The sequence below is a fragment of the Triticum aestivum genome, chromosome 2D (assembly GCF_018294505.1).
Source record: "Triticum aestivum cultivar Chinese Spring chromosome 2D, IWGSC CS RefSeq v2.1, whole genome shotgun sequence".
Taxonomy (NCBI): domain Eukaryota; kingdom Viridiplantae; phylum Streptophyta; class Magnoliopsida; order Poales; family Poaceae; genus Triticum; species Triticum aestivum.
The window spans coordinates 582,807,536-582,879,624 of NC_057799.1; the positions used below are offsets into that span (position 1 = coordinate 582,807,536).

Here is a 72,089-nt window from a genome sequence, read left to right on the forward strand (position 1 = left end):
ACACTATGAACATGTGTAACATCACGTTCGAGATTCATCAAGAATAAACCATTGACCAGCGGGGCATGACCATAAAACATATCTCTCAAATAAATAGAACAACCATTATTCTCGGATTTAAATGAGTAGCCATCTCGAATTAAACGAGATCCAGATACAATGTTCATGCTCAAAGCTGGCACTAAATAACAATTATTGAGGTTCAAAACTAATCCCGTGGGTAGATGCAGAGGTAGCGTGCCGACGGCGATCACATCGACCTTGGAACCATTCCCGACGCGCATCGTCACCTCGTCCTTTGCCAGTCTCCGTTTATTCCGCAGTTCCTGTTTTGAGTTACAAATATGAGCAACCGCACCGGTATCAAATACCCAGGAGCTACTACGAGTACTGGTAAGGTACACATCAATTACATGTATATCACATATACCTTTGGTGTTGCCGGCCTTCTTTTCCGCTAAGTATTTGGGGCAGTTCCGCTTCCAGTGACCACTTCCCTTGCAATAAAAGCACTCAGTTTCAGGCTTGGGTCCATTCTTTGACTTCTTCCCAGTAACTGGTTTACCGGGCGTGGCAACTCCCTTGCCGTCCTTCTTGAAGTTCTTCTTACCCTTGCCCTTCTTGAACTTAGTGGTTTTATTCACCATCAACACTTGATGTTCTTTTCTGATTTCCACCTCCGCTGATTTCAGCATCGAATATACCTCAGGAATGGTCTTTTCCATCCCCTGCATATTGTAGTTCATCACAAAGCTCTTGAAGCTTGGTGGAAGCGACTGAAGGATTCTGTCAATGACCGCGTCATCCGGGAGATTAACTCCCAGCTGAGTCAAGCGGTTGTGCAACCCAGACATTCTGAGTATGTGCTCACTTACAGAACTATTTTCCTCCATTTTACAGCTGAAGAACTTGTCGGAGACTTCATATCTCTCGACCCGGGCATGAGCTTGGAAAACTAATTTCAGCTCCTCGAACATCTCATATGCTCCATGTTTCTCAAAACGCTTTTGGAGACCCGGTTCTAGGCTGTAAAGCATGCCGCACTGAACGAGGGAGTAATCATCAGCACGCTGCTGCCAAGCGTTCATAACGTCTTGGTTCTGTGGGATTGGTGCATCACCTAGCGGTGCTTCTAAGACATAATCTTTCTTGGCTACTATGAGGATGATCCTCAGGTTCCGGACCCAGTCCGTATAGTTGCTGCCATCATCTTTCAGCTTGGTTTTCTCTAGGAACGCGTTGAAATTGAGGACAACGTTGGCCATTAGATCTACAAGACATAGTGTAAAGATTTTAGACTAAGTTCATGATAATTAAGTTCATCTAGTCAAATTACTCAATGAACTCCCACTCAGATAGACATCCCTCTAGTCATCTAAGTGAAACATGATCCGAGTTAACTAGGTCGTGTCCGATCATCACGTGAGACGGACTAGTCAAGATCGGTGAACATCTCCATGTTGATCGTATCTTCTATACGACTCATGCTCGACCTTTCGGTCCTCCGTGTTCCGAGGCCATGTCTGTACATGCTAGGCTCGTCAAGTCAACCTAAGTGTATTGCGTGTGTTCCGAGGCCATGTCTGTACATGCTAGGCTCGTCAACACCCGTTGTATTCGAACGTTAGAATCTATCACACTCGATCATCACGTGGTGCTTCGAAACAACGAACCTTCGCAACGGTGCACAGTTAGGGGGAACACTTTTCTTGAAATTATCATAAGGGATCATCTTACTTACTACCGTCGTTCTAAGCAAATAAGATGCAAAAACATGATAAACAACACATGCAATCAAACAGTGACATGATATGGCCAATATCATTATGCTCCTTTGATCTCCATCTTCGGGGCACCATGATCATCTTCGTCACCGGCATGACACCATGATCTCCATCATTGTGTCTACATGAAGTCGTCACGCCAACGATTACTTCTACTTCTATGGCTAACGCGTTTAGCAACAAAGTAAAGTAATTTACATGGTGTTATTCAATGACACGCAGGTCATGCAAAATAATAAAGACAACTCCTATGGCTCCTGCCGGTTGTCATACTCATCGACATGCAAGTCGTGATTCCTATTACAAGAATATGATCAATCTCATACATCTCATATATCATTCATCACATCTTCTGGCCATATCACATCACATAACACATGCTGCAAAAACAAGTTAGACGTCCTCTAATAGTTGTTGCAAGTTTTTACGTGGTTTGTAGGTTTCTAGCAAGAACGTTTCTTACCTACGTATGACCACAACGTGATTTGCCAATTTCTATTTACCCTTCATAAGGACCCTTTTCATCGAATCCGTTCCGACTAAAGTAGGAGAGACAGACATCCGCTAGCCACCTTATGCAACTAGTGCATGTCAGTCGGTGGAACCTATCTCACGTAAGCGTACGTGTAAGGTCGGTCCGGGCCGCTTCATCCCACAATGCCGCCGAAACAAGATAAGACTAGTAGCGGCAAGAAGAATTGGCAAACTCAATGCCCACAACTGCTTTGTGTTCTACTCGTGCATAGTAACTACGCATAGGCCTGGCTCATGATCCCACTGTAGGGAATCGTAGCATAATTTTAAAATTTTCCTACGCTCACCAAGATGCATCTATGGAGTATACTAGCAACGAGGGGAAAGGAGTGCATCTACATACCCTTGTAGATCGCGAGCGGAAGCGTTCCAATGAACGTGGATGACGGAGTCGTACTCGCCGTGATCCAAATCACCGATGACCGAGTGCCGAACGGACGGCACCTCCGCGTTCAACACACGTACGGTGCAACGACGTCTCCTCCTTCTTGATCCAGCAAGGGGGAAGGAGAGGTTGATGGAGATCCAGCAGCACGACGGCGTGGTGGTGGATGTAGCGGGATGCCGGCAGGGCTTCGCCGAGCTTCTACGAGAGAGAGAGAGGTGTAGCAGGGGAGGAGGGAGGTGCCCAAGGCTGAGATGTTGCTGCCCTCCCTCCCCCCCCTTTATATAGGCCCCTGGGAGGGGGGGGCGCCGGCCAAAACCCATCTAGGGTGGGGGGCGGCGGCCAAGGGGGGTGCCTTGCCCCCCAAGGCAAGTGGGAAGCCCCCCCCACCCTAGGGTTTGCAACCCTAGGCGCATGGGGGGAGGCCCATGGGGGGGCGCCCAGCCCACTAGGGGCTGGTTCCCTTCCCACTTCAGCCCACGGGGCCCTCCGGGATAGGTGGCCCCACCCGGTGGACCCCCGGGACCCTTCCGGTGGTCCCGGTACAATACCGGTAATCCCCGAAACTTTCCCGGTGGCCGAAACTTGACTTCCTATATATAATTCTTCACCTCCGGACCATTCCGGAACCTCTCGTGACGTCCGGGATCTCATCCGGGACTCCGAACAACTTTCGGGTTTCCGCATACACATATCTCTACAACCCTAGCGTCACCGAACCTTAAGTGTGTAGACCCTACGGGTTCGGGAGACATGCAGACATGACCGAGACGCCTCTCCGGTCAATAACCAACAGCGGGATCTGGATACCCATGTTGGCTCCCACATGTTCCACGATGATCTCATCGGATGAACCACGGTGTCGAGGATTCAATCAATCCCGTATGCAATTCCCTTTGTCAATCGGTATGTTACTTGCCCGAGATTCGATCGTCGGTATCCCAATACCTTGTTCAATCTCGTTACCGGCAAGTCTCTTTACTCGTACCGCAATGCATGATCCCGTGACTAACGCCTTAGTCACATAGAGCTCATTATGATGATGCATTACCGAGTGGGCCCAGAGATACCTCTCCGTCACACGGAGTGACAAATCCCAGTCTCGATCCGTGCTAACCCAACAGACACTTTCGGAGATACCCGTAGTGCACCTTTATAGTCACCCAGTTACGTTGTGACGTTTGGCACACCCAAAGCACTCCTACGGTATCCGGGAGTTGCACGATCTCATGGTCTAAGGAAAAGATACTTGACATTGGAAAAGCTCTAGCAAACGAGACTAGACGATCTTTTATGCTATGCTTAGGATTGGGTCTTGTCCATCACATCATTCTCCTAATGATGTGATCCCGTTATCAATGACATCCAATGTCCATAGTCAGGAAACCGTGACTATCTGTTGATCAACGAGCTAGTCAACTAGAGGCTTACTAGGGACACGTTGTGGTATATGTATTCACACATGTATTACGATTTCCGGATAATACAATTATAGCATGAACAATAGACAATTATCATGAACAAAGAAATATAATAATAACCATTTATTATTGCTTCTAGGGCATATTTCCAACATTTGATTGGACTCATAGTCTTCGTCAGAATGCGATAGACTGTCCTTGGTACATACTGCAATTCCTTCATGAGGAATTTTGTCCTTGAGGCTTGACCTGGTTTCAATGGCTTCATCAGCACTTGCATATAGTGATCAGTAAGCTTAGGTTCTTGGTACATGCAACAAGCTCCTTCAAGTGGAGAATTGATGGGCAGGGCATGAAGTAATTCAGTGGCCGGTGCCTTATAGTGAGTATTTTCAGTCATCCAGTCCAAAACCCAGGAGTTCACATCGTCAGGATCTCCCGTGATGTGCAAAGTTGCATTGAATTGAAGAATGAGTTGTTCATTCCAATCAACTATGTCTGTGCAAAAGTTGAGGAGGCATGTGTCATGAAGCACACTGAGGACATGAGTGAAGCATGGCAGTGATTCCATGTCCACATGAGGAATATGCTCGTGGTCGAAGACTTTGTCCTTGTTGAAGAGCAGTGAAGAATAGAAGTTGGCCTGGCTGGCTTTCCAGAAGCGCTTCCTTCTAAGACGAGCAGAATCATAGGAATTGTAGTCAGTGAAGAACACGTGCTCGCCAAAGAAATCATCAGCCTTGAATTTCTGCTTCTTTGAGAATGGATCCTTTGGCTTGGGCTGAGGAGTGTCAGTCAATTGCATTATCACCTCAGGAATCGCAATCTCAGGTTCTTCAGGCTGAGGAATTTCAGCTTCTACTCCAGTGACAGCCTGGGTCTTCAATTCTTCATGTACATTTTCTTCAGCACTAGTGGCTGGAATTTCTTCATGGACAGATGGGGTTGCACGAGGTTCTTCAGATCCCATTTGTACTTCAGTAGCAACAGGGGACTGAGGAATTTGTTGTAAAGGTGTGAAGAGTGGAGAGTTGGGGTGCTGACTTTCCCAAAAGTCATCATTCATCACTGGTGTGGTACAGCCAATGTCCATGTCTTCATCTTCTATTTCTTCAACGCCGGCCTCTTCAGCGGTAAACTGAGGCATAGGCGAGGAAACAGCTGGAGTTGAAGGGATTTCATCCACTTCAATTTCTTCATCCATCTGCTCTGACAAAGCAGCAGAAGGATTTTCTTCATCAGGGATCACATATTCTTCATCAAAAGGAACAAGGTCCTTTGATGGCATGGTTGAGATCGGAACAGCATCAATGGGATTTGCAACTGAGCTCGTCAATTTCTTCATCTTCTTCGGAGCTGAAGAATCTGATGAAGCTGGTGCTTTCCTTTTCTTCACTGTTGCACGCTCTGCAGCCTTGGTCTTCTTCACATCTGATGCAGATGGAAGAATTGGAGTTGGGGTAGGCGCAGGAGGAGCAGAGGAATGTGGTTGATTTTCTTCAGGCACAACTGATGCATTTGCCCTGACCTCTTCATTTTCTTCAGGCGCACCACTAGTGGATGCCCTGGCAATTTCATCAGCGGCTGAAATACAGTCATCAGCCCTGGAACTCACATTTTCTTCAGCAGCCTGAATGTCATCAGCAGTGCTAGCATGTTCTTCAGTTGGCTGAGCAGATGCTTCAGTCTGAGGAATTTCTTGTTGCGATGGGGTTGCAACATTGGAGGTGAACTTCTCAGTCAGTTTAACAAACCTGACCTTGGCTCCTTGCCAATCAGCATAGTAAGCATTGAAATCATCGCTGAGGATTTTGATTTCAGACTAGATCTTCATAAGATCATCAGTTGTCATAGAGACAATGTTGTTCTTCAGGAATTTCTCCTTCCTGTACTGCGCTTTCTTGATCTGCCTGGCCTTCTCAAATTTCCATTTCTCTTCTTGGATGAAGGCAGTCAACATATGATTTTGGCCAGGAGTCAGCTTGAAGTCAGGCATAGGAGTGTTTGGGTCCTTGTGCCAGAGATCAATGTAATCGAGGATCAACTTTGGATCCAAAAGCAGAGGCACATTTGTGCCCTTGGCTCTAGCGGCCCTGACTTGCCTATCTCTGATGATTTCAGCAAGTTCATCATCATCAGCTTCGTCTTCTTCAGACGGTACTTGGAAGGCGACCTGCTTCTTGTGAGGACTTGGTCGAGGACCTCGTCCAGCAGTAGTCTTCTTCTTCAGCAGAGAGGGGCCAGCTGAGGAATTTGGTGCAGCTGAGGAACTTGCAGAAGCTCCTAAGGAAATAGAGATGCCTGTCGTCCTTTGGCACGTGGCGAGATGCACAGGTGCTGAGGATTTTGTCGGAGCAGCTGAGGACTTTGGAGGATCAGGAGCCGCCTGAGGAACTGGCCGTGAGGGCATTGCTGAGGAACTTGGCCTTGAGGGCATTGAAGGTGAAGCACTTGGCTTGTGCGCAGGCTTCTTTGACATGGCCTTCTTAGGCTTGACAGAGGCCTCAGCAGCAGCAGCAGCAGAGTCTTCGTTGAATTTCCTCACCGCTTCTTTTGCCTGTTTGGCCAACCTGGCCTGGCGCTTGGCCCATTCATCAGGATAATCCTGACCACGCTTGAGGCTGGTGGGATCAGCTTCTTGGCCAGGTGCCAACGGAGGTCTTGGGCATGGAGGATTGAGTGCGAATTTCTTCATGTACTTGGGAGTCACATACCTGTTACTCCCTCCACTCTCTTGCCCATCTCCTCTCTATCTTCTGAATGCGCACCTTACGCTGATTTTTATCTTCCTCAGGGGGTGTGCAGTACCCAACATAGATGTCCTCAGGGATTTCAAATGCAGTGTTGACCTCAGGCCTCTTTCCTCCTTTCTGTGGCTTCTTTCCATCAGCCATTTTCTTCAGATGAGGAATTTGAACAATTGAATTCTCTGAACAAGTATGCAACTTTTCTTCGAGGAACGCTGCAAATGAGTTAAGTTGATGAGAACCTAGAGATTCAGCAGCGGACATGAGTACCTGTGAACAGAGTATAGTTGCGAGGAATTTGGAGAGGTCATATGCGTTCTCAGAAGGTTTTTCAAAAAGAACAAGTTTGAGGAATTTGACCAGATGAGTCTTGACGAATTTCACTAAGCGTTCTTTGTCTTAGGTTCCAGAGTTGTATAGATCGAAGATCCACACAATTGAGGAATCTTGAAGAAAATTAAAGCTTAGAGAAATGAATCAAGAACAGATGACATGTGAGGTGTTTAGTGTGTGAGGATTTGAAGAATAAACACCCTTGAAGATTTTGTAGAAATCATTTGAATCAAAGAGGGCAGTAAAAGTAACTTTTAATTACCCTGGACGAAGAACACGACGAACTGTGAGGTAGAGATGAGAAGTTCGTCTGTGCAGATCTTCCACGCCCTAACTCGGCGGAGGAAGACGGCTACGGTGGTGGCAGAGGGAAGAAATCCGCGGCCGACGCGAGTACGTCGGCGACGAGGTCGAGGCAGTGAAGCTCTTCCTCACCGGCGACGATGAAGTAGCGGCGGCGCTAGGGTTTTGAGAAGCTCGAGCTAGAGAGAGGTCGAGCGGAGTAAAGGAAGTGAGGAAGGGGAGAGGGGGTATTTATAGCCACGGTGAAAAATTGTTCGCCCGAAGATTTTGGACGAACGTGCCCCTGACCCTTCTCATTCACTTGACATGTGTCACCCACGTACTGAGAGGTGGCGATCATGTGAGATCGTGGGTGAATACATAAGTATTATCGTGGGATGTGGAACGGTTTGAGCGGCCAAGCCGAAAATTTGGATAAGATAAGTTTTAAAGTTTCGTTCACAAATTCTTCAGCTGACAAGGACACGGTGAAGATTTTGAACGAGTTTGAAATAGAACGCACATGAAGAATTTGTGAATAGATTGGGTTGAGTATAGCATAGAGGGGGAAGGGTCCGATCACATTCACTTAGCAAAAAAACCAACTTGAAGAATTAGCCATAAGTGAATGCTGTAGAGGACATAAACTCATATATATATATATATATATATATATATATATATATAGCCAATGAAGAAAAACGACGGAAACAGTGAAGACAATGCAAAGTTGAAGAAAATGAATAACTGAGGAATTTCAAAAACTGAGGAAAAACTCAAATTGAAGATTTTCAACTTTTGGTGGTGGCGTGACCCACCGTATAAGAATGATGATTTCAGACACCGTGTACAATTGTCGTAGGGTTCTGAGAATCAAATTCTTCGTTAATTTCTTCACACTTAGAGTGTTACTCTTCATTGATTGAAGAAAAACGTTTCTTCATGTATTGCACATCTAAGTCATCAATTTTGCATAAGTGTTAGGATGAGTGTCCTTTTCAAAGAACATTCGAAGATTCTAAGATATTTAGCTCACACCGCAACTTGCTAAATCTCTTCTCATCCAAGGGCTTTGTGAAGATATCGGCTAGCTGTTCTTCAGTCTTCACATGCTCAATAGAAATGTCGCCCTTCAACACATGATCACGAAGAGAATGATGACGAATCTGAATGTGCTTTGTCTTCGAGTGCTGAACTGGGTTGTGAGCAATCTTTATGGCACTCTCATTGTTACAGTAGAGAGGCACATTCTTCATGTTGACGCCGTAGTCCTTGAGAGTTTGCTTCATCCACAGCAAGAACTAGCAGCAATGTACTCAGCTTCAGCAGTAGATAGTGATACGCGGTTCTGTTTCTTCGAGGACCAACAGACCAAAGATCGTCCGAGGAAATGACATGTACCAGATGTTGACTTGTGGTCCACACGATCACCAGCATAGTCAGAGTCAGAATATCCAATGAGATCAAAAGCCGAGCCCTTGGGGTACCATAATCCAAGTGTTGGTGTGTGAGCTAGATATCGAAGAATATGCTTCACAGCCTTATGGTGTGATTCCTTCGGTGTAGCTTGAAATCAGGCGCACATGCAAACACTAAGCATAATATCTGGCCTAGATGCACATAAATACAATAAAGAACCAATCATGGAGCGGTATACCTTTTGATCGAAGTCAATACCATTTTCATCAGTGCATAGATGGCCATTTGTGGGCATCGGAATTTTGACGCCTTTGCAATCTTGCATGCCGAATTTCCTCAGTACATCCTTGAGGTATTTCTCCTGAGATATGAATATGCCATTGCGTTGTTGACAAATTTGAAGACCTAAGAAGAATTTCAATTCTCCCATCATAGATATTTGATATTCTTCACTCATCATATAGGCAAATTCATCACTATAACGTTGGTCAGTACAGCCAAAGATAATATCATCAACATATATTTGGCACACAAACAATTCACCATCATAAGATTTAGTGAAAAGAGTAGGGTCGAGTGAACCGGGTTTGAAGCCTTTCTTCATGAGGAATTCCTTCAAAGTTGCCCGAGGGGCCTGCTTGAGGCCATAGAGGGCCTTATTGAGTCTGAAGACTTTGTTAGGATGCTTTGGATCTTCAAAACCTGGGGGTTGAGCAACATATACTTCTTCCTCAAGCTTACCATTGAGGAATGCACTTTTCACATCCATTTGATATAAAGTGATATCATGATGGTTAGCATAAGCAAGTAATATGCGAATAGCCTCAAGTCTAGCAATAGGTGCAAAAGTTTCATCGAAATCAATTCCTTCAACCTGTGTGTAGCCTTGAGCTACAAGCTGTGCCTTAGTCCTCACCACAAGGCCATTTTCATCTTGCTTGTTGCGGTAGATCCACTTTGTGCCAATGATATTGTGCTTGCGAGGATCTGGACGTTTGACCAGTTCCCAGACGTTGTTGAGCTCGAATTGATGTAATTCTTCTTGCATGGCCTGAATCCACTCAGGCTCCAGAAATGCTTCATCTACCTTAGTGGGCTCTGTGATAGAGACAAAAGTATAGTGCCCACAAAAGTTAGATAAATGTGAAGCTTTTGAGTGTGTGAGAGGACCTGGTGCTTCAATGTCATCGATGATCTTTTCAACTTGCACTTCTTTTGCAACGCGAGGATGAGCTGGTTGTCGTCGAGGAATTTGATCAGCATTTTCTTCAGCACCATTTTCTTCAGTATTTTCTTCAGGTGCATTAGCTCGACGCTCTTCACGTTCTGGAATGAATTCTTCAGCAGATTCTTCGGTAGGAATGACATCCTCAGTAGCCTTGAACTTGATAGTTTCCTCAGGTGCTGGTTCATCTATCACAGAGGGTAGGTGCTCTCTTTGCGAGCCATTAGTTTCATCGAACCGCACATCTACAGTTTCAACAACCTTGTGAAGAACGTTGTTGAAGACTCTGTAGGTGTGCGAGTCCTTTCCGTAACCAAGCATAAAACCTTGATGTGCTTTTGGTGCAAATTTAGCATTGTGATGAGGATATCTAATCCAACATTTAGCACCGAAGACTTTGAAATAACTCACATTGGGTTTCTTGTCAGTGAGGAGTTCATAGGCAGTCTTCTTGAAGAATTTGTGAAGATATACCCTGTTGATGATGTGGCACGCAGTACAAATTGCCTCAATCTAGAAGTGACGAGGCGTCTTGTACTCATCAAGCATAGTGCGAGCCATCTCAACAAGAGTTTTGTTCTTGCGCTCCACGACGCCATTCTGCTGAGGAGTGTAAGGAGCAGATAACTCATGAGTAATACCAAGTTCATCAAGATAGTCATCAAGACCAGAATTCTTGAACTCAGTTCCATTGTCACTTCTGATGTGCTTGATTTTCACACCGAAGTTGGTTGAAGCCCTCGAGGAAAATCGTTTGAAGACTTCCTGCACTTCATGTTTGTAAGTGACAATATGTACCCAAGTGTAACGAGAGTAATCATCAAAAATAACAAAGCCATAGAGAGATGCATCATTTGTGACTGCTGAGTAATGGTTAGGACCAAAGAGATCCATATGAAGCAATTCAAATGGTCGAGTAGTGGTCATGATAGTCTTTGCTGGATGCTTAGCCTTGGTCATCTTTCCAGCTTCACAGGCTCCGCATAAGTGATCCTTGAGGAATTTGACATTCTCAATGCCAATGACATGCTTCTTCTTCGCAAGAGTGTGCAAATTCCTCATGCCTGCATGACCAAGTCGTCGATGCTAGAGCCATCCTTCTGAAGCTTTTGCAAGTAGGCACACGGCTAGTTGTGGTCCTGTAGAGAAATCAACAATATACAAGTCTCCTCTCCTAAAGCCTTCGAAGACTTTGGAATTGTCAGCTTCCATGATCACAACACAACGATACTTGCCAAAGACAACAACCATATCAAGATCACAAAGCATTGAGACAGACATGAGGTTGTATCCTAAGGACTCGACAAGCATGACTTTGTCCATGTGTCGATCCTTTGAGATCGCAACCTTGCCTAGGCCCAATACCTGACTTTTGCCTTTGTCAGCGAAAATGATATGCTTCAGATGCGATGGAGATAAGGGAGCATCCATCAATAGGTTCTTGTCACCAGTCATGTGATTTGTACATCCACTATCAAGGATCCACTCAGTGGCTTTGGGTTGATCATCCTGCAGATGAATTAGTGCAACTTACGAACATCATATACTTCATCAGTGAAGAATATGACATCAATTCATCAGATCAATTTCATCAAGCAACAGAACAGATAAAACAGTATGAGGACGTGAGAAATGAAAGTTCATTTCTTCATGATTAGCCTGTGTCCTTTCAGGCACTCTTCAGGTCTCCAGCAAATTCTTCAGACGTTCAAGCACGTCTGGAGACCTGACCCTGCAGAAGAGATTAGTTCTTTTTCTTCACCACCCACATCTGAAGGGGTGGCAAAGAGTTCATCACTCTGCGAGCTCCATACGAGAAAGGTGGCATAGAAGCCAATCCATTTCGTTTCACATAAGAGGAGTTAGGGTAAGCATATGAATAAGCAGAGAAATTCTTCGAGGACTTATGAACATAATGATTAGAAGAATAATGCTCATATTCATAGCCCTTAGCTCTTCCCTGCGAAACAGAGTTGTTAGCACGATGATGTTCATATGAGGACTTTGATCCTTTTGAGGAATATGATCCACGTGAGGAATTCGATCCGTATGACTTGGATCCATATGAAGAATTTGGTCCATATGAAGAATTTGATCTGGGGTTCCTATTCTTCACAGGTGGTGTCATGAGGACATTCACCTGAAGACTTTCAAGGCACCTTTTGGGAACCCAGATTTTCTTCATAGGAGAACCGTTCCTGTAGTTAGTGCCAACATATCTAGCAAATACTTCACCATTCTGATTTTTAAACAGTTTATAGTTGGAGTCAAATGACTCATCAGAAGAATGAGAAGATTCACATGTAAAGCCAGATAAATTAGATGGATCAACTGGAGGTCCCTTTGCAGCAACCCATGAGGTTTTGGGGTACTGCTCAAGCTTCCAATATGTACCATCAACATTGAGTTTCCTCTCAAAGGCAATACCCTCTTTCCTAGGGTTCCTATTGAGGATCAGCTTTTTAAGCACATCACAAAGAGTCTGATGCCCTTTGAGGCTTTTGTACATGCCTATCATGAACAATTCCTTCAGCCCTGCATCGTCAGTGATACTAGCAATGTCCTCAGATGAGGAATTAGTGATAGCAGAGACAGTTGAAGAATTTGTAGCATTAGAAGCATTTGAACATTCAGGTGAAGAATTAGCAGATTCACGTTCAATGCATTTCAAACATGGAGGAACAAATTTTTCCCGAGCAGCGCTGATTTGTTGAGCAAGTAATGAATCGCGCTCCTTCTGAAGATCTTCATAACTCACTCTTAGCTTCTCAAGATCTTGCTTTCTTTGAAGAAATTCATAAGAAAGCTTCTCATGATCAGATAAGAGAGTGTTATGATGACCTTGAAGGTTGTCAAACCTAGTCTGAAGTCTCTGAAGATTTTCAGTCAAGGTTTTAGTGCGATCCATTTCTTCACCCAACATATCATCACTTTTGTCTAGCATGTTTTGAACCTTTTCAAAAGCCCTTTGTTGTTTCACAGCAATCTTAGCAAGAGTAGCTGGGCTTGAGGTTTTCATCAGATTCATTCTCACTAGATTCAGAGGAGGTATATTTGAGTACCTTGGCACCCTTTGCCATGAAGCAATAGGTGGGAGCGTAGTCATCATTGCCTTCATCAGCCTTGTTGGTGAAGCCATTTTCTTCAGAGTTGAAGATGGACTTGCTGACGAATGCAGTAGCGAGAGCTAGACTCGCTACTCCAGACTCGGACTCCTCAGATGCCTCCTCTTCCTCATGTTCCTCAGATTCAGCTTCAGAGTCCATTTCCTTGCCAATGAATGCCCGAGCCTTCTTGGAGCTGCTCTTCTTGTGAGATGAAGACTTTGAGGATTTTGATGATGAAGATTTTGAGGATTTCTTCTTTTTCTTCGCATAATCAGAACTGTAACCCTTGTATTTCTTCTTCTTTGATTCCTTTTCCTACTAAGGACAATCTTGAATGTAGTGTCCAGGTTTCTTGCATTTGTGACAAAGCCTCTTCTTGTAGTCACTGGATGAGGAATCATTGCTCCTTGAGGATCTTCCAAAGCGACCACGTCTTGAAAACTTTTGAAATTTCTTCACGAGCAGTGCTAGTTCCTAGCTCAGTTCTTCAGGATCACCAAGGCTGCTGCCAGAGTCTTCATCTTCAGACTCAGAAACTGCCTTGGCCTTCAGTGCACGTGACCTGCCATAGCTCAAACCATAGAGGTCTCTCTTTTCAGCAAGCTGGAACTCATGAGTATTTAGCCTTTCGAGGATATCAGCGGGATCAAGTGACTTGTAATCGGCATGTTCTTGTATCATCAATGCCAGAGTATCAAATGAGGAATCAAGCGATCTCAACAATTTCTTCACCACCTCATGGTCGATGATGTCAGTGGCACCGAGGCTTGAAGCTCATTTGAGATGTCAGTGAGGCGATCGAAGGTTTGTTGAACATTTTCATTGTCGAGTCTTTTGAAGCGGTTGAAGAGATTGCGAAGAACATCAACTCGAGAGTCACACCGAGTTGAGACTCCTTCATTCACTTTGGACAGCCTATCCCAGATAAGCTTAGCAGTTTCCAAAGCACTCACTCTTCCATACTGTCCTTTGCTCAGATGGCCACATATGATATTCTTCGCTTGAGAATCGAGTTGCTTGAATCTCTTCACATCGGTGGCGTTCAGTGAGGGTGAGACAGAGCGAACACCTTTTTCCACAACATACCAGAGATCGTTATCAATTGCCTCAAGATGCATTCGCATCTTATTCTTCCAGTAGGGGTAGTCCGTCCCATCGAAGGTAGGACACCCAGCAGAGACCTTGATCATACATGCGGTCGAATAACTAAAAGTCCAGGCGGTTAAACCAAAATCACACAGAACAAGGGAGTACCTTGCTCTGATACCAATTGAAAGTGCGTTATATCGACTAGAGGGGGGGAGAATAGGCAATTTTTATGAATTCTTCACTGAGGAATTTGCGGGTGAGGAAATTCCTTAGCGAAGAACTACTTGCAGTGGAATAAGTACTCAAGAGTAAGCATAGCAGAAGATAGACATGGTCATCATGATGAAATGAAGACAAACACAGAGTACAGAAAGAGTAAACACAGGATAGCACAGGATGAAGACAAATAGACTGAAGAAATTGAACTGAGGAAATTGAGAAAGTCTTCTGTCAAAGTCTTCAAACACAGATATGACAAGCACACAACATAGTAATGAGGAAATAGAACCAGTAAGCTTGGTGAAGACAATGATTTGGTAGACCAGTTCCAACTGTTGTCTCAGTTGTACATCTCGTTGGAGCGGCTAGGTATTTAAACCTGAGGACACACAGTCCCGGACACACAGTCCTCACCGTATTCTCCTTGAACTAAGGTCACACAGACCTCGTCCAATCACTCGTGGTAAGTCTTCAGGTGACTTCCGAACCTTCACAAGCTCGGTCACTCGGCGATCCACAATTCCTCTTGGATGCTCTAGACCATGACGCCTAACCGTCTGGAAGAAGGACAGTCTTCAAAGGTAACAAGCGTCGGATCCATGCAGGATCAATCTCTTCAGTGATGCTCAATCACTTTGGGTTTGTAGGTGTTTGGGTTTGGGTTTTCCTCACTTGATGATTTTCGCTCAAAGTCCTCGGAGGATGGGATGCTCTCAAATGACAAATGTCAGTTTTCTCTCGGAGCAGCCAACCAGCTAGTGGTTGTAGGGGCGGCTATTTATAGCCTAGGGAGCAGCCCGACATGATAAGACATAAATGCCCTTCAATGATATGACCGTTAGGTGGGAAGATATTTTGGGACAGCTGGCGCGTAGCCCAACAACGGTCGGAATTTTGAGTTTCTAATTCCTCAGGGCTATCATGTTCCTCACAGTGTAGGCAATCCGCACTAGCGAATTCCTAACTCCTCAGTCAGAACAAATTCCTCAGAGACCAGAAGAACTTCGTCTCTGTCACTGAAGAATATGACTGAACTGTATGAGATTTCCAATGGCTTCACTCGAAGGGATTGGTAGGTGTAGGATTTTGAGTTGAGCATCACTTGGAAATTTTTCCTTAGTATTTCCTCGACCCCCTTTAACAGTACGGTGTTTCCTATGACTCAAGAAAGAGAAAATGAAACTACGAAAACAAAAGTCTTCACGCTTCATGTTCCTCAAATGAATACCAAGTCTTCAAGGTTACACCAATTTCTTCACTTTCAAAGTCTTCAGAAAGTCTTCAGAATACCAAAGTCTTCAGTCGAAGAACTTCATTTTTAGGGGTCGACTATCTCTGTAATTATCAAACTCCTCATAGACTTATAGACCTATGTACACTCACAAACGCATTAGTCCCTTAACCTATAAGTCTTCAATACACCAAAATCACTAAGGGGCACTAGATGCACTTACAAGCACAAGTGACATGGACGAGGATAGCATATTTTCCCCCAAAAGGAGAGTATACTCGGTCGCATGCACACAGTCAAAAACAACGGTAAAATCTAGCTTAGATATCATAATAAGACAGAAAGAAACACGTTGGTCTAACTTTAATTTGCATCATCATATGCAGGTATGCGTAAAATAAATCTCACGACAAGATGATAGCAGGAGCCAAGGGTACCGAAGGTATATACCCAAGCGTTGACCGCTTCCTCATTCTCTAACTTGTTTGTGTTAGTCGAATGTCTTAAGTGTCAGGCTGAGGGAGGGGGTGGCAGCTGTAGGAACCAACAAAGATTTATAATCCCGCAACTACAAGGAGTGATCTCGTTAGATTGGGCCTAGTATAGTCCAACCCATGCCCATCATTTTGATTATTTTCAATAAAACTAAATTTTTTAACTCGGGCAAACCTAACTTGGCTCAACCATTGTGGTCGGCATCCCTCCATTGTGGCTGTCTCCCTTCACTCCATTGCATCCATCAAACGGAAAAGAAGATGATTACCTTACATCCATCCATATCTCATTGACGATGATATTCGAACTTCCTACCGACCGCTTCCTCACCCTCTTCCCCCCCTTCTAGTAGCGGGTCTTGCGTCTGCAAGACACAAGAAGTGTTGGGTACCACACCTTCCCCATCTTCATTCGGTGACGCCGTCGTCACCTCCGCCTCTTGCTCCCACCACGTCAAATCTCATCCCCACTCCTGCTCTTGGCACCACCACCTCTTTGCTCCTCGTCCTCTTCCGAACTCCCTCCCCTTACGTGCAACATGTCTTACAAAACTAATATCTTCCCTTGGTCGCCTCTGCCAGACTCTTCGCCGTCACGACATACATTGCTCGATCACCAGCCTTCCTGAACTGAAGTAGCGATCCGCATGACGCGGTGTGCCAAAAAGATCATGCATTCCAAAGCAGGCCCTAACATTGTACCACAATTTGAGGAATAAAAACAAGACATTCTTTGAATGCATTGGCCACCTCCACCATCGAAACATCTTGTCATCACAGTCGTGTGTTCTACTCTACTGATGAGACTATAGACACCTCTTCCTTGACCGTGTGCTCGCATGCAATTTGGAGCCCCCCCACCACCACCACAAGCATGTCGCCTATGTCTAGCATCGATGCCGATCTGATGGCATTACTCCCTCCTTGTCTTATGCAGAGAAGCTCAAGTCGATACTGATTGTCGTTTTCCTTTGAGAGATTTGGAAAAGCAAGAGCACTAGAGTTTTCAGCGATGAGCCCCCATTCGCGAGCTACGCCGGTTGTAGCATTGTTGTGGGCATCCGCCTCTAGCGTTGCCGTTGTTCATGCTCGATCTTCAAGTCCAATCTTCAAGCTTGGGTGCAAAGTTTTGTACCGTCGCTATAGCTGCCACACAAATGCCAGTGCAACTGAACTTTTGTTGTGGGTTTAATTTGGGTTTGAAATGCTTGTGACATGAGAGCAACTCCAACGCAGGGACCCAAATCGTCCGCCTGTGTCCGTTTGGGTCCGCGCGGAAAAAAACGATGCCCAATGCAGGTATCCATCTTTATTTTTTGTCCGTTTTATGTCCGCGTGGACCCATTTCTGGCTCAAATTGGGACTGATTTGGGTCAAAAGCAGACACAAAGCGCTCGTTGCGTCCTCTTCGTCCGCCTCTGCATGCTGCACGTGTTCTCTGGCCCACCTGGCATCACCCACCCATCCATCCTCTTTTCCTCCCTCTCTGGCCCACCACTCACCCACCCACCAAGCCGCTTTGCCAAATGCCTACCGCGGCATCACCGCGCGCCGGAGACGTGCACCACCGCGTCGCAGCGGATGTGCATAGCCGCGCCGCTGGAGATCTGCACCGCCACGCCAGGAGGTGGGCCGCCGTTGGGGGTGCAGCAGCAGCTAGGCACTTCGGCCTGCTCGCTGGTGCCGTCGGGGCCGAGCTCGTGCTGCTCGAGACCGCTCTAGCACGTGTACGCGGACACTGGCTAGCTAGATAGCACACCTGCACCTGTGCAGGGCGTGGATAGCTAGCTAGCTACCACATACACAGTGACCAGTTCGGCCAACGGCGGCGCGTAGCTAGCTAGCGCGTATGCAAGGGAGAGCATCCGATTTGCTCCCGACCAGCATCCGACCAGCTCCAACGCGTCGGCTTGCTCCTCCGCGTCGCCATACTCGCTGTGCCGCGCCGTGCTCGCCGTGCCTTGCCTCACGCCGCGCCCGAACTTAAGCAGCTGGAGCAGGTGGTGCCGCCTCCAGGCGCCCTTCGTACGCGCCCGCGTAGGTGGCACGGCGGGCATGGCAAGCCGCGGGAAGGCGAGCTCGCGGTGGGCGCGGGGAGCTGTGAGGCTAGCGCGGCAGGCGGGGTGAGCAGCGAGGAGCACGAGCAGGAGCAGGAGTTGCGGGGCGCGCGGGCGAGGGGGCGGCGGCCGCCGCAGGCGTTTCGCGCATCGGCGGGCGGCGGGCCGCGGCCGTGGCAGGAGACGCGCAGGCAAGCTGCGGGAGCTCGGGGCTGGTGTCGACCTCGTCTGCGGGCAGGGATGCGGCGCGGGAGAGCGGCGGCCCATCAGGTGTTCGACGAAATGCCGGCATGGTCATGTCCAAAATGCGTCAACCCTGCTTTGGGCACACCGGCTGACCCAAATAAAAAAGCAGACACGCATGTCCGCTCGGCCGACCCAAACGGACAAAAAGCGGACAAAATCCGCGTCCGTTTGGATCTCCCCGTTGAAGTTGCTCCGATAAATCTATATTGTGTATAACTCAGATTATTTCAGGAAATTTTTAAGAGTCCCGCTTCGGTACAACCCGTCCAAAACGTATAAAGAGCAATATGGACTTTTCACATGGTATACCCACTTTATTATACGTAGTATGATAGGATGCCCGCTAGAACGTATACCCTCTACATACCATCGATCGGGCCGGCCCAGTATCGCTCGCACCTACGGCAGGTATATAGTCGCTAAAAAAAGAATTAGGAGCGACTGACCTTGCAGGGATTCGAACTCTGCAGCTCCACCTTAGAAAGAGCAGCTACTTCCTGGCAGTTTTTGGATTTTTTTTATCTTTTCTTGGAAATTGTGAATAATTTTTCTAAAAAAGCGAGTAATTTTTTTAAAATCCAACAATTGTTTTTCAACAACTCTAAAAAAGTTTTAAATTTCAATTTTTTAAGACCTTGCCCTTTTTGAAAATTCTAAATATCTTCTGAAATACGCGGACATTTTTGGAATTAAGAGAACAAAACTTGTTAATGGGAACATTTCGGAAATTCTGAGCATTTTTTCAAAACCACGAACATTTTTAAGTAATTCCTAAACATTTTTTGAGTTTTGAGAAAAATTTGAAAACAGGAACAGTTTTCAGAAAACAATAACCTTTTCTGAAATTCTCGTATATTTTTGGAATTTATGAAAAATAGGAAAACACGAGAATTTTTTGAATTTTTATAAAACAAAACTCGAACATTTTGGGAAACCACAAACAATTTAAAAAAACTAACATGCTTTTAAATTTCCAAACATTTTGGGAAAATGAACATTATTAGAGTGTTGAGAAAAAAATTGTAAACGGCAAGATTCTTAACATTCAGAACAATGTCTAGAAAAAATAATATTTTTGGAAATCCTGTACATTTTTTGAATTTATATTTTTTTTTTGAAAAGGAACACTTCGTAAAATACTAATTTTTTTTGCACAGGTTTCAAAAATAATAAGAAAGCTCAAGAAAGAGAAAATCAATTAACCAAGAAGAGAATAAAAACGGAAAAATAGAGAAGAAAAAAATGCTTAGGCCCTAGAAAATAAATAAATTCAAAAATTATTCGCAAATATGAAAAAATGCTGGCAAATTTGAAAAAGTGTACGCATCTTCACAAATGTGCATGCCCACCTGTTGACCAAAGTTGATGCCCTTTTTTGAATGTAAAAAAAAACCATGTTCAACATAGGGTGCCTAGATATGCGAGAAGGCTCCACTGAGAGCATGTTGTTTCTCAACATCCGCTAAATGACCTCAATTTTTTTCATTGATTTGTATGATCAATTCAAGGCACCATGCCAAGTTGTTTTGGTTTTCTAGAAATTTTCCATTTTCTGGAGTTCTTCTTAGTAAAAAAAAGGGCGATAAATGGCCAGATGTGACTCAACTTGCATATGGTGTCGGAAATAATTCAAACCTGGCATGGGTGCCTACTATGAGCATTCTCACCTGCTCGTAAAAGTTGGGGTCAATTCATGCATGTCCGAAAATAGACCATGTTCAACAGAGGTGCTCGGGTAGGCCAGAAGGCTCCGTATGAGAGCATGTTTTTTTGACATCTTTAAATGACTCCAATTTTTCCCCATAAGCTTAAATAGCCAATTCAAGGCACCTTGCCAAGTTGTTTGAGTTTTTAATAGTTCTTTCATTTTCTATAGTTTTCTCGATAAAAAATGGCTATACATGCTCGGACATGACGCAACTTGCATATAGTGTCAAAATTCGTTCAAACCATGGGCATGCCCACCTACTGGCAAAATTTGGGGTCATTTTATGCATGTCCAAAAATATACCATGTTCAATGCAGGGTGTTCGAGTAGGCCAGATGAATTCGTATACGAGTGCTTTTTTTGCATCTTCAAATGACCCCAAATTTTTCCATGAACTTTTATGACCAATTCAAGGCACCATCCCAAGTTGTTTTAGTTTTTCGGCAGTTTTTGCATTTTCTGTAGTTTTCTCGGTGAAAATGACCGATAAATGGCCAGACGTCACGCAACTTGCATAAGGTGTTGGAATCGTCCAAACCTAGCATGGATGCCTACCATGCGCATGCCCATCTGCTAGCAAAAATTAGGGTGGTCTCGAGAATGTCGAAAACTAGACCATGTTTTAAACACACGAATTTGTTTTCCTGAAAAATGCCAGAATAAAATAGAACAAAAGACGGTTTTAAACACACGAATTTGTTTTCCTAAAAATTCGTAAAGTTACATTAGCCACATAAGAAGCTAAAAGAAAGGAAGTGTTCAAAAAATTGTTCAAAATGTTAGTTCTAAAGTTTGCACGCTCCTCATATTTCTTTAAAAGTGTTCAAAACGTTGCTCGCAAAAAAATTTCTTAATATTTTAAACTAACATATCTCCTTAAAAAATTGAAATGTTATGCTTGTATAAAATATTATTCAAATTTTTTGAAATATTTTCATGCTTTTATGAAAAATGATTTTTTTTCAAAATGTGTTCAAGTTGTTAAAAAAATGTTGGATTATGAAACATTATTCAATTTTTAAAAAATCATTCAGAATTTTCTTGGTGTTACTCCCTCCATTCGGGTTTATTGGGTCCAAGAGCCACCAAAACTTGTACCATGTTTACTAGGCTGCTGCACGCTAGCATGTGTAGTGGAGTTACACTTTGATGCTATTTCAAGGTCCTGTAGGTACCTGTTAACAAAGCACATAGTAGATAATGGGCTCTGGAATTCATTATCATGGATCGCCCTTCTCCGTGCCCACCATATTGCCCACATGGTGATTAAAACTCTAGCAAGATCCTGCTGATTCATTGTTTCAAAAAGCCAGAATAGCCATAGCCGTGTGCCATCACTTCTGTTGGAAATCAAATGTTCCAGTGTTTCCTCATCACCCAGCGCCCACACGCACCGAGCCATCCTGCACTCAAACAAAGAGTGCCGCCATGAGTCATATTCCTCCTCGCATAAACCAAACAGGGGACGTGGCCATGTTGCGCTCATGGCGGACTGATCCAGTAGGCAGAGACATTTGTGCTAATCTCCAAACAAAAACCTTGACCTTTGATGGAACTTTTACTTTCCAGAGTTGAGACCAGAATCTGCTTTCAGCTGCAGTATTTGAGTGGCTCGGTCTATGCTCCAGCCAGTCCTCACGTTGGTGTTTGATTCCACTTATCATCCTATATGCTGATTTGACTGTGAATATTCCCCGACGGTCATAGTGCCATGCCCAAAAATCAGGCTGTACACGAGAGCAATCATCTTCTTATGCTTGTGTTATTGATGAGATTAAAGTTAGAACTTTAGACTTTGTTAAAGTTAGCTTTCGTTTTGAGAATAGGGAGGTGAATTATGAGGCTCATGCCTTGGCAAAGGCAGCCTCGACGCTCCCTATTGGCCGACATGTGTGGCTAGGGAACACACCAGATATTATTTGTATTCCGTCAGTTTTGATTGATGAATAAAACCCTAGTTACACCTAAAAAAAAAACTAGGCTGCTGCATAGTTTATCAAAAAAAAAAAACAATTAGGCTGCTGCATTTAAGCACGTCACTTTATTCCCTCGTCTCTCCATGGAAGCTAGCGCATGGGTCTCCTTGATTGGATCATGCAGTAGCCATTGCATGCACAGGTTAGTTTATAGGCCTAATTAATAGCGGCGATTAGCTAAGAGATTTATTTCAATTCTCCTATGCGTTTTTCGTGGTCTTCCCGTTTCGGCTCATGGGCCCAATAATTCCGGAGGGAGGGTTTCTTAAGTTTGCACCGGCTACCGCCCTAACCCAGCCAGTGGGAGGGAGCAAGAGAACTTGTAAGACATGCCTAAAATGGGAAGGGAAAGAAATGAAGGAAGTATTTTCTCCGGTCGGGATCGAATCGAAACGGGAAAGAATTGTGCCCGCGCGCGACCCCACCATATCCGCTCCACCCAGCTTCGGGAGGCCGACATCGTGAGAAAGCTGCACCAGTCAGCCGCGCCCACACCCGCGGCTAAACCACCGCCAAGCGAACCGGCAGCCGGCAGACGCACCCACCCACCCAGCACGAGGCAGGCGAGAGCACCGAGCGACGTGCCGACGACATGGGCGACGTCGCCGTGGCAGCGGGCGGGCTCTCCTCCCCGCCGACCCCGCCGCCTCCGGAGCTGGGCATGGTGGCGCGCGCCGTGGAGCGGCTCGTGGCGCGGAACGACGCGCTGCTGCTGCTGGACGCGGAGCAGAGCAGCGGCGAGGGGATCACCGGGATGGTGGCGTTCGAGGGCACGGGGCCGCCGCGGATCGGCGTGGCGCAGTACCTGGAGCGGGTGCACCGGTACGCGGCGCTGGAACCCGAGTGCTACGTGGTGGCCTACGCGTACGTGGACCGGGCCGCGCACCGCCGCCCGGCGGCCGCCGTCGCGTCCAAGAACGTGCACCGGCTGCTTCTTGCCTGCCTCCTCGTCGCCTCTAAGGTCCTCGACGACTTGTAAGTTTTCTTTCTCTTCTTCCTTCCATGCTACTCGACGACCCAAGCAATAACAGAGTAGGAGCTCTTATCACCATTGCTGTCAAGCTAGACAAGAACAGCCAAAGAAGCATAACCATCACGTACTAATGATGTACTAGCTACTAAGATAGTGCCGTACGACCGAGGGGCAGAGCTAGGGATCCAGACCAACCATGACCACAACTAACTTTGGAAAAACATGGCCACGATAAATAGATCAAAATCTGGAGACGGCAATGGAGAATACTAGTGGTACTTTGTATGGCGGTGAGGCACTTTCATTCAAGTGGAAGAAAGGGAAAGGGCGTGTACGATTTTGCCTGTGCTCGATCAGTTAATCCTTGTCACATCAGTCGGTTAGGTGCTACCACACACTCAAGTATAACGACTGGTAGGTGTAGCACGTACACTGGCTATGTATGTAGCGCTTCATGCATGATCTGTCGGCCGTATTTAATTATGTCGTCGTCAAACAAAAGTTTAGACTTGTCAAAGTACAGTACTACATGACAGGCACCTGCATAAATACACAACGTCTTGATCAGACAGATCACGGAGATATCCTGCGTGATTGTCGCCTGACGTTGATCAGGATGAATGTCCAATTCACATTTTGCTCGATCGGCGCTCTTTTACACATTCGCGCATGTTCCATGGTGAAAATTAATAAGTAAACTGATTAACTGAACCCTGTTGGATCTTGCCTGACATGCGGATACATGTGCGGTGCGTGCAGCCACCACGACAACGCCTTCTTCGCGCGCGTGGGCGGAGTGAGCAACGCGGAGATGAACAAGCTGGAGCTGGAGCTCCTCGGCGTGCTCGACTTCGAGGTCATGCTCAGCCGCCGTCTCTACGACCTCTACCGCGCGCACCTCCACAAGCAGCAGGCCGACGACCACCGCGACACGTCCAACAAGCCGGATCAGGAGCCCTCGAGGGTCGACGGCGGCGAGGAGGGCCATGACGACGACCGGATCACCCGGCTGCCGGAAGGCGTCTTGCGGTACGACTGGAGCCAGCAGGCGCCGGCGGCGAACGGCGGGCGGCGGCACTCGTCGTCGCAGGCACCGTCGCGGTACTCCTAGGTAGCTTCTGGGCTAGGCCACGTACAGCGATCTATGTGCACATTAACTAACTGTATACGTACTGCTCGGATTCGATGTGTATGGACGGTGAATGGAAACCATATCGAGCACAGGTCTCACTCTACAAGTCAAGTTCGATACACTAGCGTTTCAGCTCGTTTCTACCCGGTTTACAATACAGACCTCCTCCCGTCGTTTTAATTCCAGGCAGAAATCAAGATGTGACCGGTAATTTACACCTGTAAAATAAATACAGGTGTAAAAACTTACACCCAGATTGGAGTTAAATCCGGCGGTACTGTACCTGTTTAAACTTGAATGCCAAGAACCTTGCATGCAAGCATTGCCTCCTTTTTTGTTAAGTGTTGTCCTTTTTTCCATTTGTATGTGTGTTTGTGTTAGTGTGCTACAGTCAGTTCAGTTCGCCCACCCTTAAAAAATTATCCAGAACACTCCGATTTTATATACATGGAACATATTACATTATAGTGTTATTTTCAAATTTAAGTATTGTTTTGAAACAGTTTTTACTATTTGTGTATTAAATGGACTTATGGCTGAATATAATTTAGATTTGAACTACAAGTATCTCAAATAAGATATTAAACAATTTATTCGAATATGAATAATCCAAGTAAGCCTCATAAAATTTTGCAAAATTTTTGAAGCAATTTTGAACAGCCAACAACTTAAATATTTTCTAAATTGAAAAAAAAGAAAGACAAAAAAGGGACGCATTTTTCGTATTTAAATTTCCATCCATAATAAAAGATACAAGAGATACATGGATGAAGGAGAATGAGGAACGTAATTTCCTTCCGGCAAGGGAGAACATATAGAGACACGACTAGAGGAGTGCACTCTATTAAGAGAATGATTTAAGTAGATGGCATAGATACAAGTCATCAATGTATACTCTTAGTGGAAAATTTTAAACAAATTATTTGAGAATAGATAGACATTAAGTGAATAAAAGAAAATTGCAAAAGGATGTTGGAGATAATCATGAAAGCCAAATGAATTTACAAGATGGGTTAGGGAACTCAATGCCACTGAATTTTATAAAAATCTAGCCGCGCAAATGGGCGGGTCACTCGGCTAGTTTTATTAAAATTAAATACAATATTAGAAATTTAACAACTTAATTTTCCTAGTGGGGTACTTTTTTTAGGGTAGTGGGGTTCTTTCTTGAGTATATATGGGGCACTAGATCATTCTTCCCACACGACCAAATTTCCAATGTGAGGACGACAACACCAAAGACATGTTGTGTGTTTTGCAAGAATCTAAACCCGTGCAAAGTCAGAAGAAGGATAAGTCAATCTTGTCAAAAAAATCGCCAGTTATATCCCACAAGTTGATCTATGCAGAACTAAAAAATTCTCCTGCAGGTTGGTTGAAGATTAATGTCGATGCTAGCTTCGTGGAGTTCATTAGAGAAGCCAGTGTGGGGGTGGTGGTCAGGGACGAGGAAGGGGAAGTTATTGTTTCGTCGTGGGATTTCATTGGTGCCTGTCAAAGCGTGGAGGAACCGGAGCTTAGAGCTTGCATTGCCGGTCTCTACATAGGTATTTCTCTTCATAATCCTATAATTTTAGAGACTGACTGCACTTTTGTGGTAGCAACTCTTGCATCGGGGGACTATGACAGGTCTGCTATGCGTGACCTGAAGATGGAAGCGTTGAGTATCTCGAAGTTGATCAACAATCTTCAATTGTCAAAGATTAGTCGCATGGCCAATATGGTGGCTCATTTAATCGCTAAGTATAGCTTTAACAATAGAGTAGATGGTATTCTTGTAAATGATGTACCGCCCTGTGTGGTGAATATTGTATCGAATGAGTGTACTGGTGTGGTTGGTTAATTAATATAAGTTGGTGTTAAAAAAAAGAACATTTAGGAACTATGAAAATGGATACACTAGTCCTTATGGTGGGATGAACAAAAGCATGATGCATGATGGAGTTACAAAATACTAAGGTGAGTGAGAACTTACACACTTCCACACACATAAAGTACCTACTTGCTTAAACATTATTTGGATTTACTAATTCTCATAGAGATGGGAAATAGTTTTTTTAGAATAAGATGGGAATTATTTAAGTCTCATCTATCTAACTCTATAATATAGGGGACACAATATGGTTTAGCCGGCGGATTAACAAGCTTGCGTCCACCATCTTAGTTGCACGCCATGCGTCCCAGGTGGCGTGGTGAACCAGCCCCCCATGATCTCTCCTTTCTGCAACAACGGATCTGTTGCAAAAAAAGACTGCAACAAGACCTTTGTTACAAAAATAATTAAATTACAACAAGGCCTCTGTTAAAAAAAAACTGTAACAAGATCTCTATTGCAAAAAATGTAACATGACTTCCATTGCACAAAAAACTGTAACAAGGCATCTGTTGCAAAAATAAATTTCCAACCTGACCTATGTTTTGCAAAAAAAAAAATGCAACATGACCCGTGTTGCAAAAAATTACCGCTAAACGACCTTTGTTGCAATGGTAGAGGGTGACGCTCGCCGCTCAATCCGCCAGATCTGACGTCTCATGAGGCGACATACCTTTTAATAAGATCCACTGACCGACGCGTAGCAGCACCTTTGTATTTTTAAATATTTGTACAATTTGGAGTTGTTTTTAAGACGAAGTACATTGCTTTCGCACGAGTGCTCCACAATTCAAATGTGTGCAACTTGTTTGTCCATCCTGGATCCGTAACGTGTTCGATTATGATTCACTTTTATGCTCCGACCTAGCTACATATCCATCCCAACACGTAACTTGCCCCAATATTTCTTTCCATATATTCATTTTGTTTTTAGTTTTTTTCTTCTGATTCTCATTTTTTTGTTTAACGCTTACTTAAAAATGTTTATATTTCTAAAAATTGTTCATCGTGTTTTGAAAAATTACATAACTTATTTAAAAAATGTTCATCACGTTTTGAAAGATGTTAGCTGTATTTTCAAAATGTTCACTGTATTGATAAGTTCATGGTGTATCTATGAAATGCTCACAGCATTTTTATAAGTGTTTATCATGCATTCCTCATGTATTTTCAAAAAAAATATTCACCTCATTCTGAAAAATGTTAGCCATGTATATTAGAAAGTTTATTTTGTACTTTGTGGAAAATGTTTGCCGCGTATCTCAAAAATGTATTTTGAAAATGTTCATCGTGCATTATTTGCAAAAGGTTAAATCCTATATTGTAAAAGCACGCCGAAACTTTTTTAAAATACAGGAATACTTTTTAAAATTGCATGAATGAATACACGCACACACACGCACACACACACGAACATTTTTCTTCATGCAATACATGAGCATGTTTTTCAATTTTACTGTTTTCTAAATGAGATATACACAAAACCAATGAAATAGTATTGGGAAGAAGTTTTTTCATGCACATGTTCACTTTGGCTCGTGCGCGCACATGCACGTGTGCCTTTTTTGTTTGTTAGAACAACCACGTGGGTGTGCTACGCAGGAGGGTGGAAATGTTGTGAGCTACTCCCTCCGTCTCAAAATAAATGTCTCAACTTTGTACTAACTCTAGTATAAATTTGTACTAAGCTCAAGACACTTATTTTGAGATAGAGGGAGTATTTTAGTAGTTTTTATCCAGAAGCCCAGATCTGGCCTGCGTGAACAACTTATTTTTATGTGTGCTTTTTCTGTCTTTTATTTTTGATTTGTGCAATAACAACAACAATCAGTCCACGAACAAGACACTATCCCTTTTCGTTCTCCTGATGAAACGTTTTCTCCATGAGACAGGCAATCTCCAGCGCGATTAGGGTTGGCAGGTCGGCCACCAGCCGACGCCTTGGCGGCGGTGCGGCGGGCGGCGATTTTTGTCCCAGGGCGGTGCCGTTAGGTGTCGTGGCTGGTTTCTCTATCTATGCTACGAGCTTTTGGCCATCTATGCTACTGGTCATCGATGGTAGATTACTTTGTCTGCTCAATCAGTTGAGTATATTGATTATTAGGAAATATAGGATAGCGTAGTATGAAAAAAAAGAAAGATAGGATAGCGTAGTATATTATTCTATCTTGTCTTCTATTTTAAGTAGATCATTGTACTTCTATATATATGCCCACGAGGGTCAAGTAATAAACATGAATTTCATCAATCTCTCTATTCTTTTCTAAGAGCATCTCTAGCAGACCCCTCAAAACGCGGACCTGTAAACTCAGTTTATAGTTCGCTCGTTGCCTCGGATATGGGCCGAAAACCTCCGCGAAAGAACAGAAACCTTAAATGGAACTGTAAATTTTGAATTGAAGACTTCGTGTGAGAAATAGAACGAGTTCATAGTTCTTGCTCACCATACATAGTTCATACATACACTAAATTACACTAAATAGCTAGGTGGATAGGCGGCCAGCATAACTCTATAGCCAAAATTGGCTCACCGGAGCCATTCGGGTGCGGTGGCGACGCTGCGGCGGCGGACATCCTCAGTCGTCGTCGCTGGGGACGAGGTCGACGCAGATGTCGTCCTGCGCCTTCTTCTCGCGGCGTCGTGCGTCGTGGTTGTCGACGAACTCCTCCTTCACGAGCCCCTGCTCGAGGAGGATGTCGTCGAGGTTCACAAGGGATGGTTGGCGTTGCTCCTCCTCCTCCTCCTCCTCCCGCGCGCTACGCGCCATGATTGCCCGCTCGAAGATGTCCGCCTCTGCCAAAAAAATGGGTCGAGCCCGTATAGTCGCCGGGATTTTGCGGGTCCGTGTGTTTTGAGGGGTCTACTAGAGATGCTCTAACATGGTATCAGCCTAACCGATCCAACCCTAGACGTCGCCCGCCGCCCCCGGGGCGGTCGGCCTCCATGACCGCCGCCGGGGGCCGCGCAACCCGTACCTAGGGTTCGTCCACCGGTCATGTTGACCGGCTGTCCTAGAGAGTCTTTTTCCCGATCCTTTGATTCTAATTTTTCTCTCTCTTGCCAGTTGCTTTGATCGGCGTTTTCTTTTTGGTTTCTCATCTATGATTGGTTTGCATCGCCCACCGTCGCTGTCGACCCCGCACCTCTACTCTGACAGCGGCACGACCGCTCGGCCACTTCTCTAACCCGGCGCCCTCGCGCGACAGGCGGCCCGTCACGGCCGATACAATTTGTTGTGATTTATTTTGTAAATATTATATTAGGCCTTTATAGAAAAATAGCCATTATTTTGAGCCAATATAGTAACATGTTTGACCATACCAGAAATATTCATGTCCAAAAGCAAACAATTCACACACCAATACAACAATACTATAGAAGCACCACTAAAAAGGTAATAACAATGACACTAGTGTTGATTAGTAATGATATTGTAGAACACCTCAAAACCAAAATATAGAAATGTATGCCCAAGTGTCCAACTGTAAGGCATATCTCCACATTATCCCAATTATTAGTGATATAATAGTACAATAATATAAGGCATCCAGAAGTGACTATTATGCACTAGTAAAACTTAGACATACCTCTAAGAAATCACATTATAATCAAGAGGAAAATGTCTTTTATGATCTTTCTTTTTCTCAAATTGTATCATGATTTGATCATCATGGATTCTTTTTAATATCCATTTCTAACAATTGCACATTATTAAATCATTGAGCCCTTCATATGATATCTTATTGCGCAAATTTGTTTTGATATTCTTTATTGTTGAAAATACTCGCTCATCTAATGATGTTTCCAGGGGAATGATCAATGCCAACTTGATGAGGCGATATATCTGATATATTATTACAAAAGTTTTATTTGATGATCTCCATTGTTGAAAAATATTTTCTCAACTGATAAAGAGGCAGGGTGGAAACATCCGGGCATCCATTAAATTCCTCACCTCTCCTCATATTTCTAAAGAATGTTCAAAGATCATTTTTAGCAACAACCGATTAGCTTCTGCGAAATACTTAGCATAAATTTAAGCAAGTCTAATAAGTTTGTCAACATTAAACTTTGAGAAGTTGTTTTCTTGATTAAGATAAGAGATGCAATCCACTAACTCCATGCTAAATTCATTGAATGTATGGTTCATCTCAGTGATAGTTGCATCAGTATAAACAGTAAATATGCTAACCTTGAAATAATGGTGTTGAGTCCCCTTATTCTTGGGGTAAATAGACTGACCCAAAACTCCAACAAGATTATCCATATTTGGCACGTCAATGGCATGTTCCTCACAATTTTTTTGGCTTGGTTGCATAATGACTCATATCCATTGTCCCTCATATCTTCCAAAGTTTCTCTTATTTTTAGGGGGGCTAGTGAAGGAAATATGCCCTAGAGGCAATAATAAAGTTGTTATTTATATTTCCTTATATCATAATAAATTTTTATTATTCATGCTAGAATTGTATTAACCGGAAACTTAGTACATGTGTGAATACATAGACAAAACAAAGTGTCCCTAGTATGCCTCTACTAGACTAGCTCGTTAACCAAAGATGGTTAAGTTTCCTAGCATAGACATGTCTTGTCATTTGATGAACGGGATCACATCATTAGAGAATGATATGATGGACAAGACCCATCCGTTAGCTTATCATAATGATCATTAAGTTTTATTGCTATTGCTTTCTTCATCACTTATACATGTTCCTCTGACTATGAGATTAAGCAACTCCCGAATACCGGAGGAACACTTTGTGTGCTATCAAACGTCACAACGTAACTGGGTGATTATAAAGATGCTCTTCAGGTGTCTCTGAAGGTGTTTGTTGAGTTGGCATAGATCGAGATTAGGATTTGTCACTCCGAGTATCGGAGAGGTATCTCTGGGCCCTCTCGGTAATGCACATCACTATAAGCCTTGCAAGCAATGTGACTAATGAGTTAGTTATGGGATGATGCATTACAGAACGAGTAAAGAGACTTGCCGGTAATGAGATTGAGCTAGGTATGATGATACCGAGATCGAATCTCGGGCAAGTAACATACCGATGACAAAGGGAACAACGTATGTTGTTATGCGGTTTGACTGATAAAGATCTTCATAGAATATGTAGGAGCCAATATGAGCATCCAGGTTCTGCTATTGGTTATTGACCAGAGATGTGTCTCGGTCATGTCTACATAGTTCTCGAACCCGTAGGGTCCGCACGCTTAACGTTCCATGACAATTTGTATTATGAGTTATGTGATTTGATAACCGAAGTTTGTTCGGAGTCCCGGATGAGATCACGGACATGACGAGGAGTCTCAAAATGGTCGAGACATAAAGATTAATATATTGGATGATGTTATTCGGACACCGGATGAGTTCCGGGAGGTACCGGATAAATACCGGAGTGCCGGAGGGTTATCGGAACCCCCCGGGGGAACTAATGGGCCTTCATGGGCCTTAGTGGGGAGAGAGAAGGGCCACAAGGGGCTGGCCACGCCCTCCCCCTTGGGTCCGAATTGAACTAGGGGAAGGGGGCGGCGCCCCCCTTTCCTTCCCTCTCCCCTCTCCCTTCCTTCTCCCCCCTTACTCCAGGTGGAATCCTACTAGGACTTGGAGTCCTAGTAGGACTCCTCTCTCCTGGCGCGCCCTACAGGGGCCGGTTGGCCTCCCCCTCCCCTGCTTTATATACGGGAGCAGGGGGCACCCTAGAACACACAAGATCAATTCTCTTAGTCGTGTGCGGTGTGATAACCCGCAAGTATAGGGGATCAATTGTAGCCTCTATCGATAAGTAAGAGTGTCGAACCCAACGACGAGCTAAAGGTAGAACAAATATTCCCTCAAGTTCTATCTACCACCGATACAACTCTACGCACGCTTGACGTTCACTTTACCTAGAACAAGTATAAAACTAGAAGTACTTTGTAGGTGTGATAGGATAGGTTTGCAAGATATAAAGAGCACGTAAATAAAAACTAGGTGTTGTTTTTGAGGTAAAGAAGCAATAAAGTTAGTATAGCAAGTGTGGAAAAGTGGTGGTAGGAGTTACGAAATTGTCCCTAAGCAATTGACTACTTTACTAGACCGATAGCAAGTTTTATGTGGGAGAGGCTACTGCTAGCATGTCACCCCTGACTTGGAATTCTATGCACTTATGATTGGAACTACTAGCAAGCATCCGCAACTACTAACATTCAATAAGGTAAAACCCAACCATAGCATTAAGATATATTGGTCCCCCTTCAATCCTGTATGCATCAATTTCTATGCTAGGTTGAAGCTTCTGTCACTCTTGCCCTCCAATACATAGTCCTATCAACATACAACTAACCCTATGGTGTGATCCACGCGCGCGCTCATATGATGGGCACCAAAGGACAGCAACATAACCACAAGCAAATTAAACCAATCATAGCAATTCACCAATTACCGATAGGACAACGAAAATCTACTCAGACATCATATGATGGCAACACATCATTGGATAATAATATGAAGCATAAAGCACCATGTTCAAGTAGAGGGTACAACGGGTTGCGGGAGAGTGGACCGTTGTAGATAGATGGGGGAAGGTGATGGAGATGTTGGTGAAGATGACGGAGGTGTTGGTGTAGATTGCGGTGATGATGATGGCCCCGGCGGTGGTTCGACCCCACCGGAAGAGAGGGGAAGAGGGCCCCCTTCTTCTTCTTATTCCTTGACCTTCTCCCTAGATGGGAGAAGGGTTTCCCCTCTGGTCCTTGGCTTCCATGGCATGGGAGGGACGAGAGCCCCTCCAAGATTGGATCTGTCTCTCTGTCTCTCTCTGTTTCTGCGCTCCAGATTCTGGCCTTTCACCGTTTCTTATATTCCCGGAGATCCATAACTCCGATTGGGCTGAAATTTGAACACGATTTTTATCCGGATATTGGCTTTCTTGTGGCGAAAGAAGGGCACATACCGCCTTACGGGGTGGCCACGAGGGTCAGGGGCGCCCCCACCCCCCTAGGGCGCGCCCCCTGCCTCGTGGCCCCCTCGGGCATCGTCTCGCGTTGATTCTTCTTCCCAAAAATCACATATATTCCAAAAAAGATCTCCATCAGTTTTTATCCCGTTTGGACTCCGTTTGATATGGATTTTCTGCGAAACAAAAAACATGCAACAAATAGGAACTGGCACTGGATCAATATGTTAGTCCCAAAAATAGTATAAAAGTTGCCAAAAGTATATAAAAGTTGTAGAATATTGGCATGGAACAATAAAAAATTATAGATACGACGGAGACGTATCAGCATCCCCAAGCTTAATTCCTGCTCGTCCTTGAGTAGCTAAATGATAAAAAAATTTGATGTGGAATGCTACCTAGCATAATCTTGATCATGTAATCTAATCATGGCATGAATATTAAGACACGAGTGATTCAAAGCAATAGCCTATCATTTGACATTAAGACAATAATACTTCAAGCATACCAACCAAGCAATTATGTCTTCTCAAAATAACATAGCCAAAGAAAGCTCATCCCTACAAAATCATATAGTTTGGCTATGCTTCATCTTCGTCACACAAAATGCTCCCATCATGCACAACCCCGATGACAAGCCAAGCAATTGTTTCATACTTTATTATTTTCAAACTTTTTCAACCTTCACGCAATATATGAGCGCGAGCCATGGACATAGCACTATAGGTGGAATAGAATATGATGGTGGAGGTGGTGTGGAGAAGACAAAAAGGGAGAAAGTCTCACATCTGAAGGAAATATACCCTAGAGGCAATAATAAAGTTGTTATTTATATTTCCTTATATCATGATAAATGTTTATTATTCATGCTAGAATTGTATTAACCGGAAACTTAGTACATGTGTGAATACATAGACAAACAGAGTGTCACTAGTATGCCTCTACTTGAGTAGCTCGTTGAATCAAAGATGGTTAAGTTTCCTAGCCATAGACATGAGTTGTCATTTGATTAACGGGATCACATCATTAGAGAATAATTTGATTGACTTGACCCATTCCGTTAGCTTAGCACTTGATCGTTTAGTATGTTGCTATTGCTTTCTTCATGACTTATACATGTTCCTATGACTATGAGATTATGCAACTCTCGAATACCGGAGGAACAATTTGTGTGCTACCAAACGTCACAACGTAACTGGGTGATTATAAAGGTGCTCTACAGGTGTCTCCGATGGTACTTGTTCAGTTGGCATAGATCGAGATTAGGATTTGTCACTCCGAGTATCGGAGAGGTATCTCTGGGCCCTCTCGGTAATGAACATCACTATAAGCCTTGCAAGCAATGTGACTAATGAGTTAGTTACGGGATGATGCATTACAGAACGAGTAAAGAGACTTGCCGGTAACGAGATTGAGCTAGGTATGATGATACCGACGATCGAATCTCGGGCAAGTAACATACCGATGACAAAGGGAACAACGTATGTTGTTATGCGGTTTGACCGATAAAGATCTTCGTAGAATATGTATGAGCCAATATGAGCATCCAGGTTCCGCTATTGGTTATTGACCAGAGATGTGTCTCGGTCATGTCTACATAGTTCTCGAACCCGTAGGGTCCGCACGTTTAACGTTCCATGACGATTTGTATTATGAGTTATGTAATTTGATAACCGAAGTTTGTCCGGTGTCCCGGATGAGATCATGGACATGACGAGGAGTCTCGAAATGGTCGAGACATAAAGATTGATATATTGGATGATGTTATTCGGACACCGGATGAGTTTCGGGAGGTACCGGATAAATATCGGAGTGCCGGAGGGTTATCGGAACCCCCCGGGGGAACTAATGGGCCTTCATGGGCCTGAGTGGGGGAGAGAAGGGCCAAAAGGGGCTGGCCGCACCCTCCCCCTTGGGTCCGAATTGGACTAGGGGAAGGGGGCGGTGCCCCCTGTCATGGATCTAAGACTGACAGTAGAATGGGGGGGGGGTAGGTATGAGGAGGCAAGATGCATGCAAGAAAAAGGCAAGATCCTAGCTATGGCGAAGTTGTACACACGAGTTTTACGAGTTCAAGCCCTACGTCTCAATGCCCGGAGGCGGTCGACTGGTTTATGTGTGTGTGTTACAGGGGGTGCGAACCCTTGTGCCAGAAGAGGGGGTGGCTTATATAGAGTGCGCCGGGACCCCGGCCATCCTCCATTACCAAGAGTTCATTGTACATAAAGAGGAGGCATTACTGATAACGCCAGCCTTAAATGCCTTAATGGCCTTAAAGACTACAGAGTGAACGCTTGTCCGTTGCTGTTCTGGATGACTCCTGGTCTTCAATAAGTCGAATGGATTCTTGTATGGTCGAGTGGTCGAGTGACCTCAGGAAGGAGGGGTCTCCGAGTAGCTGGTAGGTCGAGTGGATTGCACTCGACACTAGTGTTGGGCCCTCCCTGTTGTCTCTTGAGCATCTTTGCTTCTAAGGTAGCGACCCTGGATAGGGCGTATAGGTCAGACCTATGACCCTACCCCAGGTCTATGTCATCATCATTAGCCCCCGAATGGATTGAGGTCCGAGTGAAAAGAAGGTTGAAGTTGATTTTGCTTCGACTCTTGTGTTTCACAACTATTCAATTTTGAACAGAGGCCAGTGTTGGAACTTCGGCTTCATTTCAGTCACCTTGATCGATTCAGAGATTGCTGATTGGACTTATAACGTCATCCGTCGAGTGTTGTTTTTGACGCGAAACCTTTGGCGCGATTGGTTACGGCGTATCTCGGATTTCACGGGATTCGAAATTTCGGGGAAGCGCACGAGGCGGAGCGCGCCATGGTAAGCGGGGTGGATAAACAGGAACGTTTTGATTTCCGCGCCACCTTTTTCGCCACGTATCCCGCGCGCGACTGTTGAGGGATTTGACAGGATTGCCCCGGCCCACGCGTCAGCCACTCGGAAGTGGGCCTTTAAAAGTGACGAGGCCAAGGCGTCTGCACTGTGCGCGTCCATTCTCCTTCTTCTTCCTCCGTTTCTCCACCGCATCCGGCTTCTCCGCTCTTAGCGCCGCCGCTCCGCCGCCATGGGGAAGGAAAAGATGGTGACGCTGGAACGTGCGAAGAAGGCGACCGGGGCGGCGAAAGGCAAGAAGACGAATCGGGGGTCTTCGTCGCGGTCGGGGCTGCCATCGGGTTGGATCTAGGGCGATTGGATCCGATCCTCGCTTCGGCAGGAAGATTTGGACGAGCTGGCCAAGTCCGGGCTGATCGTCCACAAAGTTGCACGGTTGCCGGAGGGGGAGACGGAGCCACAGCCACGGCCTGGTGAGTGTGTTCTGCTCGCCACCCATGTCGACCGCGGTTTCTCACTTCCTCCGCACCCTTTTTTCCGGGGCTTCTTGAATTTCTTCGGGGCCCAACTCCATCATTTTTCTCCCAACACCATCACATATCTTGCCGCGTTCGTGTCCATGTGCGAGAATTTCTTGGGGTGTCAACCGCACTGGGGTCTTTTCAAGCACATTTTCACCATCCGCTCCCAGACGGTGAAGAAAGCAAATTCGAATGACGAGAAAACCCACGTTATCCAGATGTGTGGGGGCTTGGGTATCCAGAAGAGGAAGAGGAGTTCTTTCCCTTCGATGACTCTCCCTGAGTCGGTCAGAGGCTGGCAGTCGAACTGGTTCTACTGCCAGGATATCGCGACCCCAGGCTAGTCGACTGGACTTCCCCCTTTTTCCTTCGATCGTGTTCAGACCCCCCTCCGTTGAAAGTGACCGCCGCGGAGAAGGCGGAGACAGCCATGCTGGTCGAGAGGGTGGTCCAGCTGATCAACCAAGGCGTCACCGGCATTGATTTGTTGGAGGTATTCCTCAGTCGGCGCATCCAACCGCTCCAGGCACGTGACCACTCTATGTGGATGTATTCCGGAGCTAGCGACACCGCTCGGGTTCATCCAGAGGAGGTGCCTGCCAAAACAGTGGCCCAATGGCTGAGGAGTATTACAGGAAACAAGGGCAACCCCAGGGGCGCCAGGAGAGTCGATCCATTCAGCGACAACAATCAGCCAGACAAGGTTCAGCCGCTACAACCGATTGCATTTGGATACATTTTCTGACTATTTTTTAATCCGACTGATTTCCACTCGACTTCTTGTCTTGTAGATTTATACAGAGATGTATTCAATGCCCAATGGCGAACAAGCTCTGGAGCAAGACCATGAGGGCGAGGACAGCGCAGAGGAGAGTGGTGATTGGGAGTCGTCGGGCGATGATGATGAAGACGAGAGCGACGAGTCAGACAAGGAGGAGGTAGTCGACTCACCGCCTCGTTTAGAACGTCGATCCAAGCAGCACCATGATCCAGCGGGCAGGCGCGGTAAGGCTGTGGCCTCGAGCGCTCAAGCGCGGAAGCGCACTCGGTCTTCAACTCCGAGCTGGCCGAGAAAGTCACCAAGCAGCCCAAGATCAACCCCTAAAGGCTCGGAAGACCTTGCCTAAGATTAAGACTAACCTGTTGCCTCCGGGTAAATGTTATTCCGTGTTTTCTTGCTCCGACTGATTCTCCTGTTCTGACCGAGTGGATGGTGAACTTTTCCAGCCCAGCCTCTGCCGCAACTGATATGGATATCGACAAGGTCCCAGACGACGAGGAAACCGATGACGCGGCTACCTCCAAAGCTAGTAAGTCTGTTTGACTCGAATTTATTCTATCGATTGGATTGTTCGTCAGTTGCATCTCTGATTTTTTCTGTTTGTTGCAGCTCCACGAGACGTTGTCATGCTTCCGGACAATGAAGAAGAAGTGCCCCTGAGGGAAACGAGGAGGAGGGACAAGGGACCGAGCGGGAAAGCGCCTGAGGTTCAGGTTCCTCAGTCGACACTGATGCCTGGGACGGCGGTCGAGCGATCCACAGATCCGGCTCGCACCAATGTCACTTTCGCTATCCCGCTATCGACTGATTGCCCATCAGGGTCAGCTGCTCAGACCCCTGCTGCTCCAATACAACTCCACGCATCAGACCCAGCGGCTGCTTCGACTGCCCTACCATCATCGCTTTTCACTGCGTACCAAACTCCAGACGACCCACCGAGTGCTGCCAAGGAAGCTCTACTTCAGTTGAATCTTGTGATAGGGCAGATGAAAGTGGTGCACGAGGCCAGTCAGGTGGCCTACAACGCCGGCGCTGCTCTACAAACCAATGTCCAGGTTAGTTGATTTCCAACTGATCTTATTTCTCATCCGATCACCCACTGGGGTTTGTCTGCCTTAAAGTTATATAGGTCTTCCACTTGAGTCGACTTGGATTAAGTCGATTGAGTTTTTGAACTAGTGGGGGCACGCTGAGTGCACCCACTGGGTGTAGTCCCCGAGACCATAGTTGACTGCGGGCAGTCGACTGTGGTCTAAGAATCTGAATTTTCTCGCTCGGCCTGGGCGGACCATGCCGAGTGAAACCTGAACCAGTGGTAGCACGCTAAGTACACCCACTGGGTGTAGTCCCCGAGACCGTGGTCGACTGCGGGCAGTCGACTATGGTCTGAGAACAACTTTCTTCGCTCTTTTTTTTATGACTCGAGCTGGGTAGACCATGCCGAGTGTTGAATCAAACCAGTGGGGGCACGCTAAGTGCACCCACTGGGTGTAGTCCCCGAGACTACCGTTGAATGTTTGATTCGGCGGTAGTCTTAGAGTAACTTTCACTGTGATGTTCTTTTGTTTCTGTCGACTGATATGTCTTATATGTTGACCGCAGAAATCTTGTGATCTTGGGGCTCAACTTTCTACAGTGAACAAGCAGCAAATCAGCCTCAACCTTGATCTGGAACTGGCCAAGAAGAACCTCAATACTGCTCGTGATGAAGTAGCTGCCATGGGAGGTAACCAATCGTCAACCGTCCATCTTACGACTGGCACTTTTCCGTGTTTTTTTAGTCACTTTGAACCGGGTGACTTCACTCGAACAGATGTGCGTAGTGAAAACCGTCAACTCCAAGCTCGTCTGAAGAATGTTGTTTCTTTAGAGAAAATGAACTAGGCTCTGAAGAAGAAGGATCTGGATCTTGCTGCTGCCCAGAAGGAGGTGCGAGAGAAAACAGCACTTGCTGACAAGAAGCTTGCTTCAGTCGGCAAGTTAGAAGAAGAGAACTCCAAACTGAAGACCGATGTCTCTGATGCCACTCGGGAGGTCGAGCAACTGAAGAAAGACAAGGACAAGCTGACTGACGAGATTGGAAACCTCAAGGCTAAGAAGGGCGAGTTAGAATCTTATTTGGGCTAGCTTGCTGCAAAACTGGTCTTAAAGCTTGAAGGTATTGTTGTTCGACTGACTTGTTGCTGTCGAGTGGTAGATCTTACTGTATTGTCGACTCACTGTTTACTCGACTGCGCAGAACTTTGCCAGGACTTTGAAGCAGAAACTGGGTGGGTCGAGACGGATCTCGATCCCATAAACTGTCCAGTCAAAGATGATGTCGTGATGAATGTGCTGCGGTTGGAATCCCGCATGGATAGCGCAGTTGCTTATCTTGCCCGTCTGAAGGCGGAGATGACTCAGGTTGATGCTGAACTCTGGCCTCAGGCGGAACTGTCTCAAGACCTCGAGTCTCTGATGGCTCGACTGAATCAAATACCTGACCGAGTGCAAGAATGGAAGAAATCATCTGCTTGCTGCGGTGCTGATGTCGCCCTGTCACTGGTTCGAGTGCACTGTAAGGATGTCAAAGAAGACAAGCTGGCGGAGCTCAAGGTTGCTAACACCAAAAGGCACACTTTCCAGTCCTTCATGGACACTTTCCTTGATGCCGCCACTCGCATCGCAGACAACATAGACCTTGACAGTTTCTGCGGCCCAGCCAGTCCTTCTCCTGACGAGTGACCAAAAAACATTATGCTCCACCTTTATTTGCCTCGGAATGCCAAGTGATCATGTAATCGTTAAACTTCTTCGGGTTTGATGCTCGAGTACTTTTGATCCATGGCCTGGAACCTTAGGATTTATCTGAACTTGGTTTATCTCTGCGTATGCTTGTATTTGCCTTTGAGTGGAACTTGTTCTTCACTCGGAATAGTCTTTGTGCTTGAGATGCAGCTCTGATGAGGAGGTCCCAGTCGACCTTGCAGATCAGGACGGGGCGCACGTTATACTTGTGGCGCAGCTCTGAGGAGAAGGACGCAGTCGACCTGCACCTCGTCGTCCTTGCGGATAGGGATGGAGCGCATGTTATACTTGTGGCGCAGCTCCGAAGAGAAGGTTACAGTCGACCTGCACCTCGTCGTCCTTGCGGATGAGGATGGAGCGCACATTGTATTTGTGGCGCAGCTCCGAAGAGAAGGTTGCAGTCGACCTGCACCTCGTCGTCCTTGCGGATAGGGATGTGTTTCAAACTTAGGCGAGTGCTGGACTGCAGCTAAGCCCACAAGTGTGAGGGTTGTTCACCACTCGGTAGGATTTTTTAAACTTAGGCGAGTACTGGACCGCAGCTAAGCCTCCGAGTGTGAGGTTTGCTCACCACTCGGAGGATTTTTCAAACTTAGGCGAGTACTTGGACTGCAGCTAAGCCCCCGAGTGTGAGGGTTGCTCACCACTCGGTAGGATTTTTTTTAAACTTAGGCTAGTACTGGACTGCATCTAAGCCTCCGAGTGTGAGGGCTGCTCACCACTCGGAGGATTTTTCAAACTTAGGCGAGTACTGGACTACAGCTAAGCCCCCGAGTGAGAGGCTTGCTGACCACTTGATGGGATTTTTCAAACTTAGGCGAGTACTGGATGCAGCTAAGCCCCCGAGTGTGAGGGTTGCTCACCACTCAGTAGGATTTTTCAAACTTAGGCGAGTACTGGGCTGCAGCTAAGCCCCCGAGTGAGAGGCTTTCTCACCACTCGGTAGGATTTTTTCAAACTTAGGCGAGTACTGGACTGCAGCTAAGCCCCCGAGTGAGAGGCTTGCTCACCGCTCGGTAGGATTTTTTCAAACTAGGCGAGTACTAGACTGCAGGTAAGCCCCGAGTGAGAGGCTTGCTCACCACTCGGTAGGATTTTTTCAAACTTAGGCGAGTACTGGACTGCAGCTAAGCCCCCGAGTGAGAGGCTTGCTCACCACTCAGTAGGATTTTTTCAAACTTAGGCGAGTACTGGACTGCAGCTAAGCCCCCGAGTGAGAGGCTTGCTCACCACTCGGTAGGATTTTTTAAACTTAGGCGAAACGGATTTGCAGCTAAGCTCCCGAGTGAGAGGCTTGCTCACCACTCGGTAGGATTTTTTAAATTTAGGCGAAACGGATTCGCAGCTAAGCTCCCGAGTGAGAGGCTTGCTCACCACTCGGTAGGATTTTTCGAACTTAGGCGAAACGGGTTCGCAGCTAAGCCACCCACTGGGGGATTTAGAGAATAAAAAAGGAACAACAATCATTTATGAGACTGTAAAAACTATGTCTTTAATAATCAAACTAGAAGGCACTTCTTATTACATCTCAACAGTTTGAAAGCTTAAGTAAAAGGGGCGGAGCAGCTCCGCATTCCAAGCGCTAATACGTCTCCGTCGTATCTATAATTTTTGATTGTTCCATGCCAATATTCTACAACTTTCATATACTTTTGGCAACTTTTTATACTATTTTTTGGGACTAACATATTGATCCAGTGCCCAGTGCCAGTTCCTGTTTGTTGCATGTTTATGTTTCACAGAAACCCAATATCAAACGGAGTCCAAACGGAATAAAAACGGACGGAGAATTATTTTGGAATATTTATGATTTTTGTGAAGTAAAATCAACGCGAGACGGTGCCCGAGGGGGCCACGAGGTAGGGGGCGCGCCCCAGGGGGCAGGCGCGCCCTGGACCCTCGTGGGCACCCCGTAAGGCGGTTGACGCTCTTCTTTTGCCGCAAGAAAGCTAATTTTATGAGAAAAATCTAGGCGAAAGATTCAACCCAATCGGAGTTACGGATCTCCGGATATAAAAGAAACGGTGAAAGGGCAGCAGAACAGAACGCGGAAACAGAGAGAGACAGAGAGACAGATCCAATCTCGGAGGGACTCTCGCCCCTCCCATGCCATGGAGACCAAGGACCAGAGGGGAAACCCTTCTCCCATCTAGGGAGGAGGTCAAGGAAGAAGAAGAAGAAGGGGGGCCCTCTCCCCCTCTCTTCCGGTGGCGCCGGAACGCTGCCGTGGCCATCATCATCACCGCAATCTTCACCAACAACTTCACCGCCATCATCACCAACTCTTCCCCCCTCTATGCAGCGGTGTAACCTCTCTCTTACCCACTCTAATCTCTACTTAAACATGGTGCCCAACGCTATGTATTATTTCCCAATGATGTATGGCTATCCTACGATGTTTGAGTAGATCCATTTTGTCCTTTGGGTTATTTGATGATCAAGATTGGTTTGAGTTGCATGTTTTATTATTGGTGCTGTCCTATGGTGCTCTCCGTGTCGCGCAAGTGTGAGGGATCCTCGCTGTAGGGTTTGCAATATGTTCATGATTTGCTTATGGTGGGTGGCGTGAGTGACAGAAGCACAGACCCGAGTAAGTAGGTTCTTTGCGTATGGGATAAAGAGGACTTGATACTTTAATGCTATGGTTGGGTTTTACCTTAATAATCTTTAGTAGTTGCGGATGCTTGCTAGAGTTCCAATCATAAGGGCATATGATCCAAGTAGAGAAAGTATGTTAGCTTATGCCTCTCCCTCAAATAAAATTGCAATAATGATTACCGGTCTAGTTATCGATTGCCTAGGGACAAATAACTTTCTCGTGAGAAAAAGCTCTCTACTAAAACTAATTTAGTTGTGTCTGTATCTAAACAACCCCTACTTTTTATTTACGCGCTCTTTATTATCTTGCAAACCTATCCAACAACACCTACAAAGTACTTCTAGTTTCATACTTGTTCTAGGTAAAGCGAACGTTAAGCGTGCGTAGAGTTGTATCGGTGGTCTATAGAACTTGAGGGAATATTTGTTCTACCTTTAGCTCCTCTTTGGGTTCGACACTCTTACTTATCGAAAGAGGCTACAATTCCCCTATACTTGTAGGTTATCAAGACCTTTTTCTGGCGCCGTTGCCGGGGAGCAATAGCGTGGGGTGAATATTCTCGTGTGTGCTTGTTTGCTTTATCACTAAGTAATTTTTATTTGCTGTTCTAAGTTGTTCTCTATCTTTAGTTATGGATATGGAACACGAAATACCAAAAAAATAAGGTTAACTTGCTACTCATGGAGATGGGGAACCTCCTAAAACCCTCGATGCTCATTATGTGAAAGAGATTATGTACTACTTTGATAATCCTGAGAAAACCCCATTCAATTATGTAATGGGAGACACATTGGACCAACGTGAATACTTTAGGGATTATCGCTTGACTCAAAAAGGGAAACTATTATGGGATCAAATTTCTATATTGAAGTGGTATGCTTGGCAAGTATGCTTGAGTTATGATTATACTTGTTGCTCTAGGATGAAGGCTCCACACCTTCCCTTTTCATGCAAATTTAGTGATAATGAAACCTTATCTTCTTATGTTAATGGTATATATGATTACTATGATGTTGAACAAATTGAAGAATTTGTTGCTTTTAAGGGTGCTTATGAAATTGAATCTTTGTTTGAAAAGTATGAAGCTTTTGATGATGATGTTTATAGGCCTGAAAATTTTGCTATATTGAAATATTGCTATGAGAATTATGAATACAATTCCGATATTGATGCATTTATTGAGAAAGTCTATGGAAGAAGAAATTGATGAAACTGTGAGCTCATTGGATGAAAAAGACGAGGAGGAGAGCGAAGAACAAAAGGAGGAAGAGCGGATTGATCACCCGTGCCCACCTTCTAATGAGAGTAACTCTTCAGCTCATACATTGTTTAATTTCCCTTCATTCTTACCGAAGGATGAATGTTATGATAATTGTTATGATCCCGTTGATTCTTTTGAAATATCCCTTTTTGATGATGCTTGCTATGCTTGTGGCCAAGATTCCAATATGAATTATGCTTATGGAGATGAACTTGCTATAGTTCCTTATGTTAAACATGAAATTGTTGCTATTGCACCCACGCATGATAGTCCTATTATCTTTTTGAATTCTCCCCACTACACTATATCGGAGAAGTTTACCCTTATTGATGGGTTGCCTTATACCGTTGCACATGATGATTTTGATGAATATAATATGCATGTGCTTGCTGCTCCTACTTGCAATTATTATGAGAGAGGAACTATATCTCCACCTCTCTATGTTTCCAACATGGTAAAATTGCAAGAAACTGTTTATACTATGCATTGGCCTTTACTATGTGTGCATGAATTGTTCTTTTATGACATTCCGATGCATAAGAAGAGAGTTAGACTTCGTCATTACATGATATATGTTGCTTTGTGCTCACTACTAAATTGTAAATCATTGCTAATTAAAATTGGCTTTGATATACCTTGGGATCCGGTGGATTCACTACTTGAGCACTATATGCCTAGCTTAATGGCTTTAAAGAAAGCGCTGCCAGGGAGACAACCCGTAAGTTTTAGAGAGTCATTTATTTCTGTTGAGTTCTTTCATATAGTTTTAAAACAACAAAAAAATAAAGAGGGGAACCCAAAACTTTATCAAAAAGGAAATTGAAAGTGAGAGAGACAAGCATTGTTGAAGTGGGAGCTAGCCTTGAACTTTGTTCATGCTCACGGAAACTTTGTGAATCTTGATTACAGAAACTTTTCAATAAAAATAATTATCCCCTTGTACAATTCCATTATATTATAAAAATAATGTGCTAAGGTTTGCCTTTAGGATGTTTACAATGCTTGTTGGTTTGTACGGTGCAGGACAGAAACTTTGGCTGTAGTGCGCGATTTTTAATTTTTTACTGGAACGTCAAATGGTTCTGATTCTTTTTGCACTGTCTTTCTATAAAAATTGTTTATTTTTCCTAATTTTGGCAGAAGTTTTCAAGTATCAGAAGTATGGTGAATGTTCAGATTATTACAGACTGCTCTGTTTTAGACAGATTCTGTTTTTGATGCGTAGTTTGCTTGTTTTAATGAAACTATTGCAAAAACAAAATATGAGTTGTTTTGCAAAAGTACTAAGAGTAGTGATTTGCTTTATTATACTAACGGATCTTACCGAGTTTTCTGTTGAAGTTTTGTGTGGATGAAGTGTTCGAAGATCGAGGATGTTTTGATATGAGGAGAAGAAGGAGAGGCAAGAGCTCAAGCTTGGGGATGCCCAAGGCACCCCAAGTAAATATTCAAGGAGACTCAAGCGTCTAAGCTTGGGGATGCCCCGGAAGGCATCCCCTCTTTCTTCAACAAGTATCGGTATGTTTTCGGATTCGTTTCGTTCATGCGATATGTGCAATCTTGGAGCGTCTTTTGCATTTAGTTTTCATTTTTCTTTTACGCACCATGCTGGTATGAGATAGTCCTTGGTTGATTTATAGAATGCTCTTTGCACTTCACTTATATTATTTGAGTATGGCTTTATAGAATGCTTCATGTGCTTCACTTATATCATTTGAAGTTTGGATTGCCTGTTTCTCTTCACTTAGACAACCACCATTTGTAGAGTGCTCTTTTGCTTCACTTATATTTGTTAGAGTGTGGGCATATCTTTTGTAGAAAGAATTAAACTCTCTTGCTTCACTTATATCCATTTAGAGAGATGACAGGAACTGGTCATTCACATGGTTAGTCATAAAATCCTACATAAAACTTGTAGATCACTGAATATGATATGTTTGATTCCTTGCAATAGTTGCGATATAAAGGTGGTGATATTAGAGTCATGCTAGTGGGTAGTTGTGGATTGTAGAAATACTTGTGTTGAAGTTTGTGATTCCCGTAGCATGCACGTATGGTGAACCGTTATGTGATGAAGTCGGAGCATGATTTATTTATTGATTGTCTTCCTTATGAGTGGCGATCGGGGACGAGAGATGGTCTTTTCCTACCAATCTATCCCCCTAGGAGCATGCGCGTAGTACTTTGTTTCGATAGCTAATAGACTTTTGCAAAAAGTATGTGAGTTCTTTATGACTAATGTTGAGTCCATGGATTATACGCACCCTCACCCTTCCATCATTGCTATCCTCTTCGGTACCGTGCATTGCCCTTTCTCACCTCGAGAGTTGGTGCAAACTTCGCCGGTGCATCCAAACCCCGTGATACGATACGCTCTATCACACATAACCCTCCTTATATCTTCCTCAAAACAGCCACCATACCTACCTATCATGGCATTTCCATAGCCATTCCGAGATATATTGCCATGCAACTTCCATCATCATCATGACTTGAGCATTCATTGTCATATTGCTTTGCATGATCGTAAGATAGCTAGCATGATGTTTTCATGGCTTGTCCGTTTTTTGATGTCATTGCTACGCTAGATCATTGCACATCCCGGTACACCGCCAGAGGCATTCATATAGAGTCATATCTTTGTTCTAGATATTGAGTTGTAATATTGAGTTGTAAGTAAATAAAAGTGTGATGATCATCATTATTAGAGCATTGCCCCAGTGAGGAAAGGATGATGGCGACTGATTCCCCCACAAGTCGGGATGAGACTCCGGACGAAAAAAAAGAGAAAGGCCAAAAAAAGAGAAGGCCCAAAAAAAGAAAAAAAAGAAAAAAACAAAAAAATGAGAGAAAAAGAGAGAAGGGGCAATGTTACTATCCTTTTACCACACTTGTGCTTCAGAGTAGCACCATGTTCTTCATATAGAGAGTCTCTTGAGTTATCACTTTCATATACTAGTGGGAATTTTCATTATAGAACTTGGCTTGTATATTCCGATGATGGGCTTCCTCAAATGCCCGAGGTCTTCATGAGCAAGCAAGTTGGATGCACACCCACTTAGTTTCAGTTTGAGCTTTCATACACTTATAGCTCTGCATCCGTTGCATGGCAATCCCTACTCCTCACATTGACATCAATTGATGGGCATCTCCATAGCACGTTGATTAGCCGCGTTGATGTGAGACTTTCTCCTTTTTGTCTTCTCCACACAACCTCCACCATCATATTCTATTACACCTATAGTGCTATATCCATGGCTCACGCTCATGTATTGCGCGAAAGTTGAAAAGGTTTGAGAACGTCAAAAGTATGAAACAATTGCTTGGCTTGTCATCGGGGTTGTGCATGATTTGAATATTTTGTGTGGTGAAGATGGAGCATAGCCAGACAATATGACTTTGTAGGGATAACTTTCTTTGGCCATGTTATTTTGAAAAGACATGATTGCTTTATTAGTAGGCTTGAAGTGTTATTGTTTTTATGTCAAATGATAGACTATTGCTTTGAACCACTCGTATCTTAATATTCATGCCATGATTAGCTACATGATCAAGATTATGCTAGGTAGCATTCCACATCAAAAATTATCTTTTTTATCATTTACCTACTCGAGGACGAGCAGGAATTAAGCTTGGGGATGCTGATATGTCTTCGTCATATCTATAATTTTTGATTGTTCCATGCCAATATTCTACAACTTTCATATACTTTTGGCAACTTTTCTATACTATTTTTTGGGACTAACATATTGATCCAGTGCCCAGTGCCAGTTCCTGTTTGTTTACATGTTTATGTTTCGCAGAAACCCAATATCAAACGGAGTCCAAACGGGATAAAAACGGACGGAGAATTATTTTGGAATATTTATGATTTTTGGGAAGTAAAATCAACGCGAGACGGTGCCCGAGGGGGCCACGAGGCAGGGGGCGCGCCCTGGACCCTTGTGGGCACCCCGTAAGGCGGTTGACGCTCTTCTTTTGCCGCAAGAAAGCTAATTTTGTGAGAAAAATCTCGGCGAAAGATTCAACCCAATCGGAGTTACGGATCTCCGGATATAAAAGAAACGGTGAAAGGGCAGCAGAACAGAACGCAGAAACAGAGAGAGACAGAGAGACAGATTCAATCTCGGAGGGGCTCTCGCCCCTCCCATCCCATGGAGACCAAGGACCAGAGGAGAAGCCCTTCTCCCGTCTAGGGAGGAGGTCAAGGAAGAAGAAGAAGAAGGGGGCCCTCTCCCCCTCTCTTCCGGTGGCGCCGGAACGCTGCCGTGGCCATCATCATCACCGCAATCTTCACCAACAACTTCACCGCCATCATCACCAACTCTTCCCCCCTCTATGCAGTGGTGTAACCTCTCTCTTACCCGCTGTAATCTCTACTTAAACATGGTGCTCAACGCTATATATTATTTCCCAATGGTGTATGGCTATCCTATGATGTTTGAGTAGATCCGTTTTGTCCTTTGGGTTATTTGATGATCAAGATTGGTTTGAGTTGCATGTTTTATTATTGGTGCTGTCCTATGGTGCTCTCCATGTCGCGCAAGCGTGAGGGATCCCCGCTGTAGGGTTTGCAATATGTTCATGATTTTCTTATGGTTGGTGGCGTGAGTGACAGAAGCACAGACCCGAGTAAGTAGGTTGTTTGCGTATGGAATAAAGAGGACTTGATACTTTAATGCTATGGTTGGGTTTTACCTTAATGATCTTTAGTAGTTGCGGATGCTTGCTAGAGTTCCAATCATAAGTGCATATGATCCAAGTAGAGAAAGTATGTTAGCTTATGCTTCTCCCTCAAATAAAATTGCAATAATGATTACCAATCTAGTTATCGATTGCCTAGGGACAAATAACTTTCTCGTGACAAAAAGCTCTCTAATAAAACTAATTTAGTTGTGTCTTTATCTAAACAGCCCCTACTTTTTATTTACGGGCTCTTTATTACCTTGCAAACCTATCCAACAACACCTATAAAGTACTTCTAGTTTCATACTTGTTCTAGGTAAAGCGAACGTTAAGCGTGCGTAGAGTTGTATCGGTGGTCGATAGAACTTGAGGGAATATTTGTTCTACCTTTAGCTCCTCGTTGGGTTCGACACTCTTACTTATCGAAAGAGGCTACAATTCCCCTATACTTGTGGGTTATCAAGCGCGTGGCTCGTCTTTCTTGTGCTCGACATTGTAAAGATGATATGCTCCATTGTGGAGCACTCTGGTGACAATGAAGGGGCCTTCCCAAGCAGGAGCGAGCTTGTGAGGTTTCTGTTGATCCACACGAAGAACCAAGTCTCCCTCTTGAAATGCTCGACCCCTCACGTTTCTGGCGTGGAATCGACGCAGGTCTTGCTAATAAATGGTCGACCGGATCAGGGCCATCTCTCTTTCCTCTTCCAGGCGATCAACTGCGTCTTGCCTAGCCTGCTCCGCTTCATCTTCAGAGAAAAGCTCGACTCGGGGTGCATTGTGAAGCAAGTAACTCGGTAGATCAGCTTCAGCTCCATAGACCAAGAAGAATGGAGTTCGGCCAGTCGACCGATTTGGAGTTGTCCTCAATCCCCAAAGCACTGATGGAAGTTCATCGACCCAGGCGCCTGCTGCATGCTTGAGATCACGCATCAATCGGGGTTTCAGTCCTTTGAGAATCAATCCATTTGCTCTCTATGCTTGTCCATTCGACTCGGGATGGGCGACTGAAGCATAGTCGACTCGAGTGCCTTGGGAAGCACAGAAGGCTCGGAACTCATCAGAATCGAAGTTAGATCCATTGTCAGTGATGATGCTGTGCGGAACACCATATCTGAATGTTAATTTTCTGATGAAGCTGACAGCAGTACTGGCTTCAAGATTTTTGATAGGCTTGGCTTCAATCCATTTGGTGAACTTGTCGACTGCCACGAGCACATGAGTGAAGCCGCTTTTGCCAGTCCTCAGAGGTCCAACCATGTCCAATCCCCAAACAGCAAAGGGCCAGACGAGTGGAATGGTCTTCAGGGCTGATGCAGGTTTGTGAGACATGTTCGAGTAAAACTGGCAACCTTCACATCTGTCGACTATTTCTTTCGCCATTTCATTTGCTCGTGGCCAATAAAACCCTGCTCGGTATGCTTTGGCCACAATGGTCCGAGAGGACGCATGGTGACCACAGGTCCCCGAGTGGATGTCATTGAGGATCACTCGACCTTCTTCTGGCGTTCTGCATTTCTGGCCGACTCCAGTTACACTTTCTCTGAACAACTGTCCTTTTATCACCGTAAAGGCTTTGGATCGACGGACGATCTGTCGAGCCTCTTCTTCATCTTCTGGGAGTTCCTTCCTAAGAATGTACGCAATGTACGGCACTGTCCAGTCGGGAGTGATGACCAAAACCTCCAAGATCAAGTCGACCACAGCTAGGACTTCGACTTCAGTCAGATCAGTGGCACTCTTTGGTTGTGGGGGCTCTTCAGTGAAAGGATCTTCCTGAACTGAAGGTGTATGAATATGTTCCAAAAACACATTGCTGGGAATGGCTTCCCTCTTGGAACCTATCTTTGCCAAATCATCGGTTGCTTGATTTTTCAGTCAGGGTATGTGATGGAGCTCTAAACCCTCAAACTTCTTCTCTAACTTTCTCACTGCATTACAATAGCCAGTCATAGCCAGGCTTCTGACGTGCCACTCCTTCATTACTTGATTAACCACTAAATCCGAGTCGCCGTAGACCATGAGGCGACGGACGCCGAGTGAAATGGCCATACGCAACCCGTACAAAAGTGCCTCATATTCAGCTTCATTGTTGGAGGAATCAAAATGAATCTAGAGAACATAGCTGAGCTTGTCACCTCGGGGGGATACCAATACCACCCCAGCACCGGAACCATTCAGCATCTTGGATCCATCAAAGAACATGGTCCAATGCTCTGAGTGAATCCGAGTCGGCAGTTGCTGTTCGACCCACTCGGCGAGGAAATCTTCTATTGCTTGGGACTTGATAGCTTTCTTTGCCTCAAACATGATATCCAAGGGAAGGAGTTCAATCGCCCATTTTGCCACTCGACCAGTTGCATCTCTGTTGTTCAGAATTTCTGACAATGGTGCGTTGCTGACGACTGTAATGGATTGATTAGAGAAATAATGTGCAACCTTCTTCGTGGTCATGTAAATCCCATAAACAAGCTTATGATAATGAGGATATCTTTGCTTGGATGGAGTCAGAACTTCAGAAACATAGTATACTGGGCGCTGAACTTTATAGGCTTTTCCTTCTTCTTCCCGCTCGACCGTGAGTACTGTACTGACAACTTGTCCAGTGGCTGCAATATAAAGCAGTAAAGGCTCTTTGCTGATTGGGGCAGCGAGCACCCACTGGGTGTAGGGCTTTGAGTTCTGCAAATGCTGCATCAGCTTCAGGAGTCCACTCGAACTTGTCAGATTTCTTCATCAGTCGGTAAAGAGGCAATGCCTTTTCACCGAGGCAAGAAATGAATTGACTCAAGGCGGCCAAACAACTAGTAAGCTTCTGGACATCATGCACACATGCAGGGCGCTTCATCCGGAGTATGGCACCAACTTTCTCTGGGTTCACGTCGATCCCTCGTTCGGAAACGAGGAAGCCGAGTAACTTTCCGCCAGGAACTCCGAATGTGCACTTTCATGGATTAAGCTTGATATCATACCTTCTTAGGTTGGCAAAGGTTTCAGCAAGGTCAGCTAGCAGGTCGAAACCTTTACGCGACTTGACCACAATGTCATCCATGTATGCTTCCACATTCCGACTGATTTGAGTGAGCAGACACTTCTGAATCATCCTCATGAATGTGGCTCCAGCATTCTTGAGACCGAATGGCATGGTGACATAACAAAAACACCCGAATGGAGTGATGAAAGCCGTTTTTATCTCATCGGGTCCATACAGTCGGATCTGATGGTACCCGGAATAGGCGTCTAGAAAAGATAGACGCTCACACCCCGCAGTCGAGTCGACGATCTGGTCGATGCGGGGAAGAGGAAAATGATCTTTCGGGCAGGCCTGATTGATATGCTTGAAGTCAATGCACATGCGAAGTGAGTCGTCCTTCTTGGGGACCATGACAACATTGGCGAGCCACTCGGAGTGGAAAATCTCTCGGATGAACTCAGCAGCCAGGAGCCGAGCCACTTCCTCACCAATTGCTTTTCTCTTCTGTACGGCGGACCTTCGAAGATGTTCCTTGACTGGTTTTACTTTCGGGTCGACTAGCAAATGATGCTCAGCCAGTCCCCTGGGTACACCCGGCATGTCAGAAGGTTTCCATGCAAAGATGTCCCCGTTGTCATGGAGGAACTGGATGAGCGCTTCTTCCTATTTGCTGTCGAGTGACGTTGAGATATGAGTAGGAGCAGCATTAGGATCGGTCGGGTGAATATGAATCGGCTTGGTTTCACCGGACGACCAAAATGCAGAATCTGTGGCAGTCTTCTTGGAGCGCAGCAAATCACTCGGGTCTGCATTTTTCCGGTATTCTTGCATTTCGACTACTGCCATTTGTGCATCGGCGATTTTTGAGCCCTTCTGGAAGCACTCTTCTGCCTTCTGCCGATTGCCAGTGATAGTGATCACTCCTCTGGGACCTGATACGTCTCCATCGTATCTATAATTTTTTATTGTTCCATGCCAATATTCTACAACTTTCATATATTTTTGGCAACTTTTTATACTATTTTTGGGGACTGACATATTGATCCAGTGCCCAGTGCCAGTTCCTGTTTGTTGCATGTTTTTGTTTCGCAAAATATCCATATCAAATGGAGTCCAAACGGGATAAAAACGGACGGAGATTATTTTTGGAATATTCGGAGAATATGGGAAGGAAAATCCACGCGAGACGGTGCCCGAGGGAGGCACGAGGCGGGGCGGGCGCCCACCCCCCTGGGCGCGCCCCTGACCCTCGTGGGCTCCCCGTAAGGCGGTTGATGCCCTTCTTCGGCCGCAAGAAAGCTAATTTTTAGAAGAAATCACGGCGAAGATTTCAGTCCAATCGGAGTTACGGATCTCCATATATATACGAAATGGTGAAAGGGCAGCAAAACAGAACGCAGAAACAGAGAGAGACAGAGAGACAGATCCAATCTCGGAGGGGCTTCCCCCCCTCCCATGCCATGGAGGCCAAGGACCAGAGGGGAAACCCTTCTCCCATCTAGGGAGGAGGTCAAGGAAGAAGAAGAAGAAGAGGGCCCCTCTCCCCCTCTCTTCCGGTGGCGCCGGAACGCTGCCGTGGCCACCATCATCATCACCGCAATCTACATCAGCAACTTCACCGCCATCATCACCAACTCTTCCCCCCCTCTATGCAGTGGTGTAACCTCTCTCTTACCCGCTGTAATCTCTACTTAAACATGGTGCTCAATGCTATATATTATTTCCCAATGATGTATGGCTATCCTATGATGTTTGAGTAGATCCGTTTTGTCCTATGGGTTATTTGATGATCAAGATTGGTTTGAGTTGCATGTTTTATTATTGGTGCTGTCCTATTGTGCTCTCCGTGTCGCGCAAGCGTGAGGGATCCCCGCTGTAGGGTTTGCAATATGTTCATGATTTGCTTATGGTGGGTGGCGTGAGTGACAGAAGCACAGACCCGAGTAAGTAGGTTGTTTGCGTATGGGATAAAGGGGACTTGATACTTTAATGCTATGGTTGGGTTTTACCTTAATGATCTTTAGTAGTTGCGGATGCTAGCTAGAGTTCCAATCATAAGTGCATATGATCCAAGTAGAGAAAGTATGTTAGCTTATGCCTCTCCCTCAAATAAAATTGCAACAATGATTACCGGTCTAGTTATCGATTGCCTAGGGACAAATAACTTTCTCGTGACAACAAGCTCTTTACTAAAACTAATTTAGTTGTGTCTTTATCTAAATGTTGGGGAACGTAGCAGAAATTCAAAATTTTCCTACATGTCACCAAGATCAATCTAGGAGATGCTAGCAACGAGAGGGGAGGAGTGCATCTACATACGCTTGTAGATCGCGAGCGGAAGCGTTCAAGAGAACGGGGTTGATGGAGTCGTACTCGTCGTGATCCAAATCACCAATGATCCTGGCGCCGAACGGACGGCACCTCCGCGTTCAACACATGTACGGAGCAGGGACGTCTCCTCCTTCTTGATCCAGCAAGGGGGAGGAGAAGTTTATGGAGATCCAGCAGCACGACGGCGTGGTGGTGGACGTAGTGGGATCCCGGCAGGGCTTCGCCAAGCGCAAGCGGGGAGGAAGAGGTGTCACGGGAGGGAGGCGCCAGGGCTTGGGGTGCTGCTCCCATGCGCCTCCCCACTATATATAGGGGTGGAGGGGGCTGGTTTCCTGCCCTCCAAGTCCATTGGGGCGTTGGCAAAGGTGGGGGAAAGAAATCCCATCATTTCCCTTCCCCACCGATTGTTATCCCCCTTTTTTAGGGATCTTGATCTTATCCCTTCGGGATATGATCTTATTCCTTCTAAGGTGGGATCTTAGTGCGCCTTGACCAGGGGTGTGGGGCCTTGCCCCCACTACCCACGTTCATGTGGGTCCCCCCATGCAGGTGGGCCCCATTCGGAACCTTCTAGAACCTTCCCGGTAAAATACCGAAAAATCCCGAACATTTTCCGGTGGCCAAAATAGGACTTCCCATATATAAATCTTTACCTCCGGACCATTCTGGAACTCCTCGTGACGTCGGGGATCTCATCCGGGACTCCGAACGACTTTCGGATTTCCGCATACTAATATCTCTACAACCCTAGTGTCACCGAACCTTAAGTGTGTAGACCCTACGGGTTCGGGAGACATGCAGACATGACCGAGACGACTCTCCGGTCAATAACCAACAGCGGGATCTGGATACCCATGTTGGCTCCCACATGTTCCACGATGATCTCATCGGCTGAACCACGATGTCGAGGATTCAATCAATCCCGTATACAATTCCCTTTGTCAATCGCTACGTTACTTGCCCGAGATTCGATCGTCGGTATCCCAATACCTTGTTCAATCTCGTTACCGGCAAGTCACTTTACTCGTACCGTAATGCATGATCCCTCTGACCAAACACTTGGTCACATTGAGCTCATTATGATGATGCATTACCGAGTGGGCCCAGAGATACCTCTCCGTCATACGGAGTGACAAATCCCAGTCTTGATTCGTGCCAACCCAACAGACACTTTTGGAGATACCTGTAGTGCTCCTTTATAGCCACCCAGTTACGTTGTGACGTTTGGTACACCCAAAGCATTCCTACGGTATCCGGGAGTTGCACAATCTCATGGTCTAAGGAAATGATACTTGACATTAGAAAAGCTCTAGCAAACGAACTACACGATCTTGTGCTATGCTTAGGATTGGGTCTTGTCCATCACATCATTCTCCTAATGATGTGATCCCGTTATCAATGACATCCAATGTCCATGGTCAGGAAACCATAACCATCTATATATCAACGAGCTAGTCAACTAGAGGCTTACTAGGGACATGTTGTGGTCTATGTATTCACACATGTATTACGGTTTCCAGTTAATACAATTATAGCATGAACAACAGACAATTATCATGAACAAGGAAATACAATAATAACCATTTTATTATTGCCTCTAGGGCATATTTCCAACAGTCTCCCACTTGCACTAGAGTCAATAATCTAGTTCACATCACCATGTGATTAACACTCAAAGTTCACTAGAGTCAATAATCTAGTCCACATCACCATGTGATTAACACTCAATGAGTTCTAGGGTTTGATCATGTTATGCTTACGAGAGAGGTTTTAGTCAACGGGTCTGCAACATTCAGATCCGTGTGTGCTTTACAAATCTCTATGTCATCTTGTAGATGTAGCTACCACGCGCTACTTGGAGCTATTCCAAATAACTGCTCTACTATACGAATCCGGTTTACTACTCAGAGTCATCCGGATTAGTGTCAAAGTTTGCATCGACGTAACCCTTTACGACGAACTCTTTTACCACCTCCATAATCGAGAAAATTCCTTAGTCCACTAGATACTAAGGATAAGTTCGACTGCTGTCATGTGATCCATTCCCGGATCACTATTGTACCCCTTGACTAACTCATGGCAAGGCACACTTCAGGTGCGGTACACAGCATAGCATACTGTAGAGCCTACGTCTAAAGCATAGGGGACGACCTTCGTCCTTTCTCTCTCTTCTGCCATGGTCAGGTCTTGAGTCTTACTCAATACTCACACCTTGTAACACAGCCAAGAACTCCTTCTTTGCTGATCTATTTTGAACTCCTTCAAAATCCTGTCACGGTATGTATTCATTTGAAAGTACTATTAAGCATTTTTTGATCTATCCTTATAGATCTTGATGCTCAATGTTCAAGTAGCTTAATCCAGGTTTTCCATTAAAAAACCACTTTTCAAATAACCCTGGATGCTTTCCAGAAATTCTACATCATTTCTGATCAACAATATGTTAACAACATATACTCATCAAAAATTCTATAGTGCTCTCACTCACTTCTTTGGAAATACAAGTTTCTCATGAACCTTGTATAAACCCAAAGTCTTTGATCATCTCATCAAAGCGTTCATTCCAACTCCGAGATGCTTACTCCAATCCTTAGAAGGATTGCTAGAGCTTTGCATACTTGTTAGCATCTTTCAGGATTGACAAAACCTTCTGGTTGTATCACATACAACCTTTCCTCAAGAAAATCGTCGAGGAAACAATGTTTTGACATCCTATCTGCAAGATTTCATAAATAATGCAGTAACTGCTAATATAATTCTAACAGACTCTTAGCATCGCTACGAGTGAGAAAGTCTCATCGCAGTCAACTCCTTGAACTTGCCGGAAAACATCTTAACGACAAGTTGAGCTTTCTTAATGGTGACACTTACCATCATTGTCTGTCTTCCCTTTAAAATCCATCTGTACCCAACAGCCTTACGACCATCAAGTAGTTCTTTCAAAGTCTATACTTTGTTTTCATACATGGATCCTCTCGGATTTTATGGCCTCAAGCCATTCGTCGGAATCCGGGCCCACCATCGCTTCTCCATAGCTTGTAGGTTCATTGTTGTCTAGCAACATGACTTCCAAGACAGGATGACGTACCACTCTGAAGTAGTACGCATCCTTGTCGTCCTATGAGATTTGGTAGTGACTTGATCTGAAGTTTCATGATCACTATCATAAGCTTCCACTTCAATTGGTGTAGGTGCCACAGGAACAACTTCATGTGCCCTGCTACACATTAGTTGAAGTGACGGTTCAATGACCTCATCAAGTCTCCACCATCCTCCTGTTAGAAATATGCCCTAGAGGCAATAATAAATTGGTTATTATTATATTTCCTTGTTCATGATAATCGTTTATTATCCATGCTAAAATTGTATTGATAGGAAACTCAGGTACATGTGTGGATACATAGACAACACCATGTCCCTAGTAAGCCTCTAGTTGACTAGCTCGTTGATCAATAGATGGTTACGGTTTCCTGACCATGGACATTGGATGTCGTTGATAACAGGATCACATCATTAGGAGAATGATGTGATGGACAAGACCCAATCCTAAGCCTAGCACAAGATCGTGTAGTTCGTTTGCTAAGAGCTTTTCTAATGTCAAGTATCATTTCCTTAGACCATGAGATTGTGCAACTCCCGGATACCGTAGGAATGCTTTGGGTGTACTAAACGTCACAACGTAACTGGGTGGCTATAAAGGTGCACTACAGGTATCTCCGAAAGTGTCTGTTGGGTTGGCACGAATCGAGACTGGGATTTGTCACTCCGTGTAAACGGAGAGGTATCTCTGGGCCCAGTCGGTAGGACATCATCATAATGTGCACAATGTGACCAAGGAGTTAATCACGGGATGATGTGTTACGGAATGAGTAAAGAGACTTGCCGGTAACGATATTGAACAAGGTATCGGGATACCGACGATCGAATCTCGGGCAAGTAACATACCGATTGACAAAGGGAATTGTATACGGGATTGATTGAATCCCCGACATCGTGGTTCATCCGATGAGATCATCATGGAACATGTGGGAGCCAACATGGGTATCCAGATCCCGCTGTTGGTTATTGGCCGGAGAACGTCTCGGTCATGTCTGCATGGTTCCCGAACCCGTAGGATCTACACACTTAAGGTTCGATGACGCTAAGGTTATAGGGAATAGATATACGTGGTTACCGAATGTTGTTCGGAGTCCCGGATGAGATCCCGGTCGTCACGAGGAGTTCCGGAATGGTCCGGAGGTAAAGATTTATATATGGGAAGTCATGTTTTGGTCACCGGAAAAGTTTCGGGTGCTATCGGTAACGTACCGGGACCACCGGGAGGGTCCCGGGGGTCCACCAGGTGGGGCCACCGGCCCCAGAGGGCTGCGTGGGCCAAGTGTGGGAGGGTACCAGCCCCAGGTGAGCTGGTGCGCACCCCCACCAGGGCCCAAGGCGAAGAGAGAAGGGAAAAGGGGAAACCCTAGGCTCAGATGGGCCTAAGGCCCACCTAGTGGTGCGCCCCCCCTCTCTCCCCCCTTGGCCGCCCCTCCAAGTCCCATCTAGGGCTGGCCGCCACCCCTAGAGGTGGAAACCTAGGTGGGGGCGCAGCCCCTCCCTTTCCCCTATATATAGTGGGGGTTTGGGGCTGCCATTGACACGAGAACATCTCCTCTTTGGCGCAGCCCTACCCCTCTCCCTCCTCGTCTCTCGCAGTGCTTGGCGAAGCCCTGCTGGAGTGCCACGCTCCTCCATCACCACCATGCCGTTGTGCTGCTGCTGGACGGAGTCTTCCCCAACCTCTCCCTCTCTCCTTGCTGGATCAAGGCGTGGGAGACATCACCGGGCTGCACGTGTGTTGAACGCGGAGGCACCGTGGTTCGGCACTTAGATCGGAATCAACCGCGGTCTGAATCGCTACGAGTACGACTCCTTCATCTGCGTTCTTGCAACGCTTCCGCTTAGCGATCTACAATGGTATGTAGATGCACTCCCCTTCCCCTCGGTGCTAGATTACTCCATAGATTGATCTTGGTGATGCGTAGAAAATTTTGAATTTCTGCTACGTTCCCCAACAGTGGCATCATGAGCTAGGTCTATGCGTAGTTTCTATGCACGAGTAGAACACAAAGTAGTTGTGGGCGTCGATTTTGTCAATTTACTTGCTGTTACTAGTCTTATCTTGATTCGGCGGCATCGTGGGATGAAGCGGCCCGGACCGACCTTACACGTACACTTACGTGAGACAGGTTCCACCGACTGACATGCACTAGTTGCATAAGGTGGCTAGCGGGTGTCTGTCTCTCCCACTTTAGTCGGATCGGATTCGATGAAAAGGGTCCTTATGAAGGGTAAATAGAAATTGGCATATCACGTTGTGGTTTTTGCGTAGGTAAGAAACGTTCTTGCTAGAAACCCATAGCAGCCACGTAAAACATGCAACAACAATTAGAGGACGTCTAACTTGTTTTTGCAGGGTATGCTATGTGATGTGATATGGCCAAAAGGATGTGATGAATGATGTATGTGATGTATGAGATTGATCATGTTCTTGTAATAGGAATCACGACTTGCATGTCGATGAGTATGACAACCGGCAGGAGCCATAGGAGTTGTCTTAATTCATTGTATGACCTGGGTGTCAATGAAAAACGCCATGTAATTACTTTACTTTATTGCTAACCGTTAGCCATAGTAGTAGAAGTAATAGTTGGCGAGACAACTTCATGAAGACACGATGATGGAGATCATGGTGTCATGCCGGTGACGAAGGTGATCATGCCGCGCCTCGAAGATGGAGATCAAAAGGCGCAAGATGATATTGGCCATATCATGTCACTTTATGATTTGCATGTGATGTTTGTCATGTTTACATCTTATTTTCTTAGAACGACGGTAGCATAAATTAGATGATCCCTCACTAAAATTTCAAGAGACGTGTTCCCCCTAACTGTGCACCGTTGCGAATGTTCGTTGTTTCGAAGCACCACGTGATGATCGGTGTGATAGATTCTAACGTTCGCATACAACGGGTGTTGACGAGCCTAGCATGTACAGACATGGCCTCGGAACACATGTGAAACACTTAGGTTGACTTGACGAGCCTAGCATGTACAGACATGGCCTCGGAACACAAGAGATCGAAAGGTCGAGCATGAGTCGTATAGTAGATGCGATCAACATGGAGATGTTCACTGATGATGACTAGTCCGTCTCACGTGATGATCGGACACGGCCTAGTTTGACTCGGATCATGTATCACTTAGGTGACTAGAGGGATGTCTATCTGAGTGGGAGTTCATTAAATAATCAGATGAACTTAATTATCATGAACATAGTCAAAAGGTCTTTGCAAATTATGTCATAGCTTATGCTTTAGTTCTACTGTTTAAGATATGTTCCTAGAGAAAATTTAGTTGAAAGTTGATAGTAGCAATTATGCGGACTGGGTCCGTAAACTGAGGATTGTCCTCATTGCTGCACAGAAGGCTTATGTCCTTAATGCACCGCTCGGTGTGCTGAACCTCGAGCGTCGTCTGTAGATGTTACGAAACATCTGACATACACGTTTTGATGACTACGTGATAGTTCAGTGTGTGATGCTAACGGTTTAAAATTGTGGCGACAAGACGGTTTTTGAAACGTCGCAGAACATATGAGATGTTCCGAAGACTGAAATTTGAATTTCAGACTAATGCCCACGTCAAGAGGTATGAGACCTCTGACAAGTTTCTTAAGCCTGCAAACTAAGGGAGAAAAGCTCAATCGTTGAGCATGTGCTCAGATTGTCTGAGTACTACAATCACTTGAATCGAGTGGGAGTTAATCTTCCAGATGAGATAGTGATGGTTCTCCATAGTCATTGCCACCAAGCTATTAGAGCTTCGTGATGAACTATATCATATCAGGGATAGACATGATGATCCTTGAGCAACTCGCGATGTTTGACACCGCGAAAGTAGAAATCAAGAAGGAGCATCAATTGTTGATGGTTAGTAAAACCAATAGTTTCTAGAAGGGCAAGGGCAAAAGGGATACTTCATGAAACAGCAAATCATTTGCTGCTCTAGTGAAGAATCCCAAAGGTTGAACCCAAACCCGAGACTAAGTGCTTCTGTAATGAGGGGAACGGTCACTGAAGCAGAACTACCCTAGATACTTCGTAGATGAGAAGGCAGGCAAGGTCGACAGAAGTATATTGATATACATTATATGAATGTGTACTTTACTAGTACTCCGAGCAGCACCAGGGTATTAGATACCGGTTCGGTTGCTAAGTGTTAGTAACTCGAAATAAAAGCTGCGGAATAAACGGAGACTAGCTAAAGGTGAGATGACAATATGTGTTGGAAGTGTTTCCAAGGTTGATGTGATCAAGCATCGCATGCTCCCTCTACCATCGAGATTGGTGTTAAACCTAAATAATTGTTATTTGGTGTTTGCGTTGAGCATAAACATGATTGGATTATGTTTATCACAATACGGTTATTCATTTAAGGAGAATAATGGTTACTCTGTTTATTTGAATAATACCTTCAATGGTCTTGCACCTAAAATGAATCTCGATCGCAGTGATACACATGTTCGTGCCAAAAGATATAAAATAGTAATGATAGTACCACATACATGTGGCACTGCCATTTGAGTCATATTGGTATAGAACGCATGAAGAAGCTCCACGTAGATGGATCGTTTGGACTCACTTGATTTTGAATCACTTGAGACATGCAAATCATACCACATGGGCAAGATGACTGAAAGGCCTCGTTTTCAGTAAGATGGAACAAGAGAGCAACTTGTTGGAAGTAATACATTTGATGTGTGCAGTCCAATGAGTGCTGAGGCACGCAGTGGATATCGATATGATCTTACTTCACAGATGATTTGAGTAGATGCTGAGAATATTTACTTGATGAAACACAAGTCTGAAATATTGAAAGGTTCAAGTAATTTCAGAGTAAAGTTGAAGATCGTCGTGACAAGAGGATAAAATGTCTATGATATGATCATAGAGATATCTGAGTTACGAGTTTGGCACACAATTAAGACATTGTGGAAAGTGTTTCACAATTAATACCGCCTGGAACACCACAGTGTGATGGTGTGTCCGAACATCATAACTGCACCCTATTGGATATGGTGCATACCATGATGTCCCTTTACCACTATCGTTTACGGGTTAGGCATTAGAGACAACCGCATTCACTTTAAATAGGGCACCACGCAATTCCGTTGAGACGACACTGTTTAGAGAAACCTAAGTTGTCGTTTCTTAAAAGTTCGGGGCTGCGATGCTTATGTGGAAAAAGTTCCAGGCTGATAAGCTCGAACCCAAAGCGGATAGATGCATCTTCATAGAATACCCAAAACAGTTGGGTATACCTCCTGTTTCAGATCTGGAAGTAAACAGGTCCTTTCTCGAGAAAAAGTTTCTCTCGAAAGAATTGAGTGGGAGGATGGTGGAGACTTGATGAGGTTATTGAACCATGACTTCAACTAGTGTGTAGCAGGGCACAGGAAGTTGTTCCTGTGGCACCTACACCAATTGAAGTGGAAGCTTATGATAGTGATCATGAAACTTCGGATCAAGTCACTACCAAACCTCGTAGGTCGATAAGGATGCGTACTACTTCAGAGTGGTACGTAATCCTGTCTTGGAAGTCATGTTGCTAGACAACAATGAACCTACGAGCTATGGAGAAGCGATGGTGGGCCTGGATTCCGACGAATGGCTCGAGGCCATAAAATCCGAGAGAGGATCCATGTATAAAACAAGGTATAGACTTTGGAAGAAATACTTGATAGTCGTAAGGCTGTTGGGTGCAGATGGATTTTAAAAGGAAGACAGACAATGATGGTAAGTGTCACCATTAAGAAAGCTCGGCTTGTCGTTAAGATGTTTTCCGACAAGTTCAAGGAGTTGACTACGATGAGACTCTCTCACTCGTAGCGATGCTAAGAGTCTGTTGGAATTATATTAGCCGTTACTGCATTATTTATGAAATCTTGCAGATAGGATGTCAAAACATTGTTTCCTCGACGATTTTCTTGAGGAAAGGTTGTATGTGATACAACCAGAAGGTTTTGTCAATCCTGAAAGATGCTAACAAGTATGCAATGCTCCAGCAATCCTTCTAAGGACTGGAGTAAGCATCTCGGAGTTGGAATGTACGCTTTGATGAGATGATCAAAGATTTTCGGTTTATACAAAGTTTATGAGAAACTTGTATTTCCAAAGAAGTTTGTGGGAGCACTATAGAATTTCTGATGAGTATATGTTGTTGATATTTTGTTGATCAGAGATGATGTAGAATTTCTGGAAAGCATACAGGGTTATTTGAAAAGTGTTTTTCAATGGAAACCCTGGATTAAGCTACTTGAACATTGAGCATCAAGGTCTATAAGGATAGATCAAAAACGCTTAATAGTACTTTCAAATGAATACATACCGTGACAAGTTTTTTGAAGGAGTTCAAAATAGATCAGCAAAGAAGGAGTTCTTGACTCTGTTACAAGGTGTGAGTATTGAGTAAGACTCAAGACCTGACCACAGCAGAAGAGAGAGAAAGGACGAAGGTCGTCCCCTATGCTTTAGACGTAGGCTCCACAGTATGCTATGTTGTGTACCGCACATGAAGTGTGCCTTGCCATGAGTTAGTCAAGGGGTACAATAGTGATCCGGGAATGGATCACATGACAACGGTCGAACTTATCCTTAGTATCTAGTGGACTAAGGAATTTTCTTGATTATGGAGGTGAAAAGGAGTTCGTCGTAAAGGGTTACGTCAATGAAAACTTTGACACTAATCCGGATGACTCTGAGCAGTAAACCGGATTCGTATAGTGGAGCAGTTATTTGGAATAGCTCCAAGTAGCGCGTGGTAGCTGCATCTACAAGATGACATAGATATTCATAAAGCACACACGGATCTGAAAGCTTCAGACCCGTTGACTAATAACCTCTCTCACAAGCAAGATATGAACAAACCCCATGGGTGTTGGATTCATTACAATCACATGGTGATGTGAGCTAGATTATTGACTCTAGTAAACTCTTGGGTATTAATCACATGGCGATGTGAACTAGATTATTGACTCTACTGCAAGTGGGAGACTGTTAGAAATATGCCCTAGATGCAATAATAAATTGGTTATTATTATATTTCCTTGTTCATGATAATCGTTTATTATCCATGCTAAAATTGTACTGATAGGAAACTCAGCTACATGTGTGGATACATAGACAACACCATGTCCCTAGTAAGCCTCTAGTTGACTAGCTCGTTGATCAATAGATGGTTACGGTTTCCTGACCATGGACATTGGATGTCGTTGATAACGGGATCACATCATTAGGAGAATGATCTGATGGACAAGACCCAATCCTAAGCCTAGCACAAGATCGTGTAGTTCGTTTGCTAAGAGCTTTTCTAATGTCAAGTATCATTTCCTTAGACCATGAGATTGTGCAACTCCCGGATAACGTAGGAATGCTTTGGGTGTACCAAACGTCACAACGTAACTGGGTGGCTATAAAGGTGCACTACAGGTATCTCCGAAAGTGTCTGTTGGGTTGGCACGAATCGAGACTGGGATTTGTCACTCCGTGTAAACGGAGAGGTATCTCTGGGCCCACTCGGTAGGACATCATCATAATGTGCACAATGTGACCAAGGAGTTGATCATGGGATGATGTGTTACGGAACGAGTAAAGAGACTTGCCGGTAACGAGATTGAACAAGGTATCGGGATACCGACGATCGAATCTCGGGCAAGTAACATACCGATTGACAAAGGGAATTGTATACGGGATTGATTGAATCCCCGACATCGTGGTTCATCCGATGAGATCATCATGGAACATGTGGGAGCCAACATGGGTATCCAGATCCCGCTGTTGGTTATTGGCCGGAGAATGTCTCGGTCATGTCTGCATGGTTCCCGAACCCGTAGGATCTACACACTTAAGGTTCGATGACGCTAGGGTTATAGGGAATAGATATACGTGGTTACCAAATGTTGTTCGGAGTCCCGGATGAGATCCCGGACGTCACGAGGAGTTCCGGAATGGTCCGGAGGTAAAGATTTATATATGGGAAGTCCTGTTTTGGTCACCGAAAAAGTTTCGGGTGCTATCGGTAACGTACCGGGACCACCGGGAGGGTCCCGGGGGTCCACCAGGTGGGGCCACCGGCCCCAGAGGGCTGCGTGGGCCAAGTGTGGGAGGGGACCAGCCCCAGGTGAGCTGGTGCGCCTCCCCACCAGGGCCCAAGGCGAAGAGAGAAGGGAAAAGGGGAAACCCTAGGCTCAGATGGGCCTAAGGCCCACCTAATGGTGCGCCCCCCCTCTCTCCCCCCTTGGCCGCCCCTCCAAGTCCCATCTACGGCTGGCTGCCACCCCTAGAGGTGGAAACCTAGGTGGGGGTGCAGCCCCTCCCTTTCCCCTATATATAGTGGGGGTTTGGGGCTGCCATTGACACGAGAACATCTCTCTCTTTGGCGCAGCCCTACCCCTCTCCCTCCTCGTCTCTCGCAGTGTTTGGCGAAGCCCTGCTGGAGTGCCACGCTCTTCCATCACCACCATGCCGTTGTGCTGCTGCTGGACGGAGTCTTCCCCAACCTCTCCCTCTCTCCTTGCTGGATCAAGGCGTGGGAGACGTCACCGGGCTGCACGTGTGTTGAACGCGGAGGCGCCGTGGTTCGGCGCTTAGATCGGAATCAACCGCGGTCTGAATCGCTACGAGTACGACTCCTTCATCCGCGTTCTTGCAACGCTTCCGCTTAGCGATCTACAATGGTATGTAGATGCACTCCCCTTCCCCTCGGTGCTAGATTACTCCATAGATTGATCTTGGTGATGCGTTGAAAATTTTGAATTTCTGCAACGTTCCCCAACACCTCCCACTCAATTCTTTCGAGAGAAACTTTTCCTCGAGAAAGGACCCGTTTCTAGAAACAACCACTTTTGCTTCCAGATCTGAAATAGGAGGTATACCCAACTGTTTTGGGTATTCTATGAAGATGCATTTACCCGCTTTGGGTTCGAGCTTGTCAGCCTGAAACTTTTTCACATAAGCGTCGCAGCCCCAAAGTTTTAAGAGACGACAGCTTAGGTTTCTCTAAACCATAGTTCATACAGTGTCGTCTCAACGGAATTGCGTGGTGCCCTATTTAAAGTGAATGCGGTTGTCTCTAATGCCTAACCCATAAACGATAGTTGTAATTCGATAGGAGACATCATGGTATGCACCATATCGAACAGGGTGCAGTTATGATGTTCGGACACACCATCACAATATGGTGTTCCAGGTGGTATTAGTCGTGAAACAATTTCCACAATTTCTTAATTGTGTGCCAAACTCGTAACTCAGATATTCATCTCTATGATCATATCACGGACATTTTATCCTCTTGTCACGACGATCATCAACTTCACTCTGAAATTACTTGAACCTTTCAATAATTCAGACTTGTGTTTCATCAACTAAATATTCTCAACATCTACTCAAATCATTTGTGAAGTAAGAACATAACGATATCCACTGCGTGCCTTATCACTCATTGGACTGCACACATCAAATGTATTACTTCCAACAAGTTGCTCTCTTGTTCCATCTTACTAAAAACGAGGCCTTTCAGTCATCTTGCCCATGTGGTATGATTTGCATGTCTCAAGTGATTCAAAATCAAGTGAGTCCAAATGATCCATCTATATGGACTTTCTTCATGCATATATACTAATAGACATGGTTCGCATGTCTCAATCTTTTCAAAAACGAGTGAGTCCAAAGATCCATCAACATGGAGCTTCTTCATGCGTTTTATACCAATATGACTCAAGTGGACGGAGTCTTCCCCAACCTCTCCCTCTCTCCTTGCTGGATCAAGGCGTGGGAGACGTCACCGGGCTGCACGTGTGTTGAACGCGGAGGCGCCGTGGTTCGGCGCTTAGATCGGAATCAACCGCGGTCTGAATCGCTACGAGTACGACTCCTTCATCCGCGTTCTTGCAACGCTTCCGCTTAGCGATCTACAATGGTATGTAGATGCACTCCCCTTCCCCTCGGTGCTAGATTACTCCATAGATTGATCTTGGTGATGCGTTGAAAATTTTGAATTTCTGCAACGTTCCCCAACACCTCCCACTCAATTCTTTCGAGAGAAACTTTTCCTCGAGAAAGGACCCGTTTCTAGAAACAACCACTTTTGCTTCCAGATCTGAAATAGGAGGTATACCCAACTGTTTTGGGTATTCTATGAAGATGCATTTACCCGCTTTGGGTTCGAGCTTGTCAGCCTGAAACTTTTTCACATAAGCGTCGCAGCCCCAAAGTTTTAAGAGACGACAGCTTAGGTTTCTCTAAACCATAGTTCATACAGTGTCGTCTCAACGGAATTGCGTGGTGCCCTATTTAAAGTGAATGCGGTTGTCTCTAATGCCTAACCCATAAACGATAGTTGTAATTCGATAGGAGACATCATGGTATGCACCATATCGAACAGGGTGCAGTTATGATGTTCGGACACACCATCACAATATGGTGTTCCAGGTGGTATTAGTCGTGAAACAATTTCCACAATTTCTTAATTGTGTGCCAAACTCGTAACTCAGATATTCATCTCTATGATCATATCACGGACATTTTATCCTCTTGTCACGACGATCATCAACTTCACTCTGAAATTACTTGAACCTTTCAATAATTCAGACTTGTGTTTCATCAACTAAATATTCTCAACATCTACTCAAATCATTTGTGAAGTAAGAACATAACGATATCCACTGCGTGCCTTATCACTCATTGGACTGCACACATCAAATGTATTACTTCCAACAAGTTGCTCTCTTGTTCCATCTTACTAAAAACGAGGCCTTTCAGTCATCTTGCCCATGTGGTATGATTTGCATGTCTCAAGTGATTCAAAATCAAGTGAGTCCAAATGATCCATCTATATGGACTTTCTTCATGCATATATACTAATAGACATGGTTCGCATGTCTCAATCTTTTCAAAAACGAGTGAGTCCAAAGATCCATCAACATGGAGCTTCTTCATGCGTTTTATACCAATATGACTCAAGTGGACGGAGTCTTCCCCAACCTCTCCCTCTCTCCTTGCTGGATCAAGGCGTGGGAGACGTCACCGGGCTGCACGTGTGTTGAACGCGGAGGCGCCGTGGTTCGGCGCTTAGATCGGAATCAACCGCGGTCTGAATCACTACGAGTACGACTCCTTCATCCGCGTTCTTGCAACGCTTCCGCTTAGCGATCTACAATGGTATGTAGATGCACTCCCCTTCCCCTCGGTGCTAGATTACTCCATAGATTGATCTTGGTGATGCGTTGAAAATTTTGAATTTCTGCAACGTTCCCCAACACCTCCCACTCAATTCTTTCGAGAGAAACTTTTCCTCGAGAAAGGACCCGTTTCTAGAAACAACCACTTTTGCTTCCAGATCTGAAATAGGAGGTATACCCAACTGTTTTGGGTATTCTATGAAGATGCATTTACCCGCTTTGGGTTCGAGCTTGTCAGCCTGAAACTTTTTCACATAAGCGTCGCAGCCCCAAAGTTTTAAGAGACGACAGCTTAGGTTTCTCTAAACCATAGTTCATACAGTGTCGTCTCAACGGAATTGCGTGGTGCCCTATTTAAAGTGAATGCGGTTGTCTCTAATGCCTAACCCATAAACGATAGTTGTAATTCGATAGGAGACATCATGGTATGCACCATATCGAACAGGGTGCAGTTATGATGTTCGGACACACCATCACAATATGGTGTTCCAGGTGGTATTAGTCGTGAAACAATTTCCACAATTTCTTAATTGTGTGCCAAACTCGTAACTCAGATATTCATCTCTATGATCATATCACGGACATTTTATCCTCTTGTCACGACGATCATCAACTTCACTCTGAAATTACTTGAACCTTTCAATAATTCAGACTTGTGTTTCATCAACTAAATATTCTCAACATCTACTCAAATCATTTGTGAAGTAAGAACATAACGATATCCACTGCGTGCCTTATCACTCATTGGACTGCACACATCAAATGTATTACTTCCAACAAGTTGCTCTCTTGTTCCATCTTACTAAAAACGAGGCCTTTCAGTCATCTTGCCCATGTGGTATGATTTGCATGTCTCAAGTGATTCAAAATCAAGTGAGTCCAAATGATCCATCTATATGGACTTTCTTCATGCATATATACTAATAGACATGGTTCGCATGTCTCAATCTTTTCAAAAACGAGTGAGTCCAAAGATCCATCAACATGGAGCTTCTTCATGCGTTTTATACCAATATGACTCAAGTGGACGGAGTCTTCCCCAACCTCTCCCTCTCTCCTTGCTGGATCAAGGCGTGGGAGACGTCACCGGGCTGCACGTGTGTTGAACGCGGAGGCGCCGTGGTTCGGCGCTTAGATCGGAATCAACCGCGGTCTGAATCGCTACGAGTACGACTCCTTCATCCGCGTTCTTGCAACGCTTCCGCTTAGCGATCTACAATGGTATGTAGATGCACTCCCCTTCCCCTCGGTGCTAGATTACTCCATAGATTGATCTTGGTGATGCGTTGAAAATTTTGAATTTCTGCAACGTTCCCCAACACCTCCCACTCAATTCTTTCGAGAGAAACTTTTCCTCGAGAAAGGACCCGTTTCTAGAAACAACCACTTTTGCTTCCAGATCTGAAATAGGAGGTATACCCAACTGTTTTGGGTATTCTATGAAGATGCATTTACCCGCTTTGGGTTCGAGCTTGTCAGCCTGAAACTTTTTCACATAAGCGTCGCAGCCCCAAAGTTTTAAGAGACGACAGCTTAGGTTTCTCTAAACCATAGTTCATACAGTGTCGTCTCAACGGAATTGCGTGGTGCCCTATTTAAAGTGAATGCGGTTGTCTCTAATGCCTAACCCATAAACGATAGTTGTAATTCGATAGGAGACATCATGGTATGCACCATATCGAACAGGGTGCAGTTATGATGTTCGGACACACCATCACAATATGGTGTTCCAGGTGGTATTAGTCGTGAAACAATTTCCACAATTTCTTAATTGTGTGCCAAACTCGTAACTCAGATATTCATCTCTATGATCATATCACGGACATTTTATCCTCTTGTCACGACGATCATCAACTTCACTCTGAAATTACTTGAACCTTTCAATAATTCAGACTTGTGTTTCATCAACTAAATATTCTCAACATCTACTCAAATCATTTGTGAAGTAAGAACATAACGATATCCACTGCGTGCCTTATCACTCATTGGACTGCACACATCAAATGTATTACTTCCAACAAGTTGCTCTCTTGTTCCATCTTACTAAAAACGAGGCCTTTCAGTCATCTTGCCCATGTGGTATGATTTGCATGTCTCAAGTGATTCAAAATCAAGTGAGTCCAAATGATCCATCTATATGGACTTTCTTCATGCATATATACTAATAGACATGGTTCGCATGTCTCAATCTTTTCAAAAACGAGTGAGTCCAAAGATCCATCAACATGGAGCTTCTTCATGCATCTACATACCCTTGTAGATCGCGAGCGGAAGCGTTCAAGAGAACGGGGTTGATGGAGTCGTACTCGTCGTGATCCAAATCACCGATGATCCTAGCGCCGAACGGACGGCACCTCCGCGTTCAACACACGTACGGAGCGGGGACGTCTCCTCCTTCTTGATCCAGCAAGGGGGGAGGAGAAGTTGATGGAGATCCAGCAGCACGACGGCGTGGTGGTGGAAGTAGCGGGATCCCGGCAGGGCTTCGCCAAGCGCAAGCGGGGAGGAAGAGGTGTCACGGGAGGGATGGAGGCGCCAGGGCTTGGGGTGCTGCTCCCATGCGCCTCCCCACTATATATAGGGGTGGAGGGGGCTGGTTTCTTGCCCTCCAAGTCCATTGGGGCGTTGGCAAAGTTGGGGGAAAGAAATCCCATCATTTCCCTTCCCCACCGATTGTTATCCCCCTTTTTTAGGGATCTTGATCTTATCCCTTCGGGATATGATCTTATTCCTTCTAAGGTGGGACCTTGGTGCGCCTTGACCAGGGGTGCGGGGCCTTGCCCCCACTACCCACGTTCATGTGGGTCCCCCCATGCAGGTGGGCCCCACTTCGGAACCTTCTAGAACCTTCCCGGTACCATACCAAAAATCCCGAACATTTTCCGGTGGCCAAAATAGGACTTCCCATATATAAATCTTTACCTCCGGACCATTCTGGAACTCCTTGTGACGTCCGGGATCTCATCCGGGACTCCGAACGACTTTCGGATTTCCGCATACTAATATCTCTACAACCCTAGTGTCACCGAACCTTAAGTGTGTAGACCCTACGGGTTCGGGAGACATGCAGACATGACCGAGACGACTCTCCGGTCAATAACCAACAGCGGGATCTGGATACCCATGTTGGCTCCCACATGTTCCACGATGATCTCATCGGATGAACCACGATGTCGAGGATTCAATCAATCCCGTATACAATTCCCTTTGTCAATCGGTACGTTACTTGCCCGAGATTCGATCGTCGGTATCCCAATACCTTGTTCAATCTCGTTACCGGCAACTCACTTTACTCGTACCGTAATGCATGATCCCGTGACCAAACACTTGGTCACATTGAGCTCATAATGATGATGCATTACCGAGTGGGCCCAGAGATATCTCTCCGTCATACGGAGTGACAAATCCCAGTCTCGATTCGTGCCAACCCAACAGACACTTTCGGAGATACCTGTAGTGCACCTTTATAGCCACCCAGTTACGTTGTGATGTTTGGTACACCCAAAGCATTCCTACGGTATCCGGGAGTTGCACAATCTCATGGTCTAAGGAAATGATACTTGACATTAGAAAAGCTCTAGCAAACGAACTACACGATCTTGTGCTATGCTTAGGATTGGGTCTTGTCCATCACATCATTCTCCTAATGATGTGATCTCGTTATCAATGACATCCAATGTCCATGGTCAGGAAACCATAACCATCTATTGATCAACGAGCTAGTCAACTAGAGGCTTACTAGGGACATGTTGTGGTCTATGTATTCACACATGTATTACGGTTTCCAGTTAATACAATTATAGCATGAACAACAGACAATTATCATGAACAAGGAAATACAATAATAACCATTTTATTATTG

At 45.0% G+C, this 72,089-nt stretch overlaps 1 protein-coding gene across 1 annotated transcript; it reads left to right on the forward strand.

Moving 5' to 3' along the window:
• Window positions 1–22,727: 22,727 nt before the first annotated feature.
• On the forward strand, window positions 22,728–24,585 carry LOC123050156 (cyclin-P1-1). The gene is made up of 2 exons (XM_044472989.1): window positions 22,728–23,232; window positions 23,990–24,585. Exons 1-2 carry the CDS (start codon window positions 22,850–22,852, stop codon window positions 24,339–24,341), a joined length of 735 nt encoding a protein of 244 aa, XP_044328924.1. The 5' UTR covers window positions 22,728–22,849; the 3' UTR covers window positions 24,342–24,585.
• The last annotated feature ends 47,504 nt before the right edge of the window (window positions 24,586–72,089 follow it).

What these genes read in the sequence shown, in the direction of transcription:
- LOC123050156 (XM_044472989.1), top strand. Translation starts at nt 22,850, where the DNA reads ATGGGCGACGTCGCCGTGGCAGCGGGCGGGCTCTCCTCCCCGCCGACC. An exon ending in TCTAAGGTCCTCGACGACTT is followed by an intron (nt 23,233 to 23,989) that starts GTAAGTTTTCTT and finishes CGGTGCGTGCAG; the next exon opens with CCACCACGACAACGCCTTCT.